This window comes from Hippoglossus stenolepis, chromosome 7 (assembly GCF_022539355.2).
Source record: "Hippoglossus stenolepis isolate QCI-W04-F060 chromosome 7, HSTE1.2, whole genome shotgun sequence".
NCBI classification, from domain to species: Eukaryota; Metazoa; Chordata; class Actinopteri; order Pleuronectiformes; family Pleuronectidae; genus Hippoglossus; species Hippoglossus stenolepis.
Window position 1 is genome coordinate 6,095,234 of NC_061489.1, and position 70,695 is coordinate 6,165,928.

A 70,695-nucleotide genomic window follows, 5' to 3' on the forward strand; every position below is an offset into this window, starting at 1 on the left:
TACAAAAGACGTCCAGCAAGGCAGAGGTATCGATATCTGCAGACAAAAAGGAACAAATCTAGAAACTATAATGGTGGCACGCTGTCCACAAAAGTAACAAGACAAGGAGATGCAGGTGTCACACATTAGGGCCGGTTAGGGTGATCAGGACACACAGGAGGGTCAGGAGGTGATTTAAGTTTCACAAATAAATAAAAAAGGAAAAAAAGGTAATATGACTCAACTCAGATGTGACAGGTGTAACCAGCTGCTGTGGCTGGAAATGGAGAGGACAAGAGTGGTGAGATTAAACTGAACCAGAAGCGCTGGGTGTGGTCCATGAGCCGAAACAACAACCTGAAAGATGCTAAACACTGGGTAGAGCTAAGACGAACCAACTGTGAGATGGTCCTCTGTGAGATTTTAACTTCAAACAACACATCTAAAAATGAACCTAGTCATCTCTGTCGTTATTCAGATAAAGATATTGTCTCATGTATTAGTCCATAATGAAAGAATAGATGTATGTGGGTCATTTGCATTAACAAAACAGTGCTGTTTTCAGGCCGTCCCTATTTAAAGAGTGGTGCTGATATGAAATGCAGTATGGACACCTGCAATGTGTCAACAAGTGGCTTTTGAGCTTGCTAGTTGTGCCTCGAGTCTATTTCAATAAATCATGTCACATTTGATCCCACAGAAATTCTTAGTGTTCTGTATTTATATGCCACTTTTCTAGTCTTGATGGCCATCGCTCAAAGCACTTACCGCACAGCTTAGCCATTCACCCATTAACACACACATTCATACAGAGTATCTATGTGCAGCACTTTCTCTTTCACACACCGCTCACACACTGACAATTAAAAAGATAGATAAATAAAACATGACAAAGCTTGTCCTACAATCCCCTGAATGCACATATACAGTTGTCAAAGCTGAACACGGTTAATAGACTGGAGCAGCTATTCAAGATACAGTTCCACGGGATCAACAGAAAGACAGATTTGTGAAACCTTGTATGTTATCTGTGAACACTCACCCAAAAAGTTAAAGTTTTTTAACATGTAGACATCAGACCACGTCCAGATCAAAACCACTGAACCTGGACTAATCTGGACCACATTAACCAGAAGAAGCTGAAAGCACAGTGGCAAACGAGACTGAGGTGATTCTGCAACCTGGACTCACAAGTCGATTCCTCAACTTGAAATGAGCAATTCCTAAAACTTTGTGATTATTGGGAGGGATGTAATCGCGTCTGTGGTGCTTTTGAACTGCATTGTGTTGGCATATGTTCCTATTATTTTGTTCAACACATTCAAATCAATGAGCTAAACATCAGACACAAGTCATTGTAGTAACTTAAGAAAAAATGTTTGGTTCTTGTTAACATGTTCCAGCTCCACTGGTTTATTCCTCGACGCAATGTGATGATTAAAATCCATTTCTGGATAAAGACAAACAACATCCTGCCCATATTCACATGTGCAGGTGCGTACATGAAAACACTTCTCTTCCATTAATCAGGGGAATATTCACACACACACACACACACACACACACACACACACACACACACACACACACACACACACACACACACACACACACACACACAAAGACACACTTGAGTTCAGAGGCCACTTCAAGCAGGGCTCTTGAATTCAGATGAGCCTGCTGGTGAAAAAAGACACCCACACACACCCACCCACACACACACACACACTCACACACACATATGTCCACACACACACACATAAACACATTTGCAATTTAAAAGATGCTTTGTCGAGTATCATGTGATCACTCCTTTTATCTATTACATTTGTTCCCCCCATCCATCCCCTCATATGAGTATTCTTCAGTCCTCCGTGATCAGTGTCTTGCGAATTTATATAAATAGACGGAAACATGGTAGATACACAGATTAATCGATGGGATGCAACCAAACCAACAATGTGAACTGAACTGATGGATTGATGATCTGATCTGGAGTGCGTCAGGAAATTTATCAGGTTTGTCTTTGATCACATCATGTCGATCTTTCTGTCACTCCTGCGTATGATCTACTGTCATTCACAATTGTACAGCTTGTTGCTATGCCGTCTGGTTTCCGTGGTGATGCTTGACACAGGATGACTTTGTACTAGATGACCTTCCTTTTCTGACTGTGGCTCGGACATTGCTTGTGTGCGTGTGCTGGTGAGTGAGTTGTGTGTTCGGTGTTTGGCAGTCTGCATGATGCTCTTTTCTCTTCAGTGTGAGTGTGGTAGCTTGCTTTTTATTGCATGTATGTGTTTATTAGTGTATATTATAACTGCGTGTGTTTTTTAAATCAGGTATGTTTGTAATGTGTTGGAGTCTTTCTGTGGTGTGTGTTTGTGTGTGTGTGCGTAGTATGACAGGTCCAGTGCAGGATTCACAAAGGCTTTCTGTGAAAACATGGACAGAGGAGGAGAGTGACCAAGCTGACAGCACACTCAGCAGGTGCGCACACACACAAAAACACACACACACACACACACACACACACACACACACACACACACACACACACACACACACACACACACACACACACACACATATATAGGTGGACCTTCATTTGTGGCCCAGGACGCATGTGTTCACACAGTGAAAAAAGTGTGGCTACATGCGTCCCAGACGCCTCCAAATTTACAAAGTGGTAGTGTGGCTGAGAAGTCTATGGTGCTGGATTAAGGCTCCAGTCTTTAGTGTGGCATGGGATCAAATCCCACCACTGCCAGTTTACATTCATGCATTTGGAATATTTAGCCCAAGTCTTATGATTACAGCAGAAAAAACACAAAATACTGTGATAAACCTTCACTGTTCATTCTGTGAACAGGATGAAGATCAATCCCTGACTTTGGCAAATCCGATTCATTGAGTCCACAATTGCGACCAATAAAATCCTTTTTTTTTAATTCCAAAAATTAAAAAAATAATGGGAAAGCCTAGTGGCACAGGTAAAATATGCTGAGCCCATAACCTGAAGGTTGATGGATCAAAACCAACCTCAGCCACTTGCCATTGTTGACATGGACAATGGATAATGTATCCAGACAACTGTATAAGAGAATGGCAGCTGATAAAAATCCTGTCAACTGTCTTTACAGAACTTTAACAAAGCCATGACTCCAGCAATTTAAGGCCAAAAGTGTCTTTCTTGCCACTGTTGTGTGTTCAAAGGCTTGCTTTTGAATCTCCTACAGCTTAGACATCTGTGAGAATGCTGAAAACTGGAGTCCAGTGGAGGCCAAGGTGAAGATTTGTAGTTGAGTCCTCAAGATTAAAAAAAATCTAAGCAGATAACTCCTCAAGCTACTTATATACATATATGAATGCTGGGCCCATAACCCATAGAGGTCGGGGGGGTCCAAAACCATCCGGTGCTAGTTAATATAAAAAAGTGATAACAGCTGGAGTTCGATACCCTGTCCATGATCTGATAACTGATAATACAAATCCATTAAGTTTGATCTAAGAATTGGATTTAGCCTCTACCATCCCATGAGATGAGCTTTTGAATCTCAATTTAAGACATCACAAATTTTTCTTTCACCAATTTTTGAAGATGAATTCCTGACTTTTATTTTGCACTGGCTTATTGCTAGTGTTCCGAATGAACTTGCTCAAGTTATCTTGAGTAGGTAAAATACAAAAACATAAACCTGTGTTCATAAAGTGTGTTCCTTTTCTGTAGATTTATTTACAATGACAGTTTCGTCATCCCTATTGCGCATCCACCGCGGTTACTGACAAATTCCTTTAATTTTTAATCCAGAATGAACTTGATCAAGTTATCGTGAGTAGGTGTTGTCAAAAACAACCATGACCAACTGTGTTGTTGCATTTGTTCTCTTAGATTTTCCAACAGTGATGGTTCGTCAACTTGCTCCTTCCTTTTGCAAATCCACTTCATTTGAGTTGAGGCCAAGGTGAAGATTTGTATAGGTCATCAAAGTCACTTAGTGCTTGGTGGCATCACTGTACCTTCTTGATGTAACTAGGTAGTGTGGCCAGGTGGACTAAGGTGCTGGATTAAAGCTCCAGTCTCTATGTAGGCATGGTTTCAAGTCCCACCACTGCCAGATTAATATTCATGGGATACCTAAACATGGTGTATGTATATGAACATTGTACCACTAAACAAATAAAACTTTTTATTTCCTTTACAGCTCATTCAGTAATGAATTCCAGCCTTTCACTGTGGACTGGCTAAGTGCCTCTAACTTTGTATATTCAGTATAAACTTGCTCAATTTATCTTTTTTAAAGCCCAAACATTTTCTTGCTACCCTGAACTAGAAATGTAGCAGAGTGGCGCAGTAGACGCGTGTTGGGCCCATAACCCAGAGATCTATGGATCGAAACCATCCTCTGTTAATTACACATGTGGACAGAAATGGATGAGACCTGGAGCTCTATACCCTCAGTGTGATAATAAAGATCCTGCAAATGCCTTTGACTTATTTTGATGATAAATTCTTTTCACTGTGGCTGGCAAGTATTAATAATTAACTTGCTCAAGTTATCGTGAGTAGGTAAAATACAACAACATTTTGCAAATCCACTTCATTTAGGCCACAACAAATATTTTTTTTAATCCCCCAAATTTCCTTGCCACCGCTAACAGTAAGCAGGGAAGCTGAGAGGGGCAGTGGAAACGTGCTGGACCCATAAAATCCTCTGCTGTTTACATAGGTTGTTAAAAATGGATAACTGCTGAAGCTCGATTCTCTGTCCACCTTGTGATAATACACAACCCCTACATGTCTTTGGCAACACTTAAGTTAAATGACTCCACTAAAGTTATGATTCCAGCACATTCTAAGACTTGGATTTAACCTCTACCATCTCAAGAGATGTGCTTTTGAAACTCACTTCTACAAATCACATGTTTGACTTTCCCTGCATTCAGAATGATCTTGCTCAAGTTGTGTAGCTAAGCTGTCAAATTTTGATGCATTCTTTCTGTTTAAATTTGCCTAAAATCACCGCCTTGGTCCTCCCTTTGGAAAATCCACTTAATTCAATCCAAAAGCCCTAATCATTTTTAAAAAAAAATGGTTTAGAATCCAAAGAATATTGTGGTCACCCCTGAAAAGCATCATTGAAAAGCAGAGTGGCGCAGCGGGAGCGTGCTTGCCCCAGAACCCAGAGGGTGATGGCTTGAAACCATCCTCTGCTAATTACACATGTTGTCCACAATGAATACTGCTGGAACCCTATCCATCTAGCACCTAATAAAACAGCTGTTAGTCATATTTTATTATATAATTGTTCCATCACAGTTTTGTTCACTCTGATTAGATCGTCAACATCTTCCTCTGTAAATGAACCTTTGTTGTAGTAGTAGTTGCTGAATTACTCTTTTATATTATCTATTATATAATTGTGCTGTGTGTGTCTGTAGAGGTCAGTCGATGTGTGATGACACTTCTTCAGAGCTACAGAGGATGGCAGCCATTGATAGGAGAGACATTAATTCCCAGAATTCTTTTCGTGGGCGAGGAGCTCTCTCCAGGTATGTTAACTGGCCATTTACCTGACCAGAATATATTTAGATCCATTTATCTCCAGAGAGTGCTGACCTTTTTAATTCCCTATAATGGTCAGCAGAAGAAGACATACAGTTATTGAACGTTGATGTGCCTTTCGTCCATCCGCTTGCCTGCAGGATAGTTAGTATGGTGATCACTCTTAGAGAATGGGCTCAGAAGAGTTTGGCTGACGAGACGGAGCGACCAGATTCCTTCTTGGAGCGTTTCAGAGGTCCAGCCCATACGGACATGCAGTCCCCACCCAGCATGTACAGCCACAGCCACACTGGCTCCAATGCAGATAATGTCACCAGACACACGTATGAAAACCAAAATCCCAATGCATACACTTTGAAATGTCGTGTGGCTCTTGCATATAAAACTGTGTTTCTGTCTTTTTGTCCCTGTCTGGCAGGAGAAGGAGGTGTAATATCATGGTCTTATCTCCGTCTGATGATGCTTACTACCACTGGCTGACCGTGATTGGTGCTGCAGTCTTTTACAACTGGACCGTATTAGTTGTCAGGTTGGCAACGGTTATTGTGGCAGTTTTATTTTAACAGTACCAATGGTAGTTCTTGGAATACCTAGAATATACTCTATAATACTACCACTAGCTACTGCTCTTACTATAGCAACTGTCACAGCTCCAACAGGTAGACAGAAAAATGGGCACAGTGATTGTCCTTGCCTGAACAGTATTACTCTATTTGGAAATGTGGCATTGGATTTACCCCTTGCCATGTTTGGCAGTTTCTGGAGGCAGAAATCCAATATTCTGCCTAGGCTTCACTGCTTGTGAGCAAGTCTCCTCAAGTCACCAATAAATGGCTATTTTTAAAGCTGTACTCATCATTAATTTCATATCAGCAATGGATCAAACGACAGTGTACATGTAATATTGGAGATATTCCTCGTACCAATGCCACCACGAAGAATCATCAACAACTCTGAAGTCAACCCCTTCTGTAGCATTTCACTGTAAACTGATTTCAGACATGCAACTGATATCTTGACATTTTCCCTAAATTGTTCATAGGGTTGTTTGTAATAATACAAATGTCTGAGTCATTTGTGCCGGACATTTTAGGGAACTGTTCCTGCCAGCCTCTCGCAAAATGTCCTGAAAATGTTCGAGTGAGCCCAAGAACAAGAATACAGCAGGAAACCTTCACAGATAGTGATGAAAATGTCTGGATCCAATTTTCTGAACATTTTCTTGAATTCATGTCTGAAAACAGCTTCAGTGACTTTCAGTTCATTGTTTTGGTTTTATTGCCCTTCATACCAACAGCTGTCATCAGCTGTTGCTTTCACTGCAACCCTAGATTTATCTTGACCTATTTGAAAGCGCAAATGTCCCAATCAGCTGAACTGGACATTAAACAGTCTTTACTCTGCCAGCTCCCTCCAGCCCATGTAATGTAATGATTCAGCTCATGTGTGAATAGAGCTGGTCAATCAGAGCGAGTGGGCGTGTTGAGGATGTTTCTATCCTTCCTCCTGCACCCTCTACCCAGACCCCACCCCTCACAAAGAAAGTATAGTTGGTGTGAATGTTGCTGTCATGGACAATCTCCTGTTGTGTGCTACATTTCTGAAAGAACATTTTACATATGTGATCTTAAAAGACAGCTATAATTCCCAGCTGTAGAAAGGCAGCTTTTTTCAGCAAAGAAGCTGAGTTGAATCCACTATATATTACCTGCCATTCACCAAATAGCAGACAAAGTTATCGACAGAACATCGTGGGGCATTTAGCCACTAACTTATTTCAACTGGAGCAACAGCAGTGGGAATGTTTTACTCTCATTTGGACATTTGTGTTCTCACATACAGCCCCTCTGGAGAATGTTCACAAGGTTCTCCGGAATTCAGTGCATGTCTGAAAGCAGATATATACACTTGAACATACTTTGTTTAAGGCCCATAAAAAATCGATTCTATTGATACAAACGAATGCAAAAAAAAAAATGCAAACAATAAGAAAAGAAAAAATAGCTAGAATATTGACAATAAATGAGTATGCCATATCTGCTGGATGTGTAGCTGGGCAACCATTTGTTTTGTCATATGTCAATGTTTGGTTTTACGTGAGCCCAAGTGGTAAAATGTTTTTATCAATGCAGGTTAATGGAAAACAAGTTAGTGCAACTAGAAACAGAAACTACCAGCTTTAGACAGCATTATTTCCCCTCACCTTTTTCTCTCCTGTGGGATGTCCAGTTTCCTTCTGGGATGTAGCATCTGATTCCTGGGATACACATGTTGTCACTAGATGCATGTACTTCATCAGCCTCTTTGTGAGGAAAATGTTTGACTTTGTCTATGAAAAAGACATTGGGCATATTAGTTCAAGAGCTTTGGCATTATCTACGTATTGGGCAGTAGTGGCAATAGTGGCATCTAATTTGAGATGCTACTCCTACAGATGCAAAGACTAGCATCTAATTAAACATGGTACTATTGGTACAGCAACTGCTACTAAAACAACAGCAAGTGCAACACGTTGCTTTGTTTTTCTTTGTGTGCTTGAGTGTTGTTGTATCTGTATCTGTATCTGTAGGGCCTGTTTTGATGAGCTTCAGATGAGGAACCTGTTAGTGTGGATGGTGCTGGACTATGTCTGTGATGGCGTCTATATCCTGGATATTGCTGTTCGCCTCCATACAGGTACTGAAGAAACTGAAATCAGACACATGAAGCTTAAATCTCCATTCACACACAAAAAGAAACTTTGCCCTGGGTTTTTGTTTTAATTACAGTTTTCTGAATGTTATATTGTATGTGAAGGTTTTCTGGATCAAGGCTTGATGGTGAAAGACGTGCGCCGCCTGAGAGAGACCTATGTTCGAACCTCACAGTGTAAATTTGACATCTGTTCCATCCTTCCAACCGACCTGCTGTACCTGACTGTTGGAATCAGCTACACTCCTCTTCTTCGATTCAACCGCCTCCTGCGTCTGCCACGTCTTTTTGAGCTGTTTGAACGTACAGAGACCCGAACAGGCTACCCCAACGCTTTCCGTATTTGTAAACTGGTTCTGTACATCCTGGTGATCATCCACTGGAATGCCTGTGTATACTACAGCTTCTCTAAGGTCCTGGGCCTGGGCTCAGACTCATGGGTTTATCCCAATGCCTCAGACCCAGAGTTTGGGTCTCTGAGCAGGAGTTACATATACTGTCTGTACTGGTCAACCCTGACACTGACCACTATTGGAGAGACACCACCTCCTGTTAGAGATGAAGAATACTTGTTCTTGATATTTGACTTCCTGGTATGTTCAAAGCAATGGAGTATCCTTTGCTCACATTATCCTTCCTCAATTGTCCATGAAAGTCAGATTCTGGTTTCAATATATCAAAAAATGTTGAGACTCCTTTCTGTTCCAGGTTGGTGTCCTGATTTTCGCCTCCATTGTGGGAAATGTTGGATCCATGATCTCTAACATGAATGCCACAAGAGCAACGTTTCAGAGCCGTGTAGATGGGCTGAAACACTACATGCACTTCAGACATGTCAGCAAGGTGCTAGAGCAACGCGTCATTCACTGGTTCGACTACCTCTGGACCAATCAGAAGACAATAGATGAACAGGAAGTGCTGAGGAGCCTGCCCAGTAAACTGCGAGCAGAGATTGCTATTAATGTTCACCTGGACACACTGAAGAAGGTAAAGACAATCAGTCAATGTGACCCAACCCCAACCTCTTTTAATGTTCTCAATATAGTGACAATATCAGTGTTTCTATTGGTCAGTCAAGAACATCTTTTGTTTACAATTAAATAGAGGTGAACTGTGACCTGTAGAGGTCCACTGGAGCTCAGTGGAGGATGAAGGAAACAGGAAATACATGTTTGAGTTTGGCCGTTATTGGGACATCAATAGAATAAAATGAAAAACTGAGCCAATATGGAAGGATAATGTAACGTTAACGTGTGTGTGTGTGTGTGTGTGTGTGTGTGTGTGTGTGTGTGTGTGTGTGTGTGTGTGTGTGTGTGTGTGTGTGTGTGTGTGTGTGTGTGTGTGTGTGTGTGTGCATAGGTGCGTATTTTCCAGGACTGTGAGGCAGGCCTCCTGGTGGAGTTGGTGTTAAAACTTCGACCACAGGTGTTTAGTCCTGGAGACTACATTTGTAGGAAGGTCAGTTGTTCCACTTCTGTTTCTGTAGGTACTGTTGCACACACTGTTGTCCGTTGATACCACTCTCAAAAACGGTTCACCAACACATACTTGAAAAATGTTACCCTGTCTCCTACTTGGGGTTCCAATACTACATCTGCATTCCTGGTTTTCTCTGGCATCACTGGACAAACTGCCTGCACCAATGACAAAACAAAAAATATCTCTGCTGTTGTTGACCTTTATTGCCATCTTTTGTCCAAAGTATTATTCTTATTATTGCACTTTTTAGATATAGTCAGTAAAGCAATAAAGATGGGCAATGAAAGGGTCCATGGTCAGCGTCCTTTAGGCCACTAGGACAACCTAGTTCAGTGAGTGGTGATGGAAATATTTTATGTATACAGTATCAGTACTAATTTTCTTTACTTATATATTCTGTCTTTTTTTTCCAAGGGAGATGTGGGTAAGGAGATGTATATAATTAAAGATGGCCGCCTGGTAGTGGTGGGAGAGGATGGAGTCACCCAGTTAGCTGTTCTAACAGCAGGGAGCTGCTTCGGTGAAATCAGCATCCTGAACATTAGTGGCAGCAAGATGGGGAACAGACGTACAGCTAACATTCAGAGTCTGGGTTACTCCGATTTGTTCTGCCTTTCCAAACAAGACCTCATGGAGGCACTTCAAGAGTTCCCCCATGCCCGGGCCCAGCTGGAGCAAAGGGGAAGGGACGTCCTGCGGAAGGAGGGGCTTTTGGAGGAAGTGAATGTGTCTGCGGGGGAGGAGCTGGAGGAGAAAGTGGAGCGACTGGAAACCAGTCTGGATCGGCTGCAGGTCAGAACAACCAGTTCACTGCTACTGCTGCTGTTAGTACTGTCACTACGTTACACACTCATTGTTACAATGATGATGATGTAACTGATAATAATATTGTTTCCAGACATGCCTGGCCCGTCTGCAGAGCGAGTTCAACTCTTCCCAGCTGAGAATGAAACAGCGAATCACGGTGCTTGAACACAACATCTCCACAGTAGCCACAGGCAGTGGCTTCCTGTCAGACGGCAACGACAGCGCCTCTGGTGGCGAGGGTGTGCGCAGTGAAATCAACATCCGGCTCTGAGGGAAACACTCCAGCTATTGAAATATCACACCACATCTTTATTGTCACAAAACCCTGACTGTGTTTCTTTTATATAACCACAGAATTTGGAACACAAAAGAAAACACCACTAATCTCTCATTCTGTGCGTTATCGATTGACAGAAATGCATCACAATTTATTTTGCAGCTGCCTTACTTGAAGTTTTTAACATATTCTGCCTCTTATTTCACATTTGTAAAATGAAGCTCCAAGTACCATCGGATCAGACATCTTAAAAAACATTCATATGAGAAACTAATTCAAAGCTTGAAAACCATTAAAAAAACTATTATATCTAACGATTAGTAAAACTCATTAGGAAAGGTTAACTCAGGAATGCACTAATGCCTTGTATATATATTGACATTGGCACTTGATTAGGTAAACACAGACCTGATATATGTCCTCAAGTAGGAATTAAAGAGGCTGGCGCCGAGGACGGCTGCCGTGTCTCAAGCTCCCCCACAGCTCTGCTCTTTTTTCTGTTTTTTTGTTATTTATTCTGCTTTATTATTTTTTGCTTGTGTAATATTTTGAGCATTGCTAGAAGAGAGCCTGTGACCCAAGCATTTCATTGCCAGCGACTGCTAAATGTGATTGTTGTGCACATGATAATAAAGTCTTGAATCTTGAATTCACTAGGCTATCAGACCTTATAAAGACATTTAAAAACATCAGATACTTAAACTTCTCCCCTCACGATCATTCGATCGTTCTGTTAATCTATCATATAACATCTTACATGACCGGATCAATATTTTTCATCATTCTATATTTTTGATGTCCCTCATAACTCAAGACTAGCTGTTTATATTTGACTCCCAAAGTGTTTTGTCTTTTTACGCCCTCAAGTTGTTTTATTTAATAGCTCATCTGCTCTATTTGAGAAGAACACTGTAGAGGATGTTAAGGTTTTTCATTTGTGTTGTACTGACTTCTGATTATAGCAGAAGAGAAAATACATTTTGAAAAGTGTAAATGTTTTCTTCTTTGAAAAAACGCTCCTCCCTTTGAAAAAGTGTCCAAATCTTTTAGCTTCATTGTATATGAACAGCTTCATTATTAGAATACTATTAAATACTGTGTTAAGCTTTGAACACATGTGAACTATGTGACATCATGAGATGGCCTGTAAATAAGGCATTCTGTGTTTTATGTCTAGAGATCCAGGGTTTGAACACAGGCTCTGAATGTCAGTCAGTAGAGACTAAACACTGTGAAATGACAAGTCAAAAGCAAAACCTGCATAGTAATAACATGCAAAATGAATTAAGACACTGATGTGTTATTCTTATGCCATTGGGTGATGCCAGTCTGTTGTAAAAGGCTGCTACCTTGAACAGGGGCCAAGGAGGCACTGGCCCCAAATGAGATGGACCCCTAAAGTACCCCTGTCCTGTCAGTGATTTGTATAAAGTTGTAATTTACTAACAAAAAAGGGGCAATTTGTTTGCACATTTTTAAGAACACAATGTGCTTGAACAGTTTTCAAAATATATTCAACGATGTGTTTGTTAGCTCAAAGCTATAGAGCTAACAGCGAACAAGGAATGACATAAATACAAACCTTACAGAATCAGTAATTGAGCTTGGATGTCAGGCATATATGGCCCCTCTGTGTAAATTGTGGCCCATTTATGGCCCCTGATATAGAAAAATTCTGGATCTGCCCCTGAACTTCAAGGCTTCCGAACAGAAGTCCTTACTGGCAGAAAGTTGAGACAACATAACTTGGTTATTTTTCGGAAATGTTCATGGTTTGTGTTAAAGGTTAACCATGTGCAAAGGCTTGACTTCCCTCGTGTGCTGAAAGGCTGTTTAAATAACCAAGTGAGACGGCTGTAATGTGCTCACTGCATTTTCTGCAGCATGTCAGTGAGTGACTTGGGACCAAAGTCCAACATGGCATGCCTGTGATTTCAGGAAGTGACTTGAAGGGATCTCGTGGAGAAATCGCTGCATAAACAGGTACAGTAGTTTCTGTCAACACATTGTTTGGTTCTCTGTAGCTTCTCTCACTTCAATGGTCTTTCTGTTTTTGATGTTCTCCCTCTTTTGTCCCACTCTGCTTCCCCTCTGTTCTCTTTGCATGTTTCTTATCTGTGGTGTTTTATCTCGTAGTCTCTAATTGTTCTGTGACACACTGATCACAACACAAAAACATTCCCTCTCTCACGTCTCACTCAGCTGTAATCATGCGCTTGGTTGAATGAATGTGTGTGCATGTTAGTGTGTGTTTCAGTGATGGAGATCAGCATTGTGTTGCTGTGTGTGACGCTAGCAGCCAGTGTGACACCAGCGTCTTCTGCAGCAGAGGTAAGACCATCTTTAATGTCATGTTAATTTTCCATGAACTAAATCTATTAATCACTATTTAGAGAAGATTAATTATTGTCTTTTTAAACATCATTATTAATGTCCAACACATTGAACATTTATAACCACAAACAACAAATAATGCACAATGTCTTTTCACAATATCTCTTTAAAGGTCTCTTAAATAAAGACATTGTACATTTTCCAAAATAATGAATGGATGTACATAAAGCAAAGGTAAAGCCTGTCGTGTGATTATCTTAAAAACATGCTTAAAAAAAACAAACAATTTTGAGGTCAGATTTAGTTAGATTTAGCAGCAGTACTCATACACCACCTAGTGGTCAGATCTATATATGCACAGAAATAAATGATTGGTCTGCAGGCTGCCCTTAGCTTTTATGGTCCCCTTTTTTTAAATTTCTCTTGTATTATTATTGTTTATTCAGATACTTTACTTGATTTTCTTTCATGTGATCATTTTGTGGTGATAGTATTACTATTATTATCTGTCTTCTCTAGTGATGCCAGAATTCGTCCTGGCTGCTTAGGGCGTCTATGTGTGTTAAAGCATGATAACTGGATATACTGTAGATATTATATAACAGATGTGTATATATATACTTTTTGTATATGTCTGCTGTAGCCAGGTATCATAGAGAGCCTCCTACTGGCCACCAACCAGCGTCCATGGCTCTGGGGTGTCTATGTCTTCACTGTGGGACTTCCCATCATTCTCTTCATCAGCCTCATGTGGCCTGACATGGTACAGACAGCTTTTTCTGTGTGTGTGTGTGTGTGTGTGTGTGTGTGTGTGTGTGTGTGTGTGTGTGTGTGTGTGTGTATGTGTGTGTGTGTGTGTGTGTGTGTGTGTGTGTGTGTGTGTGTGTGTGTGTGTGTGTGTGTGTGGTGTAGCTATAAAGCACTAATTGTATGTGTGGTGTGTGTGTGTGTGTGTGTGTGTGTGTGTGTGTGTGTGTGTGTGTGTGGTGTAGCTATAAAGCACTAATTGTCTATATGTGTTTGTGTGTGTGTGTAGCGGTTTGGGCCTCCTGATCAAGAGTATTACTACAAGAAGTGTGATGATGCTCAACCAGACGATCCTGACACCTCACAGTGGACAGAGCCGTTACAAACCAAAGGTAATAAGGTAATACAGGTAATAAGTCATGGTATGGAAACAACATTAACAGCATGTTACTCCTCTCCTCTCCTCTCCTCTCCTCTCCTCCTCCTGTACGTAAAGCCGGAGAAACAGTAACAAGGAGAAGGGAAACTCAGGGTAACCAGAAGAAGTCAGACTTAGAATCCTGAAGGTGAGTGTCAACAGACAAGTTGATGGAGGTAATAATGACTGATGATGTGATACTGATGATTGTTAAGGTGTGATAGGTATGATGGAGGCAGGGAGGTTTAAAGAGGGGCAGTTCATTTCATAAATAACTCATGACCACATTCTGAGAAATGTTCTGGCACTGTGCTATCAAGCAAAAAACAAGGACTTCAGGCCCAGTTACAGAGCTGAAATGATACATCATCTTACTTCAAAACAGCTTATATACTCTAACAGTTGGATAGAGCTAACGTGTTTCAGCATTTGCAACACCAGTCCTTTAATTATAGCCCACTTAGATTTCTGAATAATAACGTTACAGTTAATGCTTCTGTTTTGCCAGATTAGTATTGTGAAGACCTTTGTGACAGTGCTGATTGTTTTTAAATAAAAATATGAATAAAATGTAAGATGGTATTCAAGTAAGCCCAAATGCTTGAATATTAACAAATTCAACTCTTGCTCAAATTTCTGGTTTGTCTGGTTCTTTCACCTGTTGTGACACAAAAGTTCCACTATCATGATTTGTAGTGTGTGTGTGTGTGTGTGTGTGTGTGTGTGTGTGTGTGTGTGTGTGTGTGTGTGTGTGTGTGTGTGTGTGTGTGTCACTGATCAGAGCCTACAAGAGGATGGAATCTTTGGCCAATCTCACTGATGACTGGACAAAACAACAAAGACTGAATACTGAAGACTAACTAATTCATTATATTGTATTATGGCTTTTCTTCAGGTCAATTTATAATTCTAAAATTATAAATATATATTGTAGATATTTCTAAATATTTCAATTTGGTAGATTACAGTATTTTAGTGCACATACTGTACATGAAGTAAGGCAGATGAAGACATGGAGATGAACTAATAAAAAGTAAATTTGACACAAAATGATTCTGTTTTTCTCATTGATAAGTTCAGATTATCTTCACATGAATAAACTGATATACATATAGACTGAAGACGATATAGAGAGGTCTGGCATGAACAGTAACAGTATTTCTTTAGTGCAAAGATGAAGTCAAGAAAATGTACTTCAGTCAATTTTGGCTGAGAAAAAGAACAATTTGACACAAAAGGAATGGGTTAAATATACACATATATCTGTAGATATACAACAAGTCACAGACACGAGAATGAGAGCCATGTATGAACTCTCATTTTCATAGGACGAGGTGGCAAAGATGTTATGGTGATGGAATGCTTATCCATTGTGCTCTGCAAGAGCTAAAACTAAAACCTGTCTTCCTTTCCTCGACACAACAGCCTGCTTGTGCCATCTCTATTTTGAATAATCAGTAATGGCCACTTTATTCACTCAGGTTTCTTTGTGATCCTCTGAGATAAAGTATCTTCCTGCTGTTTGGAGGTGACCTTCAGTGGCATTAAGCTCCTCACAGCATTGACTGCTCATCAGCTGAATTACCACTCAAGTCTGTTGATGATAGTTGAGGAGAGTGTGAGGCAGATGAGCAGGAATAGGAGAGAGCTGTCAAGTGGAGAACAGACGAGAGGGATGATAAAAAGAGACGGCAGAACACAGAGGCGAGGAGAGAGAAATGGCAACGGTAAAAACACTTGATTTTGTGATGTTCTCATCATCTTTGATCAAATTCATATATTTGTTGAGGAATATTATCATAGTTATTTACACCTATTGGCTATTTTATTCCATTACGTATAATACCACAAGAAAGAATTTCCCAACAACTGCAGCCAGTTTTGGCACATGTGTTCCAGACCCTCCCTGCATATTTCCTACATTTTATGACTGTAGAGAATCTGGTATTTTGTCAGTTTCTGGTTCTATGTGGCAACAGCTTGGTTTGGCTGCAGGTGTGAGGAAAATCCAACACACTGTTGGGAAAGACAACTGAAACAACAGTATACAACTCAACTTTGAGAGGAAGAACTCTCCTTTTTCTTTGACTTGCTGTCGAAGAGACGAGGATGAGAGGCCCACTGCAGCTGCTCATGGGACTGATGGTCATCACTGCCTGCTCTCAGTCTCTCTGTGTGAGTTTTTTATTTGGAAATGTTAAAATTATACTCAACAAATCTGTTTCCCTTTGTGTTTGTATGTATTTTTACATTTGTAGAAACACATTATCATTCTCTACTTTAATGTACTGTGTTAATTTTATGACATATCTAGATTTTGTATCTAGAATTTATGAATTTAAGTAGCTCTATAGCACTATAAGTATATTTAGTTACTCGGAGATGTGGTTGATGTCACTTTTAGAGTCTTAAGTTGCAGGACTAATTCAATGAAAAGTGACACTGTTTACATAAGTAAATGTTCAAAGTGTGGTTTCTTTAAGTAGCCAAAGCCTGGTTTAACAACAGATTGGAAGATAAGAAGACTAATGCCATTCACATCTTTATGTTAAATATGTAACTACAGCCACCTACTGGCCAGTTTAGCTGAGCATACATTTTAAGTTAATGTTACAAAGGGGAAATTTGTTGCAGGGAGGGTTGAATGTAATAGTCTATGACACATTCTGCAGTGTATCAGTTTTTATAATCTGGTGCTTATTGACAGTATTGTGATCCATTTCGCTGAATATTCATATTTACCACAATTCCTTTTTTTTAAAGTACCAGTAGATCTACTACAGTGAAATAAAGTAAAACAACAAGAGCAAATACTATTGTTTTCAATGAGAAATGTTTGTTTCTTTATTATTACTGTAGCACATGGGTAAGAAGTTAATTGTGTGTGTGTGTGTGTGTGTGTGTGTGTGTGTGTGTGTGTGTGTGTGTGTGTGTGTGTGTGTGTGTAGGCGTTACAAACTTGCAGTGAGGAGGTGGCTCGTCTGAGGGAACAGGAGAATCTCCTGAAGGGCCTGCTGGAGAAACAAGAGCTCCTCCTCCACAGATTACAATCGCTGAACCAACCTGTCGACAACAACAAAGTGAACCAGACCCAGGACACTGAGTATGCAGGTCTGTCTGGGCCTCAGAACTGGAAAACTGCAGAACTAGTGCATGAGGCTCTCCTATTAGAGAAACAGACAACAGATAATTTACCAAAGTTCATTCTTCACAATGACTGTGTGCATGTTTTTTCATATTATGCATACTTTCAGAATGAGGAAATTAATATAAAGACCCTCACATACAGTATATAGCAATACATATTGTGTGTGTGTGTGTGTGTGTGTGTGTGTCAGATTGCTCCCAGCTTTTCACCTCCGGCTTCAGATCCAGTGGATTCTACAGAATCAAAACCAGCAGAGTGTACTGTGATATGAGTGAAGGAGGAGGTTGGACTGTCATTCAGAGACGCATCAATGGAAGTGAGACATTTAACAGGTGTGTCTGAAGTCTGATAACTGTTAATGTAAAGGGATGAAATCAAGTGAAAATAATGCTATCGGGCCTAAAAAGAATATTATACACTCATGATTCTCCTCTAAACCCCCATTGATAAGAGAATGGTTGAATCCTTTTAAGGACATTGCTCTAAACAAAAGATCATTAGTTATAATTTATAAAGTAGAATGATCTATCTATCTATCTATCTATCTATCTATCTATCTATCTATCTATCTATCTATCTATCTATCTATCTATCAGGTCCTGGGCGGAGTACAAAGAAGGTTTTGGAGACATGAACTCAAAATCAGGAGAGTTTTGGCTTGGAAATGACAACCTGCATCACATCACTGCACAAGGTCAACACCACTTCTAAAAAACATCTATTTTCTTACATTAACAATGGATCAAATGTAATATTAACGGTCGTGCTCACAGTAATGAAACCACAGAGAATGGACTCCTCGTTTTGTTTTTCAGGCACATAGCTTTGCCGTTTTGCAGCACTGTCACTGCTCATATTTGCATCTGCAAGAAGAAGTTTTAGACTCAAAAAGTGAGGCCAAAGTGTTACGATTGCCCTCTGGTGGCTGGTGGTTCAAAATAAACGTAGAACACATTTTTCAAAAAGATGGTTCCTATCAATTTAGATTTTATCACACTGGTGTATGTGTGTTCATTTCATTAATAATTAATAATACATTTTTCCATTCAGTTTGATTCTCATTAGTTATTTCATGCTATAAAAATGGGGTGAAACATCCTGATTGACAGCTAAGACAATACTGAGGCTCCATCCCCCCACTGCTACACAGACTTTGGTTCCAAATTACATCATCAGTGCAAGATGGCAGTGTTAATAAGATAAGATAAGATAAGATAAGATAAGATAAGATTATCCTTTATAAGTCCCACAATGGGGAAATTTGCAACATTACAGCAGCAAGATTCATTCCTGAATAGTGGTTGGAAGTGGCATTGCACTATTCATCTTTAGTCTATGGTTGATATACATGGATTGTTTTGCAGACATGTATTGACTAAATCTATGTGTTACAGGGAATTATTCTTTGAGGATAAACCTGGAAGACTTTGATGGTGGCCAGCGCTATGCTGAGTACAAGAACTTCAAAGTGGCCGATGAAAAGGTGCTGATGCAGACTGACAACTATAATGCCGTAAAACCTTAGACTGTATAGCTTTTTGTCATATACTTACAAATATTTGATCATGCTGAGGAAAGTAACTGATGAATAGTAATTCCTCGATGGAGCTAATCATCTGGTTTTCTTGTGTTTATATATTCCATCTTTTTCATTATGTGCAGGCATATAGAAACAGTTCTGAAGGTTGAGAGGGTACATCTCTCTACAGTCTCTACACAAAATATGAAGCTAGCCGGTTGCTGGTTAGCTTAGCATAAAGACTGGGAGGAGGGAGAAACAGTAAGAGGGGTTCTGTCCAAAGATATACATGTTTTTATCCAATCCAGTGAAGCTCAGTAGTTAATTGGTTCTTTTTTAAATATGTAAAAACAACAAGTTTCAAATTAACTGTATTTATATAGCGTTTTTCTAGTCTGCAATTTAGGGTTCAGTATGTTGCTAAAGGACACTTCGTAAGGCAGACTGGAGGAGCCAGGGATCAAACCAACGACCTTCGGGTTTAGTGGGTGACCCTCTCTTGAAAAGTTAGACGACTTCCCTTTTTTTTCGTGACAAATGTGACAGAGGGATTTCAGGGCTTTGTATACTGAAAATACTTCTTCATATTTAGTTTACAGGCATGAGGAGCTTCTCATTTTGATTTCTTTAAGAAACTGTACTTTCTAAAAATGTTGAACGATGTCTTAAGTTTTTCTTTTGTTGACCAACTCTTGCAATATGTCTTTCTGCAGGATCACTACCGACTCACGGTTGGAGCCTATGTAGGAACAGCTGGAGATGCTCTGTGTGGAGGTTTCCATGTTGGTGTCTCGGAGTGGGCGAGTCACCAGGGCATGAAGTTCAGCACCTACGACCAGGATAATGACAACTACAAAGGCAACTGTGCCCAGGAAGACGAAGGAGGCTGGTGGTTCAACAAGTACAGTTCTTCCACCAAAATGCACAAAGATTCCAACATACACAGCACAAAGCATAAAATATAAATTAAAGTTTGATCAAATATTATTTCCTCTTCTTTCTCTCTCTCTCAAGGTGTCACTCGGCTCATCTTAATGGCATCTACTACCCCAGTGGTCACTACAGTGCAGTGACAGATAATGGTATTATTTGGTACACATGGAGAGGGTGGTGGTATTCTCTGAAGACCAGCATCATGAAGCTGCGACCCACTGACTTCAAAATTGACCCCATTGACGACCCCAATGCTGTAAATCACAGTCCATCTTAGTAGATCAGACATGAGCAGATATCAAATTGAATTATTTTAGGGCTAAAACAGTTTGTCAAGCCATATTGTTTTAATTGGTGTAAAATCCCATTTGAATTTAAAAATAAGTCAAAACAATAGACTGTGAGTAAAGACAAATGATGCGTCTCCACTTCCTCCCACTGCAAAAAATGAAGTAAAAATATCCAGGCTGTGGATGTTGCCATCGCAACCTATTTTGAGTCAGAGTCTGAGCATAAGTGATCGTAGAGTGGAGTTGTGGCATTGAGGTCCCGCCAATACACCACCCCAACCAATCACCTGTCAGTCTCAGCTGTCAATCATAACATTTCACTCGTTTTTTATAGCATCAAATAACTAATTCAAACCAAACTTATCAGAAAAATGAACACCTGAACAAACATAAATGTGATAAGAACTACCTAAAATGACACAAACTTTTTCTTTGGGGAAGAAAATCATTCATAATGTACTATTTTTTACTATGGCTCAGGTTCGATCTGATGATATGGAGAAGCCAGAATTTTTTACATATACTGCAGACAGCCACCAGGAGGCGATCAAGATTTTTTCGGCTTGACTTTTGGGGAGCTGTCATAATTTCCATCTTTATATACAGTGTGTAAACCTTATTTCATGATCCTCTTAATATTATGTGAACCTATTAAGTTCCATCTGGTTATTCTGCTAAGCAGTAACTATATGAGCAGTGTATGAAGCCAAGATGAACCAATGAACCAATCAGTCAAAAGTCTGAAGTGGTAGATGAAACTGCACATCTTAACAATATAGTTGAAATGTCGGTAGCTTACATAGCAATATCTAAATGTGTAAAAGGTAGTTTGCATCGTCAGGAGTTGTGAAACACTGACAAGAATGTTGCAAGGGGAAGTGGAATGCACACACAGCTGTCTGTTTTGGTGTATAAAGGGAAATCTGATGCTGATGTGGGTTTTTGTGTGTGTGTGTGTGTGTGTGTGCGTGCGTGCGTGCGTGCGTGCGTGCGTGTGAGCTACAGACAGAAACATCAGACTGAAGAGGTGAAAAGAGCCATTCCCATGTCACTGTAACAAGAACATAGCAGCTTTTCATCTGTTTAATAATAGCATGGAGTGAGCTCAGAACTGGTAATTGTCATAAAGATGAACATTAACTCTCTATGTATCACAAACAACAAATAAATGATTCCTTTTATGGCTTTAATTTATTCTGTACTTCATCAGACTCTTAAAAGTTATTATTATCAAACTCAACTTGTGAACTTTCATTCAGCTCTGTCTCTCTACTATTTGCATTATGAACATGATTCACTTTTATTTCTAATACAGTGAACTATTTCATATAGACATCTTAATTGGTAATATTATAATAACCTCTGTATTTTGAGTCATCTTTGAGTCTTTATTATCTCTTATAATGACTCATTTCAAGAACAAGGGCTCCCAAGGCAGCTGATATTTTGCTGTTGTAGTGAGACATTCTAAATGTTTTATGATATTTGTATTAATTATTAACATAATTAATATTCTATAATATTATGAATATAATTAAATTAGTGTTGTCGCTCTTTACCATGCAAGCACATTGAAGAAGTCCTGATGCCAAATCACTGTCAGACAGTGAGACAGGGAACTGACCAACTGTGTATTCTGAAATCACATATAGAGACTATGATTATAATAGTAGCATTATGTTAATAATCAATAGGGTTATAAACTGCTAAATATCAGCCTCACTGTATTAACCAGAATTCTAGCAAGCAAAAATTGGCACATGTTTATGACAAATCCATTCATGTCAGTGTATATGAAAAGTAGTAGCAGATAGTAGTAGTATCTGTTTTTAATATGACAATAGTTCATTATTTTTCTCTAGAAGTTTTACAGTTTCCTTTATGAGTACATAAGGCTTTTCAGGATTAGCAGTGGTATATAATTTTGTGTCAGTAAATCCAAACATTACACTTTGTACTTATATTTATGTATTTATTTACTTACATATTTATACATTATTGATATCTACAACTTTGACATCTGGAGAACATTAAATAATGTTTACACATTATTTAATGTTCTGTGTGTGTGAAATTACCTGAGGTTGGTTTATCTGAATTAAAGGTCCAGTGTGTAAGATTTAGGTGAAAGGCATATATTGACAGAAATTGAATATGAAATAATGCTAGTGATGTTTTCACGAGTGTGTTTCATCTAAATTGTACGAATTGTTGTTCTATTTCCCCTAGAATGGGCCCTTTATATTGAAATACTTTATATTTACATCAGGGGGGTCCTCTCTACGGAAGCAGCCATGTTTCTTCTAGTAACCCAGACTGGACAAACTAAACACCCTTTGAGTTTTTATGAAAACTGATGCACAGGTTCTCTTTCATGTTTGGAAGGGGAGGGTGAGGTGAGGGGTGTTCAGCTGCAACATGCAACCACTTTGTCACTAAATACTACACACGGAGACTTTAAGACTTTCAACTAGAAAAATATAAGTTTGTATCACTACTTTGTATCAGAAAACAAACATTTACATATTTATGAGTCAGATAAACTGTACATAAAGGGTTACTGAAGCCACTGTCTGGAGGAAATATCAAGGCATGATCCTGTATCTGCTCGTAGGCTTGATTATATCACCTGTAGCTGCCATGTTGTGCGGTGTTCTTTCCCCCACTTCATCCACAGCAACGTGCAAACGGAACAAACCCCGCCCTCCACTCCCACACTCGGAGAGTCTCGGTTAATAAAACAGGCGCCCCGCTGGCGGGTAACACGGGCGCTGATTGGCTGACAGCCCCTGAACGTTCACAGATTGGCAGTCAGCTGGAGCTCAGGGAAAATAACAGTTGCCTGTTTTTTTATCTGTCGAGGACATTGGAGCAGACACGTTCTGACGTTACAAAGCTGCCGGTGTGTTCTTCACACAGAGGGAGAGCGACATGCAGCGTTGTCACCGCGCACCTTGATTCAAACGCTAGGTGCGTAAGCCAACATTAGCTGACGTTCATTTGGTTACTTAGCGAGCGACATAGCTAGTTAGCTAGCTGTCACTGCTGTAAGTAGCTTTACTCTCAGCCGAAGCACACAGCAGGTCAACTTCATTTGCTGCCTCTCACTTTTATTTCCTATGCTTTGCTTTGGAGCAGGGAACTTAACAGTAACTCGGCTCCATACTTTAGCCTCCTGCTAGCTAGGTTGGTTAGCAACAGTCACTAAGCCACCCTTCCACCTATTTGTCTCCAAGGTGACGGTGGTTGTTGCCCCATCCATCCCGCCACCTTGGCTCTCCCTCCGCCTGTGTGCCTGTAACCTCCCGGCGCCTCTTCCAGGACAAGGCAAGCCCCGTCGTCCTGGTTCTGCCGTCGGGAGCCACCGTGCTGTGGAGGACTAAGCTGGCGGGGCTGCGTGGCTGTGGCCGCCGGGCGGGCCGATGCTAGGAGCGTGGAAGACATAGCGGCGTGGGTCGGTGAGGAGATGTCAACGCGGGGATGCCTCTTCTTGGAGACAGTGTTGTAGTCGAGGGTACACACGAGTGTACACGGTATACCTACCGCTGTGACTTGGCACGTAGACAGGCGGAGCAACTTCTCAGCCCAACAAGCAGTGGGAAATATATGGATGGTGGGGTCGCAGCATGCCCACCCCCTCAACTACCACTACACCACAGGCTGGAGGGAGTAGCAGCGCCGGAGAGGGAGAGGGGCCCATGTCCGCCACCTCCACCTCTTCTGTCGGCTCCTCTTTCCGGTTCGTCCCGGCTTTCTGCCTGGGCGTGGTGGCAGCAGTAGTATTTCAGCTGGCCTGGGGAGGCCTGACCCTCACCTCCTTCTTCTTGAAGCTCTTCATCTATGTGTCATTCGCCCTGCTGTGTTTCCTGGCGGGGAGCTTCGTCCTGCTCGTCAGGAAGAGTCCTCTCAAAGTGAGCTGCTTCGCTAGAAACACAAGGCAATCCGCTGCATGGCTGGAGTTCTTCAACAAGCTCATGGTAAGATACTGCTACCTCCTAGTTCAAACTCATTACTGATTTAAACTCATACACAAACTCCGGAGATTGTCTGAACAATTGGGTGTGGACTTTCTCAGGAGTTTGCCTTTTACACATACTGCTGTAGGAGATTCATGCTCAGGCTTGGTTATTTACTCCTGAGATATCTTTAATTGTTTTAGTTTTGTCACTTTCCCACTGCCTTGGCTGAATAATCCCCTGCAGGATCTCCTGCTGTTTTCTCACGTCTGTAGATTAGGACTTTATCTAGAGTCTAGACTCTTCACTGGGGGGCTGGCAGGAGAAAGACTCTGGAGGATGTCCGGAGCATTTCACTTGGACATTTGCGTTCTCGCATACATACAGTCCATGTCTGAAAGCAGTTATACAGTGCACATTTGGTCTGTCTACCAGGTCCCCAGGATATCACATGGGGGAAATAAACATGTCTTCAGGAAGCATGCAGACCTCAAACAGTGTTGAACACGCAGTACACATTCAAGTTTTATATACATTTTTTAATTTTAATGGTCTCTTTTGCTCCTCTCTGCAGCTCCATCCTTTTCACCGTCAATTATTTTCCCCTCACCATTTTTCTCCCCTCTTTTATCTTCTCTGCTTGCCCCCCTTGCTGTGTTGAGCTTTAATAGACAAGGCAGGCCATGCTGCTGGATTTGGTGGCAACACACACACACACACACACACACACACACACACACACACACACTTATGGTGATTTATTCTCCAAGGAAAGTGATTGTGTCCTTGTGACTGGCTGGTGTCTTACCTTAACAAGCAGCCTCAGCCCAGCGGCAGCCTTTCAGCGACTGCTGCTCTGTGCCTGATGACTTATTGATGTTGACAGCGGAGGAGTATTGTCTCAAGTATTTGTCTCGTCGACATGTATGAGCTATGAACATTTTGGCCCAGCTTTTTGGGCTCATTAAACACAGCTCTCAATCCTCTCTCCTTTTCCTGTGTTTTTTCCGTTGTTCTTGTCCTCATTTGTGCTTTTTGTTTTTCAGGCTCGTTTTTTGGTTCCAATTCAGGAATCAAGTCAGAGCAGGAGGGTGGTGGTGTCACACAATGTGGACAAATCTCTAAAGGAAGGTAAAAGATCACCTTCTGACAACCTTATGTTCATATCATTGTAAATGCTATCAAGTACAGAGTTGTTCCTTTCTGCCAAATTGATTGTTTGAAAAAATGATATATATAATGTCATCACCTTCAAATAACGTTATGTTGCAAGGTATTTTTGGTGCATAGCTGGACTTGAGCTCTCAGCTATGCTTGTTGTGTGTAGTCATGACATCTGCCAACAGATCACATTGTTATGTTAACATCACATTAATATGATTTATAATAACGATATGTTTTATTTCAAGGTGCCTTTCTAAACACAGAAGGAATCCTTGCAATACAGAGCACATAAAATAAAACCCAATGTGAGGTGTGATGTGAGGATCAGAGTAAGAAACACAAATGCAACAATACAACTAGGGCTGGGCAATATGTAAAAAAAAAAAAAATTTGCTTAGATTGGAAGATGAGTGGTATATCCTGTCTCTGTGGGAACATGCTTTCGAAATTAAAATTTGCAATGCACGCTACTCTGCTTCTCGTTGGACTTTAAATAGCCCCCCAAAAATGTCACACTACCGAATTCCTCTGACCCTTCTTTTCAACAATGTCCATGTCTTTTGAGCCTTGGGCTGTGTCCGTTGTGGTGTCTTATTCGGTAAAGCTGTCGCTCGAGTTTTTGTGAACATTTCCTGTCATCATTTTCTCTTTTATCTCGCTTCCACTCTTGACGTACTGGTGTGCACGGCTGCAGGAGACCAAACATTAGCACGTGTGCTGCTACTCCTACGCTCTGTGCTGTGTGCGTCAGCCTAACCTGACGTGGCTGTAGCTCTATTCCAGCCACATGATTGGTTCGGCGCAGAGCTATTCTCATTATCACTGGCAGTTCGTGTTGTCTGTCTAAACTTCGATGGAATGAAAAGTTATTTCGCGATAACTTTTAAAAATTTTGTTTTAACGCCCAGCCCTAAAACAAGACCATTCATTTTAAAACATGAGTCTGAAATGTCTCTGACACTGTTGAATGTCATCCATCACTGCCACTCACCATGACCTGTCACTGAGTCTAGTGCCTTGGTCACACACACTCACACATACACACACTATATATGTTTATACTTCTATTTTAGTGAGGACACTCATTGACATAATGCATTCCCAAGCCCCTTACCCTAACCTTAAAGGGATAGTTCACAGAAAAACTGCTTCCTCAGAGCTGCGTTCATGTACGCACAGGCACACTGGAAAACTGCATACATGCCTAACCCTAACCCTAAAACCAAGTCTTAACCCTCGAACAGTCCTCACTCTGTAGGGTCTATGCTTAAAATGGTTCTCACAAAGATATAAGTATAGGAACACACTCACACACATTCTCTCTCTCTTTCACACACACACACCCACACACACACACACACACACACACACACACACACACACACACACACACACACAACACTCTGTCAGTAGAACAGAATGTATGGCTGCCAAGGAACAGATGGCTCCAGATTTACACAGGGGGTGTGTATTTGCACATGCTCCTCTGTGTTTTAAAATGGTGTTTTGATTGTAGTGTGATATCAGTTCATGATGACATTGTCAGGTTCACATTCAAACCCTGCTGGGTCAATTATTCTGATGATTATTGTTTGTGTGGGTGCTAAATTGTAGGATCAGGACAGATTATTAATAATTGGTTTCCAAAGTAAAAGACAATCATATTGATCTAATGTAGTGAGTGATATTTTATTAATATTTTGAAAAAATATTTGGACTGATCGACGGAAAATCAATTGTATAGTGGTCTACATATGTAAAATTTGCCTTTAAACTACTGTCAGAGCACCAACCTCATCTACGCATCATATTTAAAGCCATTGATCCTTTGCAGGGTCATGGTGATGAGAGGCCACACACAGGTCGCCAGTTTATCACAGAACTAAATCATTCTTCACACCCACAGGCAGTTGAGTCCGCATTTCATGAAGCTTGTATGTCTCTGGACTGTGGGAGGAGGGATATAACCCAACCAGACAAATGTAAAAGTGCAGGAAAATATCCTTTAGTACAAAAAGAAGGGACCAGATATTCCTGCCATAGCTGACTGTTGTTAAAATTGCTCGTGAGAAAAGAAGGTACATCTGCCATATGATGTACTGGTAAAAAATTCCAATATTTGTACTGTAATCATAGTTGGCAGTTAGATTTGTAATGTTCATGTGAATTAAAATGTCTTTTGAATTTCCTTTTGAAATTCTCAAATAGTGCTGTTTAGAATACATACATATCCTAAGTCTAGTGTCAGTGAATTTTATGTTGACATCCAAGCAGAAATTGTCTCTTATGTCAGTATTTATAATGAAGGCATGACAGGAGCATTCTCAGCATTTATTCCTTGTGGCACTTTACCATGAAGCAGTGGACTAATGACCACTACATCACACACAGGTGTGTTTGTTAACAAGATAACACCACATCATAATTTTTAGTCTGTGAAGATGTGTGAACTGTCATATTTTTGCAGCAGAATTAAGTTAGTTTTTTCATTTCTTACACTAGTCATCATCTTGTGTGCTCTCGAAAGGATCCTAACCCTCAGGTTGGAAACCATTAATCTCGAGTGTGTATTAAACTCAGTGTAAACAGAAATTCAGCAGTGTTGCCTCAAAGCAATAGAGTTTCGATTGTGAATCCACCATCCAGCTGTGGCCTTTCTGTGTGGAGTTTGTATGTGTCCTGTGAGATGTGTGTGTATTTCTGTGGGGCTTATGCAGGGACTCTCATTTCCTCCCACACACGGAAGAAATTAAGGTCAGTTGAATTGATGACTCTAAATTGCCTGTAGGTCTGAATGGTAGAATCGTTTGTCCATGTATCTGTCCTCATGGTCCGTGCAGCTCTGCTGTGATGAAAGATTTGACCAATTTAAGAAAAGTATTAATCATTTAACGAATGTTAAAATGATGACAGTAGAAAACAAACAAATCAATGTATGGACACTGTCCAATGTATGGCTTTTCTTTGTAGATATGCTTCTAGCATGCATCTTTTAACAAAATATATATTCCAATCCTCTCTCTCTCTCTCTCTCTCCAGTGTTCGACTATGCCTACAGAGACTATATCCTGTCGTGGTACATCCCTTTGAGCAGCGATGAGGGCCAGTTGTACTCCATGCTGTCAGAGGACTGGTGGCAGATGATTGGGCAGCTGAGAGCCAGGCTTGCTGATATAGACCTCGTCAATGTGGTGTGTTATGACAGCATCCGTATCCTGCATACACACTTCACTGACCTCAAGGCTGCATCTGCAAGGTAAACACATACGCACACACAAACACACACATTATTATAGATATTCAAAGTTTAACTATTACTTTTGAGGACAGCTTCCTTTGCACAGAACTATGACTCACTCTTTGACAGACAATATATTTCAACACTAATTTGTTACTGACAAGATTTCCCTCCCCACCAGTTTCCAGTGTAATTGTGTGTGTGTGCAGATGGGGTGAAATTACAGCAGTTCAGGACAGCTTTGACATTATACTCTCCCAGCCTCGCTTCCTTTGTCTCTAGGCTGCATTTGCCAGGTCCAAAGCAAACAGAGTGATGATTCACACATCATCTGCTTTCATTATCTTTGCAAGTCAGGCGAGACTTATGATTTGATCGCACTACAGAGATGTCTGGCGTCCCTTGTCCTCAATAGTTCAGGCACAATGTAGCGGCAGCTTGTTTAATCAAGTTTTAGAAGTATAGATGGTGTGATGCGACGCAGCTGAAGAATGAATAACAATGGCAGTTTTAGGTCCAGTAAGTCCCCATTTACAACATCTGACATCTAGCTCTGCCAGAATAGCAGTAAAAAAATCACACCACCTCTTTTTATATCTCAGATTTAAATGTGTGTGCGTGTGCGTGTGTGTGTGTGTGTGTGCAGACTGGAGGAGTTTGCTCGGCCGTTTCCTCTCCATCCCTGTTTGGTCAGTTCCGACTCGGAGTTGGCCTTCCTCCGCTGTGTAGCCAGAATACTGCTACTCTGTCTGCTGCCACAAAAGGATGCCAAGTCACACACACTACGCTGCTGCCTCACAGAAGTCATCACTACTAAAGGTACTTTGAGTGTGTGTGTGTGTGTGTGTGTGTGTACCAGTACTTTACAGTTTATTATATGACACTGGAATGTGACTGAATTCAATGGTGAGTCCTGCTTCAGACGTAATAAAACAGAAAAATCACAACAGCCTCCCTACTGCTCGTGTGGTGTCATCCAAGTGTCCGCAAGCCCCGACATTCATATTCAACTTGAAACAAGGTCATTTACACCATGTTTTAAGCCTTAAACTCCTCTGTTGTTCTCCTCGGTGGTGTGTTCACTTAAATGTGTTTTTTGAGCTGTAAACTAAATTATATGATGGTTCTTTGAGGAAACCAAGCTGTTTTAATATCACAGTCAACCATTTGGGTTGTTTCTTTATTATTTTTTTCAATCTATTTCTACATATATTAAAAAAGTTTCACACTCACACTCACACACCCACACACCGTTTGAACTGCTGGCTGAAACGACTGACTGTTGCAGTGGTTCGTACAACACGGGACCACCAGGTTCCTCACACATGGTTTGGCCCCCCGGCCTGTGTCAGCGGTTCAAGTGGCTCGGGACGACCATCTTGTTTGCTCTCAGAGAGTCTAGAGTCCTAGACAGCCTAGCTTTAGGAAGCTAATTGATATGTTATAGACCTGTTTCATGGCAGACATGTTTATATGACAGAGAGCTGGAGAAGCACTGATGTTATCAATAAATGGCTGTATTCTATTTAGAGTTTCTCATCTATTAGGCCTTGGTATTGGGCTTGTGTGCCTACAGACAGGGCTGTTGTTTGCTTTTACCTGTTGTTTCTATTTTGATCTCTGGCAATGATGGATTAAAAAGTTGACAACATAACGCCTGCAGTCTCCAGGTGTTTGCAACAACCAAGGTCATAGCCACTGTTGTCATCTGCTACAAAATAAATCTCTTTTTTTCGAGATAAGAATACAGGAAGTGTACTTGGGGGAAATTTGATAAAATGTGTATTTTTACAATTGTGTTTTGTTTATCTGTTTTTCCATCCTTGCCTCAGTATGTTTGTGTACCTGTCAGGCCCCATGATGCTACGTTTAATATCTGCGTATACTGTATTATGTGTAGTGCGTAGTCACTCAAAGAACAGAATTTGCAATATTTTTTATAACTTTGTGTGTCTGTGTGCTCCAGTGTTGAAGCCTTTGGTTGAGGTCCTTAGTGATCCAGACTCCATAAACAGGACGTTGTTGTCTCAGCTGGAGCAGAGGGAGCAGCAGGCTGAGCAGCAGAAGAAAGCCTACACCTATGCTGCCTCCTACGAAGACTTCATCAAACTAATATCAACTTCTAGTGATGTCAATTTCCTCAAACAACTCAGGCATGAAACACACACACACACACTGTACACACCTGCACGGCCCCATTAAACTGAGACTGACCTGCACCTACATATATTCCCTCAAATTAACCATGCTATATGTATAGTCAAACATTATTATAGGCAGTGCTAACTGCTCGAGTGTTTGCTGCTGTGGGGTTACCATGGGAACAGACAATGTCTGCAGCAAAATACTTGATCTAAATGCAGACAAGACATGATATTGCTATTTTGTCTTGTTAGTTTAAGAAATATTGTTTCAGTTTCTGAAAACATAGGATCAGTTTTCTACTCTTGTGCATTTATTTTACAATTTATCACTGTATTTACATCTTCTTCACTTCAGCTTATTAATCCAAGACAGCTCTTTTTGATTTCATCACTTTGATCACAATAGCTGAAGTATTTCTTTTCTCCTGTCTCTATGTTGTAGGTATCAGATAGTGGTAGAGATTATTCATGCCACCACCATCAGCAGCCTGCCTCAGCTCAAGAAGCAGAAAGGTACAGAAACACTGCATTTCACTGTATGACCTACATACTGCTTTCATGAAATGGTTATTTAAACATTGGAAAATGTAGAAACTTGAGCATAGTGGTGCCAGACAAAACAGTTTCAAATCAACACAAGTAAACAGCTACTATATCTGCTGTTAACATACTCTCAGTAAGAAAGCATCAAACAGGACTAGAATTATATGTAAATGTTAGTTTTGCAGGGATCTGGTCCTAAACCAAGTTTTACCTGTTGAGTCAGGGACCACTGTATTTATTTAAATTCATCTTTTGGTGACATGAATATCTGCTGATATTTTTGACTCGATACATCTATTACTTTAGAACTTTAATCCAGTGGTTGCACTACATGATTTACAAGGTCATTAGAATTCTACATTTTTCTGTCTATGTAAAAGTTCTCAAGACATATCAGTAACAGTTAAATATGTCAACTTACTGGTGGGGCTGTAAGAGAACTGAGGAGATCACCAAAGTCATAACATAAACATAAATATATCTATAACATTTTGTGGAAGTCAACTCAAAAGTGGTGTATCCACCACAGAAACAACCTTAGAGTGATGTTGCTAAAATGCTTACGTGCCGCGCACTGCTTCCCTCTCTCTTAGAGCGAAAAGGTAAAGAGTCAGCAGCTATGAAGGCTGATCTGCTGAGGGCCAGAGATATGAAACGGTATATCAATCAGCTGACTGTTGCTAAGAAACAAAGTGAGAAACGGATTCGCCTCCTTGGTGGACCCAACTATGAAAACAATGAGGATGGAGGGGCTGACGACAGCGACGAGCCTCAAAGTCAGAAGGTAAGACTTGTGGGGATTGAGAATTTTGAATTTGCAAGTTTTAAAGAACCAATGTAGACTTAGAAAGCCATTAAGCATTTTTCTCATGCCTTTTTTCTAAACAGAGAATGACATATTCTTATTTGAGGTCAAATAAATGACTTTTGTGCCACATAGTACATTTTTTTGCTTTTTCCTCTCTCCTTCCACATCCAGATTCTGCAGTTTGATGACATCTTGTGTAATCCAGGTTACAGGGAGCATTTCAGAGTTTACATGGAGAGAGTTGATAAAAGAGCTTTGATCAGCTTCTGGGAACTGGCGGAAACATTGAAAACTGCCAATAAGGTGAGCTGTAAAAATTGTAGAGGGTTCAGCGCAACACTACTAGTAGTATATGGTGTATTACTTTATTTTTTTCCTGCATAGTTTGTGTGCTGTACCTGTGCTGGGCCTGGTTGTTGTATAACACAATAGTGTCAAATGTCTTGTTGAGCTATTTACAGTTTTCGCTGGTGTGTAATAGTTAAACATCTGTTTATTTAGTTTTTTGTTTTGTTTAATATAAGTAGTTCAATTATGCCTCTGGAATTATTGTTTTAATTGCATTTAGTTAGTTCAGGTAGTTAATGCTTTTTACTTTGGAAGGTACTGGGCACCAGGTGATTTTATAAATATATATAGACTAGGGTAGGCAGGCATGGACAGGGTAAGAGAGACGGGAGACACCATTGCCTTTTTCTTGTTTGTTTGCTTGCCAAACAAATTAATAATAAACCACACAAAACATGACACCTACCTGAACAATGGACTTATTCCCTGCATAAAATTCACTCCTCAGGTGCCTCAGTGGCTTTTTGATTTTGAGTTTATATTCTTTGGCTTTTTCTAATCAAATTTGAGGACAAATCGCTGTTAGTACTGTTGTTTTAACACACGTTGTGACAGCTGTCATTCATACTTCCAGTACTGCCAGTGAAATACTAAGTAGATATTTCTGTACCCTGAGATCAGGGAAATAGCAGAACACAAATAAATGTACTGAAATAAGTATATAAGTTAATGGTAATTTGTTTATGTGATGGACAGAATGAGGTTCCCCAAATCGTTGGGGAAATCTATCAAAAGTTCTTTGTGGAGAGCAAAGATATTCCAGTGGAAAAGTTTCTTCTGAAGGAGATTCAACAGAGTCTGGTGGGGAACAGAGGAACACAAGTCTTTGTTAGACTACAGGAACAGGTAACTGCTGCTGTTCTTAATATGCAACTCTAAACATGACTAGTTATTGTGGATGACTGCAAATATCAAAATACAAACCAAGAAAATTGACCTTTCTTTATTGAATGTGCAACTAACAATTCTATACTCATGTTTACAGTGTTAAGATGTTCTTCACTGGTAAGAATTTCTGTTACTCTCATTCATCCTTTAGGTTACTGAGACAATGAGAGAACGTTATTACCCCTCCTTCCTGGTTTCTGACCTCTACGATCGGCTGATCAAACGAGATGAGCAGCACAGCCAATCACAGTGTAGCACAGAGGAAAAGGATGAAGTGGTGAGAAACACATACATAGATAGCACCACATGTGCCCACTTCTGAATGTTCATCTGTTTGAATACCCAGACCTGTCATATCCCTCCCTTTCTCTTTGTAGACAATCAAGTCTTTATTGTTGTATCCCTCTGTGTGCAGTGCCAGGGTCTCGATGGAGCAGAGGAAGTGGGTGATGAAGGCAGTAAAGGAATAAATGAGCAGGCCAGCTATGCTGCTACCAAACTCCGCCAATTGTACGATAAACTCGAGTACAAACGGCAGGCGCTGGGCTCTATCCAGAATGCACCAAAGCCAGACAAGAAGGTAGAATTAACTTCAAAAGTTCAGTATCACAGCATCAAACACATAAAGACAATAACAAAATCTGTGAAACTGCTCGTGCACGCTGTTCTAGCATGATGCCCTCAACTTATCTGCAGTGTCAATATGTTAACTCAGTTGTTGAGGTGAAATCGGACCAAATCTTCTCTTTAAAAATCCTATTACAGAATCTGATTTACTTGACACCTTGCCCTGGTGTATGTGTAATTTTTGTGTTTTTGAATCTGAGTAAAATTAACAACAAAATGTGGTCTCAAAGGATAATTTGAACTGAAAGCCACTTCACATTCTCTCTCATCCTGTCATTTCTTCATTACACTGTGTGTGTAGATTGTGAGCAAACTAAAGGAAGAGATTGGAGCAATGGAGAGAGAACACAGTGAACTCCAGCAACATATCAGCAGGACAGACTGGTGGTGTGAAAACCTGGGGCACTGGAGGGCAACTATTACTACTGCTGAGGTAACTACAACTTCATATGGCTTATTATACTAATTAGTAACAAACTGAGCTGCTTCCTAGTGGAGAGCCTCAAAGGACCCAGCAAAGTGTAAAAAAACATATACAAACACATAGCTGAAGAGTGTTGTAACTGGAAAGTCTTAAGACCTTGGGCCTCATGCAAGAACCATTTGTACAAACAGATAAGTTCTTAACTCGTGCGAGTGAGTGATTTCAGAGAACTTGTAGCAATCAACAATTTCTCAAGTTTTGAGTTTTCTTACGGGTAAAGACAGAATTTACGAGTGGTCCAGTCCTGTAGAAGGAGTCATGAGAAATTAGTCTGCTGTTATTCAGATCAAGCTTTTCCACTCATGGATTACACCTCATAACTATGTTGATACTATTCTGTTTAACTGTGCAATTGTCCTAGAATTTAAAATGTATTCATGTACCCAAATGTCACAATGGGGAGAACACAGCTCCTTTGCTGCAAAATACTGTTTTTGCCTGTTGCAGTCATTGATTAGAGACGTTTTTATTAAGCCATTTTCATATCAAAACATTCATTTATTTCAACATGTCCTGATTTCATAGATCATTTCTGCAAGATTGAAATCAGGACCTCAATCTTTGAACTTGTGAAGTTCTTCTCTTTACTCTTTGATGCCATTTCCATGAATGAACACTTCTGAGATTGGGCAGGAAGTGTAGCCTTATATGATATTATTAAGGCATTAATTATTTTAATTTGCTATCCTTTCACTCAACTACACTCAGGTGGCATTTGTCTTGTTTTAGCAGGTCATTTACACACTTCTGAAGTTAGAAACATTGCTTGAATGTTCATATGAACTAACGTGGTATTGGAAAATAGTCTTGTGTGTTTTTCAAGCACGGCTGTCTGTGTAGTTGAAGATGCTATGAAAGTGATAACAGAACTTTCCATCTGTCCATCCATTATCTATGCTGCTTATTCTCTGAACTGTAGGAGGAAGCTGGAGAATTGGGTTCGGACTTAGAACATTCTTTCTGTGAGGCAATAGTGCTGACTCCCCTGCCGCCCAGAACCTTTTGTTCACGATGTCATTTGTTAAATAAATAACAATCATCAATCAGCCTCTCCTCAGAAGGAACAGTAGATGTTTTTCAGAGCAGCCATTTTGAAATGAATTAGCCGGTAAACTTCATTAATGTGATTAGTAAGCCTTGTGTTAACCTGCCGGTTCGTTCAAAATAGCCGCTGTGAAAAAGTTCTATTACAATAAAAAGATTGGTGAACAAACGCAAGTTGGTATTTACCCTCAAGTTGAATATTTGTCATTAATGTTAAAATCATAATGATACAAGATATGCAACTCAAAATGCTTTACCATTTAAAAAAAAAAAGTCTTTCTCATAAAATATACAAAATAAACATAAAACATATTATTTACAAAATCATCGTAATATATGATGGAAAATAACAAAGAGCACTGCAGCCTCCCTGTGGTAGGAAATGGTATAGCAGCAAGTGGTAGCTCCCTCAAACCCCTGCAGCTGGTAATACCATATGCATATAAAAGATTGATGGTTTAATGTAATCAAAATTTGGGTATCCCTAAACTGGAAAAATGGGGGAAAAGACAAAAGATACATGTTACCGCTTAACTTGAACATTGTTACACCTGATGTGGTAGGTATTAAATAGGTCATGAATTCCTGCTTTTTGTCAGTTGATCTATGTATGTAACTATTCTTAGTTGTGCAGGACCTTAGACACTTCGTGTGTTTAACTGTGTGTGTGTTTTGTTTCAGGCCACAGAGGAGGGTGGTGAGACTGTAGCCTGTTACAGTGTCTGTGTCAGCCTGGTGGAAGGAGAGGAGGTGGCCAACAGTCACTGGAGCGTCCAGAGGAAACTCACTGAGTTCCAGATGCTGCATCGCAAACTCACTGAGGTAACAGAACAACAAAACCTGCACATGTTAGGGATATTTAGTCTTTCTAAACATCAGTAAACACTCATGACTGTACTTAATGCTTACTCTGCATTACCACAAATACAAGTGTTGCATTGCTTTTCCAATGCCCCACGCCTCTTCCACAGTAGAAAGTCTATAGTTTTTAGATGGACTAATTGCAGAGTATACACTACACAACAGACACCGGTGCTCTTTCGAAGCATTTCCAAGCCCTTGCTATGATTAAATAATTTCATTGTATCAAAAAGAACTGCTTCATGGTGGCAGTGAACACCAGAGTGTTGCACTTGGAAACTGGATTGTATAATCGCAGTGCAAAATACAAAAGATTAAAAAAACGTAACACATTTTGGCAGTAATGTGGTTTGACATGAACTGTCTGTCTTCATTTCTCAGTGTTTTCCATCATTGAAGAAACTCCAGTTACCATCACTCAGCAAACTTCCTTTCAAATCCATCGACCAGAAGTTCCTGGACAAGAGCAGAACTCAACTCAATGCCTTTCTCCAGGTAAACATTGTGAAAGAAAGTTCATACTGTAGCTACAGGATGTAACAGTTGACTCATATGAGCAAACTGGCTAGAGGATCACTTTGGTGCTTTTCAGTGCCGTATTTACTGTTCGATTGATAAGATAATTTTTGTAAGATAATTCTCCTCATGGTAGACTGCACCATTAGGATACAAGACTGAAGCACCCCACACAGCTCAATGCTCATGCTGCCTCCTTTTGGTTCATCATCACAGCTAAACAACGTTAATGCTGACTTAAGCTGTGTGTGTGTGTGTCTTTGCAGCGTCTGCTGATGGATGAGCGATTGTGCCAGTCAGAGGCTCTCTACGCGTTCCTCAGCCCGTCTCCAGAGCATCTCAAGGTACCCCACTTATCATACTTGCTTTACAAATAAAACCGGCCTTTTAAAATGTCATTGTCAGAATATCAAATATTTATAGAACTTCTACCTTCCTCCTCAAAGCCCCTGTCAGAGAGACATTGTCAAATTCTAACAGTTACCATCTACTTAGAATTTAAAAAATTTCCGGTTATTTGATACAGTGCAGATAATAAGCCTTAGGTCAATTTTAGGAGTAAGGGTCTTCAAATCCTTCGAGGTAGACGGTGATTAAAAATACATGAATATAAAGCAGCAGCTGAGTGAAACTTTGATGTATGGACTCAAATGTATTATCTATTGAGATGTTTTAAATCAATATCTGATGATTGATTCAATTTAGTTTTTTGTTCCCTTGTGAGCTCCTCTCTACTGCATTCGACCAACAGATGCACCTTTTTTTGCTACTTAAGGCTGAAATTATAAACCTGTGAATGTATTGATAGAGTGGTAATGATTCACACCATAAATACATAATTGTTTTTTTTATTTATTGAGTCAATATGTTGCTGTATTGTAGATTTACTGTGTTGATTCAATATTTCAGACCTTCCTGCAGGTGGTATATATTGATCAGATGAGCGTTACTATGATTCCATGCTGTTTGCAGTCAAGTGATAATATCCTGTACAATCTTTAAAGGTGATGTCAATTCAGAAGAAATCGTCTTTCTCTCTGGCCTCCTTCCTGGAGAGGTTACCTGGAGACTTCTTCTCCCACACTGAGGTACACCCTCATGCATGACTGCTGAAGCTACACCACAGTGTGGACAGTTTTAGGACCCAAAGTGATTTGTGTCCCCATGTCTGATTGGGTGCTGTTTGTCATCTCCTTCTTTAGGAGGAGAATGACGATGACAGCGATCTGTCAGACTATGGCGATGAGGCAGATGGGAGGAGAGACGCACTGGCTGAACCCTGCTTTATGCTCATTGGAGAAATCTTTGAACTCAGAGGAAGTAAGTAATACGTTGTTTACAGATTACAAATACAAAAGTGTAACATGAAAGAGACCGAGGTCTACGCCATTACACCTTAACTTTTTTTGTTTTCGGTGCAAACCAGTTTGTCTTTACGGAGCCATATCATGAATTCTAACTGAGTGGATTTTTCTGTGTGTGTGTGTGCTCAGTGTTTAAGTGGGTGAGGAAGACTCTAATTGCACTAGTCCAGGTGACATTTGGACGAACTATCAACAAGTAAGTTACATTTTATTTATCTGTTTACAAATTAACTCCATGACAGCTACCCAAAGTGAAGCCAAAACATCTTGATCGCCCTCTGGTGGCTTGCTGCAGTATAGGTCATAAACCCCACCCCTTCTATGTTTGCAGATGAGACATGGACCAAAAAATTGAATAAATGTTTCCCAAAGAGGGTTTCTGTCATTTTAACTAGTTCTTATCACACTGATATATGTTCAATTGTTTAATAGAAATATCAATTAGTTATCGAATGCTATAAAAAAACGGTTCGGCGGCTCCACTCCACAATCCACAGGCACAAACTCTGGGTACAAGTGTCCTCTCCAGGTGAAGATGGCAGCCCTCATATTTTGGCTTCCTCTTTGTACAGTGGGAGGAACTGAAGACACGTGGTTAATTTTGATGTACAGTCATTGGTTTTGTGTGTGCGTGTTTCTCCTCGTCTCTGTCCCTCTTCACACATAAACTGACAGCTGTAATCATGAGATGCGGGGATAATAATGAACGTAGTGGAATCCCTGTACTCCCACTTTTTGTTGCCACCATTCTTAAACAAATTTCGCCTAACCCTTTGTTCATGTTAATAGTCTCCTCTCTCATTGAGCTTAAACCAAAAATCTGGTTCACAGACATTCTTGAGTAAAAAAAAAAACTGGAAGGTAAACACAAGTCTCTATTTATATCGAGGACAGCTAAACTATTGATTTCATGTTTATATATCGTACGATAAGTGGATATAATAACTACTGTGACAGGCATAAACACACTATATTTTTCTCAGATTATCTATGAGGCTAACAACCAATGTGCTTTATTTTAGACAGATCCGGGACACAGTAAACTGGATCTTCTGTGAACAGATGTTGGTGTGTTACACCGGTGTGTTCAGGGACACCTTCTGGCCCAACGGGAAGTTGGCCCCACACATCAGGGTCCGAACTGACTCTGAACGCAGTGAAACGAAGGAACGGGCTCAGCAGAAACTCCTTGACAATATCCCAGGTATGACTAGTGAAAATGTGACTTCAGAATACCTGGCTCTAATTCAGGAATGTGTTGTATGATGCTAACAAACATCCACAATCCATTTACCACATATACTGTGTTTTGACCTCTTTATTTGTTGTTTTCTATCAGAGGCTTTAGCAAATTTAGTTGGCCAGCAGAATGCCCGCTACGGAATCATAAAGATCTTCAACGCCCTGCAGGAGGCCAGTGCCAACAAGCACCTTCTCTATGTAAGAACAATACATAATCGTTGTCATGAATACACTTCTCATAGTGTTCACTACAAAACGTCTAACTGTAAATTTTATTTTCCCTGTCTCTGTTAGGTGCTAATGGAAATGCTACTCAAAGAACTGTGTCCTGAACTCAGCGCAGAGGTGGACAGCATCTGAACACACTCGTACACGTAACAAAAAGAATTCGGATGAAACTGCCGTTCTGCTGGTTCATCTCGCCTTTCTGTAGCTGAGCAATCACAAACTTTTGGTTTAAACCTCAGACAGAAAGCAGCAGAGTTAGTCAGAGTTGAGGCTCTGAGGCTGATTCTGTTGGAGGAACTTTGCTGTGATGAAAAGCTGGGCTGACAGCAGACTGAAAGGAGCTAATGTTGGACTTTGTCGGAGTACAGATAATAATTTGTGAGTCTGAGCGGAGAGAAGCCACATGGAGTCTGACTTCTTCCTGTTCAAACAACAGTCTGACCAGACAGATCACATCTGCACCAGAGACCACACACATTTACACAAGAACAGATAGTGTTTTGACATCATGTGACCCACGTTTAAAAGCACTAAAAGATCGGATCTGTACCAAAACAACATGAAATCTTACGTTCTGGTGTAAATTGTGACGATCTAAAGATTACAAGGTGGAATGACATTTTGTGAAAGTAAAAAACTTGATTGTTTCTAGAGGTGATGACCTACAGACGCTGATTAAACGCAACAAACAAACAGCTGAAGTTCAGATTGTTGCCCTCTGAAGGCGATCAGTTGGTGTCATCGCCCACGGACCTCTGAACATTCCTGCTACACACAACCTGAGCAACAACACTTGTGTTTTGTGAATCTTGTTAAAGCTTATAATTGTGCAATATAATGTCATGTAAAAGTAATTGTGATGATTTTATTTATGATTATTATTGATAGATTTTATTTTTACCAACAATTGTTTAGAGAGCGTTTATATAAGCAATAAATTGCAAACAAAAAGATGATGTGGCTGTTTTTTCTTAAAATGGTCTTAAGTCTAAAAAAATCTGTAAGCATTATATTTATGATACAGATTGATTCAGTGTCCTGGAGCATAAAATATCACCAAGATGAGTTTAAATTTTAAATTCATCATTGTATCTAATTGTAATGTGAGGATAGTGTGCTGAGATAAACAATACGGTTGAATTTTTGCATTAAAGTAGATTGAGTTTCAATATTAAGTTAAAGAAATGAAAACACATGTAAGGGACTGTATGACAATTATTTGGAGATTTTCCCAGTTCTCACAATTGATTAAATAGATTATAAGTCTGGGATGAGAGAAAGTAAAACACCACACCCTGCTCTCCCAAATATGTTACAACACTTTCCTATTAGTAAAAAGGAAAAAACTAACTTAAAACTAGGGCTACGTTGTAGCACTAACAGGCCCGAGCACAGGCATTTCGAAGCCTGTTGCGGTTAGTGGAGAGAGCAATCAATGACCAAGCGCACGTCTCCACGTTGCATGCGTTTTGCGCACTGCGGCAAGGACAACCGCTTCACTTCCTGCGTCCGTCACGCGATGTCGATCCTTGCCTGCTAATTGCTCATTACGGTCCATGCTATCAATTGCACATCACACTGTGAACATTTTATGTAAATCGAATGATAGTTGTAAAACATAGCTTATTTCCTGCTGCCAGTAGGTGGCGCCATCACTATTATTACCTACAGACTAATATATCTGTTCAAGTAGGGGCTCTGATGTAGCGTAAGCAATTTTGTGTCCAATGGACAATGTTACAACAACTTAATTTTCACACTGATCAGTAGATGGCGTTATGACCCTGAACTAATATTGATATATGGAGCTGTTCAGGTCAGGATTGTGATTATAGGTCAGCATTTGGGGGCCGGTAGGATAGTGCAGAGTGGATTCACAAAGTACTTCCTGTTTCATGGCGAATTAGTAGGTGGCACTATGACACTGAGGAAATATTGACACATAGAGCTGTTCAGGCTTGGTCTCTGATCATGAGACAGAAGTTTGGCGGTGATAGGACAATGCACACTGGACTTATGACAACATCGTTCTCTTGGCGAAGGATGATCCTTCGCCGCACCGCAATGTTTACACGGTTTGAGGAAATGTCAAAATTCTGACCATGGTCCAATGACTTGACTGAGCTCATTTGAGCTGTATATTGTAAAGCAGCCAGGAGCAGTGCATCAAAGTATGAAACATGTCACTTCCTGTTGCCAGCAGGTGGCGCTGTGATTTTAAGTCATGATTTCTGTGTAGATGTCATCAGGCGGGACTCTTGTCTTACATGTCTAGTTTGGACTCGATTGGACACTGTATGTCTGAGATACAGAACCTCGTGTTTTGATGGCATGTAATCAAATTTTGAGGCCACGCCACGGTCACACCGTGTGAAGAAAAATCGATATTTGAGTTCATTTTTATCTCCATCTTGTTGTGATGACACTCATCTCAATTTGAAGTTGATCTGATGAAAGCTCTACGACAAGTACGTCAAAGTAAAAATGTGGAATATGGCCAAAATGGCCACTAAATCCAAAATGGCGGGCTTCCTGTTGCGTTTTTCATAATGCTCCTTGAGACATTTTTGTATGACTGGTCACGATACACCTGTGTTCCGATTTTGGTGAAGATCGGTCAAGGGGAAACCTAGGGGCTGTGTTCCAGGTGGCGCTGTTGAGCCATTTTGCCACGCCCATTTCCAAATACTGCAGAATACGTAGATTTTCACCACTTTCTAATTTACTGCAAACTTTAGAATACTTTTGAGCATGTTGAAGCCCTCAAAAAGCCAATTCATGAGGGTGATAATAATAACTAGACATGCTCAAAAGATCATGAAACTTTGCAGGAAATTCAAGACCTACGGATATTTTATTCAATGTTGTTTTTATGTAGCCAACTGTTCCTTTGATGTCACATTTGAAACCCTCATGCCTGTGTTCTAGTTAGGGCCCGAGCACCGAACAGTAGGAGACAGTGGGAGGCCCTATTGAACACAGGCATGAGGGCCTGTATTGTGTAGCCAACTGTTCCTTTGATGTCACATATGAAACCCTCTCTAAATCCTATTTATTGAACTCTGGAGGAGACATTTGTCAGTTGAGTTTGAGACGGCGACAGGATAACAGCTCCAACCTGACCCTTCATATTCAACACTGCTACCAGTCCAAGACAGGGAGACGACAACAGCTCCAAGAAACATCAAGACTATTAGAAGACAACGGATCATTTTTCTCTACAACACTTACCCTGTACCAGTGTTCAGCCAAGATGAAGAAGGGACACAACTTAAGAGACAAGGTAAGATTTTCTAATCAGGAGACACTTTTAGTGTTCCACATATTCAGACCACCTTAAATTTTATTTCATTATTTCATGTTTTGTCTGTGAATTTTCAATAAACCCATCACATCAGTCACCTGACATTCAGTCTGAACTGACAGTTGCGGTCTGTGTGTTACAATACTTTCCATGAAATGAGTCTCTATGGATATTATGCAGCTTCTGTTTAGGATAATTCACTTTCACTTTAGTGTTGAGATACTGTACTTAAGAGAAATGCAGAAACAGCATTTAAATTAACTCGAATAATTTCATGTGATGATCAATGTTTTAAGAGAGATAATGAACGGATGGATGAGAAATCGTCTGAATTGATGAAAGTGATGTAACTGTTTAAGTTACATTCAGCAGTGTGGATCATTAGAGATGAAGATGAAAGACCTCTTGTCTTTTTCTGTGTATCCAAACTTATGATGGGACTGTGTATTTACCTGTTATATGTATGTTTGTGTCTTTCAGTCCGTTGTACATCATGTGGAATCTCCCAGCAAAACGATTGAGTTCCTCCATGGAGAGATCAAGGAAATGGAATTTGAGGGAATGGCGCTAGCTCAGGAAAATGCGGCACTGAAGTGCATGATGTCCACAAATGATGCTAGGTGGAAGAGGGACAAACAGGCCATGCAGGATCAGATTGATTCCGCCAAACAGGGCAGGCCTTTGACTCTGGAAGAGCCATGCAGACAGAGTTGGAGGACGAGCTCAAGGAGTTGAAGCTGGTGTTGAAGGACAAAGAAAAGTACATCTTCAAATTGAGTTCTCGCCCTAGAAACGATCAGATCGAGAGGGTGAAAAGGGAGCTGAGCGACAAGTGCAACCAGGTCAAGGCGATGGAGCTTTCCTTTGAAAAGAAGATGAAGCACATCATCTCTGAAAAAGATGCAGGAAAAATGATCTAGAGAGGCAGCTGACTGCTGAAAACAAAGCTCTGGCCAGAGAGAATACAGCTCTGAAGGAGCAGGCTGCAGAAAACACTGCTGTGGCTGCAGACAACGCTGCTCTGGCTGCAGTGAAATGTGATCTAGAGAGGCAGCTGACTGCTGAAAACAAAGCTCTGGCCAAAGAGAATACAGCTCTGAAGGAGCAGGCTGCAGAAAACACTGCTGTGGCTGCAGACAACGCTGCTCTGGCTGCAGTGAAATGTGATCTAGAGAGGCAGCTGACTGCTGAAAACAAAGCTCTGAAAAAGAAAATACAGCTCTGAAGAAGCAGGCTGGCGAAAACACTGCTGTGGCTGCAGACAACGCTGCTCTGGCTGCAGTGAAATGTGATCTAGAGAGGCAGCTGACTGCTGAAAACAAAGCTCTGGCCAAAGAGAATACAGCTCTGAAGGAGCAGGCTGCAGAAAACACTGCTGTGGCTGCAGACAACGCTGCTCTGGCTGCAGTGAAATGTGATCTAGAGAGGCAGCTGACTGCTGAAAACAAAGCTCTGGAAAAGAAAACACTGCACTGAAGAAGCAGGCTGCTGAGAATGTAGTTATAAAGGAGCATGAGGCCCTGATACTGAAGAACATTGAGCTTCAGGTACGTTAAATCAGATCATTTTAGATTTGAATTATATGGATTGTAAGTTTGTTTCATGTTTAGACTTTGAGGAAGAAAGTGTTGACACTTATGTTGTCTCTGTCTTTTCAGGAACTCACCTTGAGACCGACTCAGACAAGGTGAAGGTCAAAAAGGAGGAAAAGGAGAAGAAAGAGAAGAAGCAGGAAAAGAAAGAGCAACTGGAGAGAGAGAAGGAGAGCAAAGAACTGAAGAAGAGGGAGAAGAAGGAGAAGAAAGAGAAGAATAAGCAGAAAAGAAAGAGCAACTGGAGAGAGAGAAGGAGAGCAAAGAACTGAAGAAGAGGGAGAAGAAAGAGAAGAATAAGCAGGAAAAGAAAGAGCAAATGGAGAGAGAGAAGGAGAGCAAAGAACTGAAGAAGAGGGAGAAGAAGGAGAAGAAAGAGAAGAATAAGCAGGAAAAGAAAGAGCAAATGGAGAGAAAGAAGGAGGAGGGGGAGGAGAGTGAGTTGGAAGATATTCCCTGCTGGAAATAAATGATCGTTTTATGTTGACTACTTTGTTTTCATAATCATTGGAAGCAGTAATTGAAATGCAATGAATCGCCCGTCCCTTTTAACAGCTGGGGCCAAAGCCAAGGACGACTCAACTGATCAACTGAAATAGCCATTTACAGAGATCTGCCATTCAACTCATAAAGCATTTCTTTAATCAATCTTACCACAAACACGAGCCCACAGTGAAAGCTCTGACTCCAGGTGACAAGCACACACTGTGAGTTGGCTTTTCAATATGCAGCAACAAAGAGCAACATGGAAAAACACTACAATACGATGCAAAACTGCATTTCACTAAACACAAACAGTATATTGATCCTAAATGTAACACATCAGATATCTGGAAATTTACCAATTAACACCATCTCCTCATACTTCATTTGCAAACACAGAAAATGTTTCAATGTCTCATATCACAGACCCTCAGATTGACCATGTGACCCTCTGGAGGGTCTGAACCCAATGGTTGAGAAACATAGTTATTTATGGAGTCAAGAGGTGTTTATGACATGCCATCTGGGTTAAGGGCAGAGGATGTCACACCATGTTAAAGCCCTATGAGACAAATTGTGATTTGTGAATATGGGCTGTACAAATAAAATTTGATTGATTGATTGATCTGGTGGCAGCATAAGGTAAGCCTACTTTAATCTATTAAAACTTACATTCAAAATAGAGGGGTAAAAACTTGGACAAACAAAAGTAACAACGTAAAATTTAAAATTACTCCAGAATACGTACATTTTCACCACTTTCTAATTTTCTGCAAACTTTGGTAACGATTTGAGCATGTTAAAGCCCTCAAAAAGCCAATTCATTTGCCTGAAGAAAAAATAAATAAAAAAAAAACTAGGGCTACGTTGTAGCACTGACGGGCCCGAGCACATGCATTTCGAAGCCTGTTGCGGTCGGTGGAGAGAGTGATCAATGACCAAGCGCACGTCTCCGCATTGCATGCGTTTTGCGCACTGCAGCAAGGATAAATGCTTCACTTCCTCGTCCTGGGCCACGATGTCGATCCTTGCCTGCTAATTGCTCATTACGGTCCACGCTATCAATTGCACATCACACTGTGAACATTTTATGTAAATCGAATGATAGTTGTAAACAAAGCTTACTTCCTGTTGCCAGTAGGTGGCGCCATCACTATTATTACCTACAGACTAATATATCTGTTCAAGTAGGGGCTCTGATGTAGCGTAAGCAATTTTGTGTCCAATGGACAATGTTACAACAACTTAATTTTCACACTGATCAGTAGATGGCGTTATGACCCTGAACTAATATTGATATATGGAGCTGTTCAGGTCAGGATTGTGATTATAGGTCAGCATTTGGGGGCCGGTAGGATAGTGCAGAGTGGATTCACAAAGTACTTCCTGTTTCATGGCGAATTAGTAGGTGGCACTATGACACTGAGGAAATATTGACACATAGAGCTGTTCAGGCTTGGTCTCTGATCATGAGACAGAAGTTTGGCGGTGATAGGACAATGCACACTGGACTTATGACAACATCGTCTCCTTTGGCGAAGGATGATCCTTCGCCGCACCGCAATGTTTACACGGTTTGAGGAAATGTCAAAATTCTGACCATGGTCCAATGACTTGACTGAGCTCATTTGAGCTGTATATTGTAAAGCAGCCAGGAGCAGTGCATCAAAGTATGAAACATGTCACTTCCTGTTGCCAGCAGGTGGCGCTGTGATTTTAAGTCATGATTTCTGTGTAGATGTCATCAGGCGGGACTCTTGTCTTACATGTCTAGTTTGGACTCGATTGGACCATATGTCTGAGATACAGAACCTCGTGTTTTGATGGCATGTAATCAAATTTTGAGGCCACGCCACGGTCACACCGTGTGAAGAAAAATCGATATTTGAGTTATTTTTATCTCCATCTTGTTGTGATGACACTCATCTCAATTTGAAGTTGATCTGATGAAAGCTCTACGACAAGTTCGTCAAAGTAAAAATGTGGAATATGGCAAAATGGCCACTAAATCCAAAATGGCGGGCTTCCTGTTGCGTTTTCATAATGCTCCTTGAGACATTTTTGTATGACTGGTCACGATACACCTGTGTCCCGATTTTGGTGAAGATCGGTCAGGGGAAACCTAGGGCTGTGTTCCAGGTGGCGCTGTTGAGCCATTTTGCCACGCCCATTTCCAAATACTGCAGAATACGTAGATTTTCACCACTTTCTAATTTACTGCAAACTTTAGAATACTTTTGAGCATGTTGAAGCCCTCAAAAGCCAATTCATGAGGGTGATAATAATAACTAGACATGCTCAAAGATCATGAAACTTTGCAGGAAATTCAAGACCTACGGATATTTTATTCAATGTTGTTTTTATGTAGCCAACTGTTCCTTTGATGTCACATTTGAAACCCTCATGCCTGTGTTCTAGTTAGGCCCGAGCACCGAACAGTAGGAGACAGTGGGAGGCCTATTGAACACAGGCATGAGGGCCTGTATTGTGTAGCCAACTGTTCCTTTGATGTCACATATGAAACCCTCTCTAAATCCTATTTATTGAACTCTGGAGGAGACATTTGTCAGTTGAGTTTGAGACAGCGACAGGATAACAGCTCCAACCTGACCCTTCATATTCAACACTGCTACCAGTCCAAGACAGGGAGACGACAACAGCTCCAAGAAACATCAAGACTATTAGAAGACAACGGATCATTTTTCTCTACAACACTTACCCTGTACCAGTGTTCAGCCAAGATGAAGAAGGGACACAACTTAAGAGACAAGGTAAGATTTTCTAATCAGGAGACACTTTTAGTGTTCCACATATTCAGACCACCTTAAATTTTATTTCATTATTTCATGTTTTGTCTGTGAATTTTCAATAAACCCATCACATCAGTCACCTGACATTCAGTCTGAACTGACAGTTGCGGTCTGTGTGTTACAATACTTTCCATGAAATGAGTCTCTATGGATATTATGCAGCTTCTGTTTAGGATAATTCACTTTCACTTTAGTGTTGAGATACTGTACTTAAGAGAAATGCAGAAACAGCATTTAAATTAACTCGTAACAATTTCATGTGATGATCAATGTTTTAAGAGAGATAATGAACGGATGGATGAGAAATCGTCTGAATTGATGAAAGTGATGTAACTGTTTAAGTTACATTCAGCAGTGTGGATCATTAGAGATGAAGATGAAAGACCTCTTGTCTTTTTCTGTGTATCCAAACTTATGATGGGACTGTGTATTTACCTGTTATATGTATGTTTGTGTCTTTCAGTCCGTTGTACATCATGTGGAATCTCCCAGCAAAACGATTGAGTTCCTCCATGGAGAGATCAAGGAAATGGAATTTGAGGGAATGGCGCTAGCTCAGGAAAATGCGGCACTGAAGTGCATGATGTCCACAAATGATGCTAGGTGGAAGAGGGACAAACAGGCCATGCAGGATCAGATTGATTCCGCCAAACAGGGGCAGGCCTTTGACTCTGGAAGAGCCATGCAGACAGAGTTGGAGGACGAGCTCAAGGAGTTGAAGCTGGTGTTGAAGGACAAAGAAAAGTACATCTTCAAATTGAGTTCTCGTCCTAGAAACGATCAGATCGAGAGGGTGAAAAGGGAGCTGAGCGACAAGTGCAACCAGGTCAAGGCGATGGAGCTTTCCTTTGAAAAGAAGATGAAGCACATCATCTCTGAAAAAGATGCAGTGAAAAATGATCTAGAGAGGCAGCTGACTGCTGAAAACAAAGCTCTGGCCAGAGAGAATACAGCTCTGAAGGAGCAGGCTGCAGAAAACACTGCTGTGGCTGCAGACAACGCTGCTCTGGCTGCAGTGAAATGTGATCTAGAGAGGCAGCTGACTGCTGAAAACAAAGCTCTGGCCAAAGAGAATACAGCTCTGAAGGAGCAGGCTGCAGAAAACACTGCTGTGGCTGCAGACAACGCTGCTCTGGCTGCAGTGAAATGTGATCTAGAGAGGCAGCTGACTGCTGAAAACAAAGCTCTGGAAAAAGAAAATACAGCTCTGAAGAAGCAGGCTGCCGAAAACACTGCTGTGGCTGCAGACAACGCTGCTCTGGCTGCAGTGAAATGTGATCTAGAGAGGCAGCTGACTGCTGAAAACAAAGCTCTGGCCAAAGAGAATACAGCTCTGAAGGAGCAGGCTGCAGAAAACACTGCTGTGGCTGCAGACAACGCTGCTCTGGCTGCAGTGAAATGTGATCTAGAGAGGCAGCTGACTGCTGAAAACAAAGCTCTGGAAAAAGAAAACACTGCACTGAAGAAGCAGGCTGCTGAGAATGTAGTTATAAAGGAGCATGAGGCCCTGATACTGAAGAACATTGAGCTTCAGGTACGTTAAATCAGATCATTTTAGATTTGAATTATATGGATTGTAAGTTTGTTTCATGTTTAGACTTTGAGGAAGAAAGTGTTGACACTTATGTTGTCTCTGTCTTTTCAGGAACTCACCTTGAGACCGACTCAGACAAGGTGAAGGTCAAAAGGAGGAAAAGGAGAAGAAAGAGAAGAAGCAGGAAAAGAAAGAGCAACTGGAGAGAGAGAAGGAGAGCAAAGAACTGAAGAAGAGGGAGAAGAAGGAGAAGAAAGAGAAGAATAAGCAGGAAAAGAAAGAGCAACTGGAGAGAGAGAAGGAGAGCAAAGAACTGAAGAAGAGGGAGAAGAAAGAGAAGAATAAGCAGGAAAAGAAAGAGCAAATGGAGAGAGAGAAGGAGAGCAAAGAACTGAAGAAGAGGGAGAAGAAGGAGAAGAAAGAGAAGAATAAGCAGGAAAAGAAAGAGCAAATGGAGAGAAAGAAGGAGGAGGGAGGGAGAGTGAGTTGGAAGATATTCCCCTGCTGGAAATAAATGATCGTTTTATGTTGACTACTTTGTTTTCATAATCATTGGAAGCAGTAATTGAAATGCAATGAATCGCCCGTCCCTTTTAACAGCTGGGGCCAAAGCCAAGGACGACTCAACTGATCAACTGAAATAGCCATTTACAGAGATCTGCCATTCAACTCATAAAGCATTTCTTTAATCAATCTTACCACAAACACGAGCCCACAGTGAAAGCTCTGACTCCAGGTGACAAGCACACACTGTGAGTTGGCTTTTCAATATGCAGCAACAAAGAGCAACATGGAAAAACACTACAATACGATGCAAAACTGCATTTCACTAAACACAAACAGTATATTGATCCTAAATGTAACACATCAGATATCTGGAAATTTACCAATTAACACCATCTCCTCATACTTCATTTGCAAACACAGAAAATGTTTCAATGTCTCATATCACAGACCCTCAGATTGACCATGTGACCCTCTGGAGGGTCTGAACCCAATGGTTGAGAAACATAGTTATTTATGGAGTCAAGAGGTGTTTATGACATGCCATCTGGGTTAAGGGCAGAGGATGTCACACCATGTTAAAGCCCTATGAGACAAATTGTGATTTGTGAATATGGGCTGTACAAATAAAATTTGATTGATTGATTGATCTGGTGGCAGCATAAGGTAAGCCTACTTTAATCTATTAAAACTTACATTCAAAATAGAGGGGTAAAAACTTGGACAAACAAAAGTAACAACGTAAAATTTAAAATTACTCCAGAATACGTACATTTTCACCACTTTCTAATTTTCTGCAAACTTTGGTAACGATTTGAGCATGTTAAAGCCCTCAAAAAGCCAATTCATTTGCCTGAAGAAAAAAAAAAAAAACTAGGGCTACGTTGTAGCACTGACGGGCCCGAGCACATGCATTTCGAAGCCTGTTGCGGTCGGTGGAGAGAGTGATCAATGACCAAGCGCACGTCTCCGCATTGCATGCGTTTTGCGCACTGCAGCAAGGATAAATGCTTCACTTCCTGCGTCCGTCACGCGATGTCGATCCTTGCCTGCTAATTGCTCATTACGGTCCACGCTATCAATTGCACATCACACTGTGAACATTTTATGTAAATCGAATGATAGTTGTAAAACAAAGCTTACTTCCTGTTGCCAGTAGGTGGCGCCATCACTATTATTACCTACAGACTAATATATCTGTTCAAGTAGGGGCTCTGATGTAGCGTGAGCAATTTTGTGTCAATTGGACAATGTTACAACAACTTAATTATCACACTGATCAGTAGGTGGCGCTATGACCCTGAACTAATATTGATATATGGAGCTGTTCAGGTCAGGATTGTGATTATAGGTCAGCATTTGGGGGCCGGTAGGATAGTGCAGAGTGGATTCACAAAGTACTTCCTGTTTCATGGCGAATTAGTAGGTGGCACTATGACACTGAGGAAATATTGACACATAGAGCTGTTCAGGCTTGGTCTCTGATCATGAGACAGAAGTTTGGCGGTGATAGGACAATGCACACTGGACTTATGACAACATCGTCTCCTTTGGCGAAGGATGATCCTTCGCCGCACCGCAATGTTTACACGGTTTGAGGAAATGTCAAAATTCTGACCATGGTCCAATGACTTGACTGAGCTCATTTGAGCTGTATATTGTAAAGCAGCCAGGAGCAGTGCATCAAAGTATGAAACATGTCACTTCCTGTTGCCAGCAGGTGGCGCTGTGATTTTAAGTCATGATTTCTGTGTAGATGTCATCAGGCCGGGACTCTTGTCTTACATGTCTAGTTTGGACTCGATTGGACCATGTATGTCTGAGATACAGAACCTCGTGTTTTGATGGCATGTAATCAAATTTTGAGGCCACGCCACGGTCACACCGTGTGAAGAAAAATCGATATTTGAGTTCATTTTTATCTCCATCTTGTTGTGATGACACTCATCTCAATTTGAAGTTGATCTGATGAAAGCTCTACGACAAGTACGTCAAAGTAAAAATGTGGAATATGGCCAAAATGGCCACTAAATCCAAAATGGCGGGCTTCCTGTTGCGTTTTTCATAATGCTCCTTGAGACATTTTTGTATGACTGGTCACGATACACCTGTGTTCCGATTTTGGTGAAGATCGGTCAAGGGGAAACCTAGGGGCTGTGTTCCAGGTGGCGCTGTTGAGCCATTTTGCCACGCCCATTTCCAAATACTGCAGAATACGTAGATTTTCACCACTTTCTAATTTACTGCAAACTTTAGAATACTTTTGAGCATGTTGAAGCCCTCAAAAAGCCAATTCATGAGGGTGATAATAATAACTAGACATGCTCAAAAGATCATGAAACTTTGCAGGAAATTCAAGACCTACGGATATTTTATTCAATGTTGTTTTTATGTAGCCAACTGTTCCTTTGATGTCACATTTGAAACCCTCATGCCTGTGTTCTAGTTAGGGCCCGAGCACCGAACAGTAGGAGACAGTGGGAGGCCCTATTGAACACAGGCATGAGGGCCTGTATTGTGTAGCCAACTGTTCCTTTGATGTCACATATGAAACCCTCTCTAAATCCTATTTATTGAACTCTGGAGGAGACATTTGTCAGTTGAGTTTGAGACGGCGACAGGATAACAGCTCCAACCTGACCCTTCATATTCAACACTGCTACCAGTCCAAGACAGGGAGACGACAACAGCTCCAAGAAACATCAAGACTATTAGAAGACAACGGATCATTTTTCTCTACAACACTTACCCTGTACCAGTGTTCAGCCAAGATGAAGAAGGGACACAACTTAAGAGACAAGGTAAGATTTTCTAATCAGGAGACACTTTTAGTGTTCCACATATTCAGACCACCTTAAATTTTATTTCATTATTTCATGTTTTGTCTGTGAATTTTCAATAAACCCATCACATCAGTCACCTGACATTCAGTCTGAACTGACAGTTGCGGTCTGTGTGTTACAATACTTTCCATGAAATGAGTCTCTATGGATATTATGCAGCTTCTGTTTAGGATAATTCACTTTCACTTTAGTGTTGAGATACTGTACTTAAGAGAAATGCAGAAACAGCATTTAAATTAACTCGTAACAATTTCATGTGATGATCAATGTTTTAAGAGAGATAATGAACGGATGGATGAGAAATCGTCTGAATTGATGAAAGTGATGTAACTGTTTAAGTTACATTCAGCAGTGTGGATCATTAGAGATGAAGATGAAAGACCTCTTGTCTTTTTCTGTGTATCCAAACTTATGATGGGACTGTGTATTTACCTGTTATATGTATGTTTGTGTCTTTCAGTCCGTTGTACATCATGTGGAATCTCCCAGCAAAACGATTGAGTTCCTCCATGGAGAGATCAAGGAAATGGAATTTGAGGAATGGCGCTAGCTCAGGAAAATGCGGCACTGAAGTGCATGATGTCCACAAATGATGCTAGGTGGAAGAGGGACAAACAGGCCATGCAGGATCAGATTGATTCCGCCAAACAGGGCAGGCCTTTGACTCTGGAAGAGCCATGCAGACAGAGTTGGAGGACGAGCTCAAGGAGTTGAAGCTGGTGTTGAAGGACAAAGAAAAGTACATCTTCAAATTGAGTTCTCGTCCTAGAAACGATCAGATCGAGAGGGTGAAAGGGAGCTGAGCGACAAGTGCAACCAGGTCAAGGCGATGGAGCTTTCCTTTGAAAAGAAGATGAAGCACATCATCTCTGAAAAAGATGCAGTGAAAAATGATCTAGAGAGGCAGCTGACTGCTGAAAACAAAGCTCTGGCCAGAGAGAATACAGCTCTGAAGGAGCAGGCTGCAGAAAACACTGCTGTGGCTGCAGACAACGCTGCTCTGGCTGCAGTGAAATGTGATCTAGAGAGGCAGCTGACTGCTGAAAACAAAGCTCTGGCCAAAGAGAATACAGCTCTGAAGGAGCAGGCTGCAGAAAACACTGCTGTGGCTGCAGACAACGCTGCTCTGGCTGCAGTGAAATGTGATCTAGAGAGGCAGCTGACTGCTGAAAACAAAGCTCTGGAAAAAGAAAATACAGCTCTGAAGAAGCAGGCTGCCGAAAACACTGCTGTGGCTGCAGACAACGCTGCTCTGGCTGCAGTGAAATGTGATCTAGAGAGGCAGCTGACTGCTGAAAACAAAGCTCTGGCCAAAGAGAATACAGCTCTGAAGGAGCAGGCTGCAGAAAACACTGCTGTGGCTGCAGACAACGCTGCTCTGGCTGCAGTGAAATGTGATCTAGAGAGGCAGCTGACTGCTGAAAACAAAGCTCTGGAAAAAGAAAACACTGCACTGAAGAAGCAGGCTGCTGAGAATGTAGTTATAAAGGAGCATGAGGCCCTGATACTGAAGAACATTGAGCTTCAGGTACGTTAAATCAGATCATTTTAGATTTGAATTATATGGATTGTAAGTTTGTTTCATGTTTAGACTTTGAGGAAGAAAGTGTTGACACTTATGTTGTCTCTGTCTTTTCAGGAACTCACCTTTGAGACCGACTCAGACAAGGTGAAGGTCAAAAAGGAGGAAAAGGAGAAGAAAGAGAAGAAGCAGGAAAAGAAAGAGCAACTGGAGAGAGAGAAGGAGAGCAAAGAACTGAAGAAGAGGGAGAAGAAGGAGAAGAAAGAGAAGAATAAGCAGGAAAAGAAAGAGCAACTGGAGAGAGAGAAGGAGAGCAAAGAACTGAAGAAGAGGGAGAAGAAAGAGAAGAATAAGCAGGAAAAGAAAGAGCAAATGGAGAGAGAGAAGGAGAGCAAAGAACTGAAGAAGAGGGAGAAGAAGGAGAAGAAAGAGAAGAATAAGCAGGAAAAGAAAGAGCAAATGGAGAGAAAGAAGGAGGAGGGGGGAGGGAGAGTGAGTTGGAAGATATTCCCCTGCTGGAAATAAATGATCGTTTTATGTTGACTACTTTGTTTTCATAATCATTGGAAGCAGTAATTGAAATGCAATGAATCGCCCGTCCCTTTTAACAGCTGGGGCCAAAGCCAAGGACGACTCAACTGATCAACTGAAATAGCCATTTACAGAGATCTGCCATTCAACTCATAAAGCATTTCTTTAATCAATCTTACCACAAACACGAGCCCACAGTGAAAGCTCTGACTCCAGGTGACAAGCACACACTGTGAGTTGGCTTTTCAATATGCAGCAACAAAGAGCAACATGGAAAAACACTACAATACGATGCAAAACTGCATTTCACTAAACACAAACAGTATATTGATCCTAAATGTAACACATCAGATATCTGGAAATTTACCAATTAACACCATCTCCTCATACTTCATTTGCAAACACAGAAAATGTTTCAATGTCTCATATCACAGACCCTCAGATTGACCATGTGACCCTCTGGAGGGTCTGAACCCAATGGTTGAGAAACATAGTTATTTATGGAGTCAAGAGGTGTTTATGACATGCCATCTGGGTTAAGGGCAGAGGATGTCACACCATGTTAAAGCCCTATGAGACAAATTGTGATTTGTGAATATGGGCTGTACAAATAAAATTTGATTGATTGATTGATCTGGTGGCAGCATAAGGTAAGCCTACTTTAATCTATTAAAACTTACATTCAAAATAGAGGGGTAAAAACTTGGACAAACAAAAGTAACAACGTAAAATTTAAAATTACTCCAGAATACGTACATTTTCACCACTTTCTAATTTTCTGCAAACTTTGGTAACGATTTGAGCATGTTAAAGCCCTCAAAAAGCCAATTCATTTGCCTGAAGAAAAAAAAAACAAAAACTAGGGCTACGTTGTAGCACTGACGGGCCCGAGCACATGCATTTCGAAGCCTGTTGCGGTCGGTGGAGAGTGATCAATGACCAAGCGCACGTCTCCGCATTGCATGCGTTTTGCGCACTGCAGCAAGGATAAATGCTTCACTTCCTGCGTCCGTCACGCGATGTCGATCCTTGCCTGCTAATTGCTCATTACGGTCCACGCTATCAATTGCACATCACACTGTGAACATTTTATGTAAATCGAATGATAGTTGTAAAACAAAGCTTACTTCCTGTTGCCAGTAGGTGGCGCCATCACTATTATTACCTACAGACTAATATATCTGTTCAAGTAGGGGCTCTGATGTAGCGTGAGCAATTTTGTGTCAATTGGACAATGTTACAACAACTTAATTATCACACTGATCAGTAGGTGGCGCTATGACCCTGAACTAATATTAATATATGGAGCTGTTCAGGTCAGGATTGTGATCATAGGTCAGTAGTTCGGAGCCGGTTGGATAGTGCAGAGTAGATTTACAAAGTACTTCCTGTTTCATGGCGAATCAGTAGGTGGCGCTATGACACTGAGGAAATATTGACACATAGAGCTGTTCAGGCTTGGTCTCTGATCATGAGACAGAAGTTTGGCGGTGATAGGACAATGCACACTGGACTTATGACAACATCGTCTCCTTTGGCGAAGGATGAACCTTTGCCGCACCTCAATGTTTACAAAGTTTGAGGAAATGTCACAATTCTGACCATGGTCCAATGACTTGACTGAGCTCATTTGAGCTGTATATTGTAAAGCAGCCAGGAGCAGTTCATCAAAGTATAAAACATGTCACTTCCTGAAGCCAGCAGGTGGCACTGTGATTTTAAGTCATGATTTCTGTGTAGATGTCATCAGGCCGGGACTCTTGTCTTACATGTCTAGTTTGGACTCGATTGGACCAAATATGTCCGAGGTACAGAACCTCATGTTTTGATGGCATGTAATCAAACTTTGAGGCCATGCCACGGTCACACCGTGTGATGAAATCAAATATACCAAGGTAGTTTATATCTCCATCTTGTTGAGATGACATTCCCAGAAGTTGAAGTTGATCTGATGAAAGCCCTACGACAAGTTCGTCAAAATAAAAATGTGGAAAATGTGGAAAATGGCCACTAAAGTCAAAATGGCGGGCTTCCTGTTTGGTCTAGCATATCTATCCAAGAGACTTATTTGTTTGTTATGAAAAGACACATGTCCCTATAGATTTTTGTACATGTTGGCCAATCGTGGTGCCGGGGCTGCCCTTTAGGGGGCGCTAGTCAGTTATTTTGCCACGCCCATTCCTTAAAACCATCTGAATGTCTGCAGGGGGGGCTGTTACACAAATGTAGTTTGAGGGAGATAGACCCATGAACACGGAAGTTACAGCAATTTCGTGTGTCACAGCGAGTCGATGAACTTTAACGCCACACCACTATTATGGCGTTTGACGAAAAGTCCCAGTAATCTTATGCCTACATTATCAATGTCTTGAGACCCTTTTGATACAGTTTGACATGGCTGCGGCCAGTGGGTGAGGAGGAATACCTCCAAGTGTAAGACATGCAAAAAACGAGACATTTCCTGTTTCCACCAGGGGGCGCTGTGATTTGAAGTCATAATTTCTGTGTAGATGTCATCAGGCCGGGACTCTTGTCTTACATGTCTAGTTTGGACTCGATTGGACCATGTATGTCCGAGATACAGAACCTTGTGTTTTGATGGCGTGTAATCAAACTTTGACGCCACGCCACGGTCACACCGTGTGACGAAAAATCGATCGTTGAGTTCATTTTCATCTCCATCTTGTTGTGATGACACGCATCTCCATATGAAGTTGATCAGATGAAAGCCCTGGGACAAGTACATCAAAGTACAAATGTGGAAAATGGCCAATATGGCCACTAAAGTCAAAATGGCGGGCTTCCTGTTGCGTTTTTCCAATTGCACCTCCGACCTTTTTTGTTTGTCTGGTCATGATACACCTGGGCTACGATTTTTGTGAAGATCGGTGAAAGCTAACTGAGGGGCTTTTCCTTAGATGGCGCTGTTGAGCCATTTTTCCACGCCCATTTCAAATTACTCCAGAATACAATTACTTTTTGGGGTTTTGAATTCCCTGCAAACTTTGGTAACAATTTGAGCATGTCTAGGCCCTGAAAAAGCCCCAAAAGGGAAATACAAATCCTTCGAAATACAATAGGGCCTCCCACCGGAGGTGCTCGGGCCCTAATAAATTACTTTTTATGGTAATGGTCTTTAAACATTTAGAGTGTAGGATTTACTTACCTCAAGGGGTTGAAGCTGCATATAGCAACCAACTGCATTCCCTTCGCCTAACCCTCACCTTTCAGGCCAGGTGTGTTGCGGAGCCTACAGTGGCCGTCCGGTAACAAAATGTGAAATGCCAGTCAGTTCTTAACTACAGTAGAAATATCACGGTGCAGCTCTGAATTCACTCAGATGAGAATCTATATGTTTCATAGAGAACATGATCTGGAGAGACCAGCGGACTCTGACGAACTCTAAACAAACAACAAAACTACTCAAAACTGATTTGATACAATCTGTCCTTGTCTTTGTTTCTGTCTCCTTGAATATTTCCTTCTCCCTCAAACATGTAAAGCATCCTGGGGTCCCTTTGAAGGAGCTATAAACATTCAACTTCCTACACCTAGTATCAGTGATGTTTAAATGGAACAGCCGAAATGCAGAGCACAGCTACAAGTGATGCAGTGAAGATTTATTGGGGGAGTTGAGGGATCTGGCAGGTGAAGTCTGAGGTCAAAGAGGAAATGGTGATTTACAGGATGGAGACACAAAAGGTTGTGAGTAGGGCCGGGTGACTGGTCAACAGGCAGGAGAATGAGCTCGGGAGCAGACTGAGACAGGAGGCTGAGACAAGCTGAAGACCAGTGAGACGAGCTGGTTATGGAGACGGCCACTGTGTGGAAAGTGATGCAGGCACAGTTGAGCAAACAAACAGACCAACATGAGATGATCCTGAAAATCAAGGTCAGTCAGAGAAAAGTACAAATCCCGTTCAAGATGTAACAACTGCCCCTTTCACCATCTTCCCTGAGAATAATCCATGGATCTTGTTGAAAAAAATGTGGTGCAGCTTGATTGAATTTTAGGGAATTTTCCTCCGGCTGCAGCACCTTGGGGCCGCCTCTGTGATGACACAACTCTGCTCTGATTGGCTGAAGGCTTCAGTGACACGCATGACGTGTCTTATATTTTTATTCTAAGAATTCAGATGTGTTTTCTGCTCTGTATGTCCTTAAATATAAGGTTTTAAAAGCTGAACCCTCTTTTTGTACCTGCAAAATGTCTAACACAGGAACAATATCCACCTGTTACCTCGAAATTTAAACTATATTTAATATATATAATAATATATACATAAATGATTGTGTGAATATACAATATTCACTTAATATATAACCACTAGTAGTGCATATCTGTTGGTTTCTCTTTTTTACTGTATTTTTTTTGTATTTCTAATGTGCTGATTAATAAAAAAGAAAAAAATTCTCACTATTTCAATTTGAATTTTATCTCCTTCTGACATGGTCACCATAAACTACAGTTTTAATTTTAAACTGAAAGAAAGTTTGCCGCGAGATCAATCATCTCACGGACGCTACGAGAAGCAGAAAGTGTTCGACTTTTATGTTTTTTTACTACACCACTGGGACGAGAGAACGTAAAACCCTATGCCCTGCTCGCCTAAAAAGGTAAGAAATCATTTCAGCAAAAAGAAACAAGTAAATCACATTAAACAAATTACTTTCTACTGTAGTAGTCTTTAAAGGTTCAGCGTGCAGGATTTAGTGACCTCTAGTGGTAAAGCTCCATATTGCAACTAACTGAATTCCTCTCGCCTAACCCTCACCTTATAAGCAAAGTATGTTGCGGAACGTACAGTGGCCGTCAGGTAACATAAAAGTGTGAAATGCCCTCTTTCTGGAGGCAGTTTTTCGTTTGTCCATTCTAGGCTACTGTAGAAACGCTGGCAGCCTCCATCGAAGAAGATACGACAATGAAAACAAAGTAATAAAAACATGTTTTTTGTTTTAGGTGATTATATACGAATAAAAACATCATTGTGAATATTCTGTCTATCATGCAAATGGCTTTTCCATTCTGACACAGTGGACCTTTCAAGGGGTGTTGTGCATACACAGCAAATAACATCATGGGATGAACTCAAATTTTTCAGTGTAAATTATCTAAAAGTTTCTTGTTACTACTGTTCACGACAAACTCAATATAAAGTGACAAATTCATTGGCACTCGTGTTTTTAAACTGCATCCAAAAGTGTTTAAACTCTCATGTCCAATTAATAACATATTGGTGTGACTGGAGCGGCTTTTGGCTGTAACAGTGTTTTCTCAGGTCATGAATGTAACATGTGTTCCCTAAAGGGCGGGTGGTTGAGTCTAAACAAGGGGGTTGTAGCGTGGGGACCAAGTGACGTCACACTGCTGAGTGTCGAGCTGTCAAGTTACAGAGAATATATGGCCAAAGACAGGAAGTGTATGTTGTTGTCTTTAAAATATTTTTTTAAGTCAAATGTTTTTTTACATTCTCTTTCAAAAAGGTTAACATAGATCTCATAAAAGAGCCCAAACTATATTGGTTTAACTATGATAAACAAAAACCAAATATCACAGCTGCTAGAAATGACTTGCATGTAAGTATGAATCTCTACGACACCAGTGTGAAGCTTCTTTGCACAAATCTTAATCGTTTTTTATCCACATATAAAAGGTGCCACTACTGTATTGCTCATGGATCGAAAAGGCCTGTGACAAGTCAGCAGGACAAAAATTACAAAATGCACAAATGCAGTACAAAAGCTGAATCATATTTAATGTCAAAATGTGTTAAGTCAAGATGCTCACTGTAGCACTTGTATGTCAGAGACAATTCATGGACACAAAAAGACTTAGAAATCAGAAATGTCTCTTTTTTACTGTTTTTCAACAGTGTTAACAGTGCAGGTGCAGATGAAGCAGAGTTACTTTATTTATTTCGAATAAAATCATCTTGGTAAAGAATACATTTCATGTTATGATGCGTTTGCTTTCCTACAAACCATAGTCATGTAACAAATTTTACAGACATATCGCACAAATTACAGGAGACTGAACTGCTTCAGACTAATAGCTGTGTTTTGTTGGTAATTGTATAATGATGGTTTAAAAGAATAAATTCATTTTGAGGGAAAATGTGCTTTTGTTTCAGCCTGTGAGTTAAGGCTTTGTGATTGGACGGAAGTGTTTTGATTGAGAAGAACACTGACATGTTTATCATTGTACTGTAGCTGCTCCTCATGGTGCTTAAATGGAGCGTGTGTGGTTGTATTTTCTTAAATTGCCACAAACTATTTTACACAAGGCAGTAGGTTCAGTTAAAGCTCCAGCAGCGTATGACTGAGAGGTTTGTTCTCTCATCTAAACCGATCGTCACCACAATATCTGTGAAAATGAAAAATACACAAGTTATCACATATAAATACCTTTTGGTTTTACTGAATGTCAGATATTGGACATGGAACATTGTTCGAGCATAAAGTCTACTTAACGTCCATAGATACGTCAAAAGTATTTCCGCAAGGGAGGATTTAAGTATAAATCAATGTTAAAGGGCGTTTCGTTTCGTTTCGTCACATGGGCTTTTATTGTGACACTTGAAAGCGGAAGTCAGGTGTTACTGTAATATGGTCGCTTGTGGTGTCAGGCTCACAGACGAGTCACAGACGAGTCACAGAGGTACCGCCAACATTTGTCAGTGAGCTAACGTCGCTTTCTTCTGTCGCGTCGGACCAGAGCCTCGCTCAATGGTTAGTTTGAGTTAATACCAAAGTAATACCCGCAGCCACTCACTGTGGCTAATGCTAATGGTGTGAGGGGCTAGTGGTTAGCTGAGGCTAGCTGTAGTAGTTAATGTGCCGCTCTCTTTACTTTGGGTTACCTTTCCTTTACCGAAGCTAACAGGCTAGCTAACACAAACTGAGTTAGTTCAATGAAGCATGCTGCTCGGGATGTGTTAAAGTTATTACCAGTTGTCATGACAACAACCACTGGTTTATTGAATCGCGCTGAATTAGCAGATTAACGCTATCAGTGAGGAAACTGACGCTATCGCGTTCACTGTGGTTGCCTGACAACGGGAAATTAAAGAGACAGTGTCATTAGTAACTTGCCATGAATCGTAGAAAGTTATTATCAGTATAATATGACATTGAATAACATGTCTGAATGTCTTGTATGTATCAGCTGGTCAGGCTCACATCAGTGTAAAGTGGTGTTTTCAATGCAGGTGATTGAATCAATAAGCAGAGAGGAAGAGGTGGTTACTGACATCAGCTGCTGTTTGTTTGACATCAAATCTTTCATAGCTTCTCCATAACACGCATGGCCCCTAATGAAGCTGTTTATTAGGCTTATAGAATTATGATCAATACTTCCTGTGGATAAACACATCAGGTTTTCATCCCTGGGATCTCTTTAACACTTAAACTGTTTTATATTATTTATTTGTTTTTACTGAATGTTCAGAATCCTGTTCTTTTTGTGTCCTCAGCTGGGTTGTGTAACTTTGTCGAATGGAGATGGATGATGAGCTGGAGAACTTCATCAGGGAGCGGAAGGCGAGAGTGGCTGAGGATAAAGCCAGTCTACAACAAGACCCTCCTTACATGGAAATAAAGGTGCCTTTAAATTCCACACTCATTGTTTATGAAGTGGTTCACTTCTTACAGACATTTTATTTTGATAATTTCACATGCTGATTTAAATACTGTAGCTCATTCAGTCATATGTATTTATTTTTAAGCCAAACTCCATAATGGTCTGAAAAAAATCACAAGACATACACAAATCATACAGAATAAAAGAACTGGTATAACTAAACAAAACAAAATAAGACTAAAATGAAGAGAAGCTAAAACAAGACAATTAACATGCGGTAAGTAAGCTGATTATATTGCATGATACCAGGAGGAGCCAGGAATCAGACTCTGTTGTCTATGACTCCGTTCAGACTTTTTATTAACATCTCTCCTGAATGATCCAATCACAAGTGGTCAGCTCTAAGTTCAGGTGTAAATGCACCTGCTTTCAGTATTAGTTAGGGAATAGAAAGAAAGTACTGGATGATCGTTGAGCAGTGATCTTGTTGTTTTTTAGTTTTTTGATGCATGATGTTCCTCTATTTTGCACGGACAGGCAAAACCCCACAGAGCCTATGAGTTGACTGTCAAGGAGAACATCCCTCCCAAGTCTGTTGCCCAGAGGAAAGGTACATCACCAGATTCACTCCTTTAATTCTTAATTGTTAAAAACTGAAGCAAATACCTTACCAACAATAACCAACAGTTACCAACAAAGTGAATTTTTGTCATGTAAACAATTTTACTCAGAGTAGATACATCTTTAAATTGGCAGCTGTCTTGTTTTGACATAAAACTCTTCACCTTGTTTCTCTGTGAAATATTGATGTATGTGTTTTGTCAGATGAGAATTTGGGTCTGCCGCTCGGTGTAGAGTACGAGAGGAAGAAGCAGAGGCTGCAGCATGAGCTGCGTTTGGACTACAGGCACTACATGGCTCAGGTGACTGTTTCTATTTACTCAGGTGTTTGGATGTAAAACAGAAACTTGAGGTCAGTTCATATATATATAGATATATATATCTTGCACAGTTGTCCACTTTAAACACTGTAGCCAGAGCTGGAGCCAATGAAATTAGCGATATTGATGTTGTATGTGTTTTCATTATTTTTTTAACTCCTCCAAATTAGGTAGTGTATCCTTTGCAACTCTCAGTATCCCATAATCCATGTAGTGTTCAGTTATTGTTGTTAACTTGAAATACAAAGGATCACCTCACCATGCTGTGTTTGCTGATTCAAGTGGGTAACAGTCATGAAAACACAGTAGGATGTCATCAATACAGAAACCCAGCAAAAACAGTTCTAGATATGTTGTTAATCATAGTGTTATGGAAAATGCAATAAATAAAGATACAATATATAACATTAACCTTGTATGCTGAATGTGTTTAAAGTTAAATATCAAAACTAGGAATCATTTACACTAACAACATAGAGGTGGGTACATTTGAGGATCCAGTGTTTGAGTTGGGGCTCAGCTATTAACTTCTTTAACTTTGAGATTCCAGCTGTAGTTTGATACGGAGGTTCACACCACTTTTATTGTTGTACCTGTCTTGGAGAGTAAATTAAAAATGTTGAAATCATGTTACATGTTTTATGTTTTATGTTACAGAAAAAACTCTTTGACCCTGCGGCGCCTGGACCATTAATTCACCTCAACAACAGGCGGTCTGTCAAGGTAACTACTTCTCTTTAGTGACACAATGATATCAGTTGATCTAAAAATCAGATTCAGTTACTGGCATTTTTCTAAATTACCTAAGAACTAAGAATTTCGAATAAAATAGATAAATAGCCTCATTATTTCTGGATGGCTGCTAATCAAGGGCTTACTGTCTCATTCATTCTTTATTGACTCAGGTCTATTGAAAGATCCAAAATGACCCTTTGTTTCCTAAACGTGTACACAAATATGTAGTGTTTTTATTTTTTTAGAGCAATGGTTCTCAACCTCTCTCTCTCTTTACTTTATTTAATATATTTAATTTTGTTTTTCTCCATCTATCTGGCGACCCCCAGAAATGATCAATGATCCCCAGGTTGAGAATCACTGGTTAAGAGCAGTGATTCTCAACTGGGGCACCCATGTGGTGAAGTGGTCCTGCAGTTGTAAGGGTAGACATATATAAGATGGATGGATATAGATCAAACAAAATAAACTAACTTATTGTACCTCATGGTGGTCTCCTCACACCCAAGCATTGCCTTTTTAAAATCATGTTTCTTCCAGCAACAGCTTGAAGACCGGACAGGCGTTGTTCCCAAACAGCGAGCCTCCTCTCGGAGGGATGCAGCCACTCTGACAGAGGACAATAGGGGGCTGCAGAGGGCTCTGCACCTCGCTGAGGTTAAGGCCTTCTGTCCTGAGGAGGAAGAGGCTTGTAGGCATCACGACAGGCTGGGGAGGCCTGTGGAGCTGGAATCAGAGGAAGATGAGTATTTAAAGGAGGAGCTGGAGCGGATGAAAGGCAGAAGAAACAGATATACAGGGACTGAGGCCAGTTATGAGAAGAGACAAACCAATAAGACTGATGGCAGGTAGCTGGGAAAATTATCCATTGTTTCTTTATGTGTGTGCTTTGAATGCATTGTTTGTCTGTATTCATCTATTTCACCATCAATCTGGTTTATTTGTCTTTGCTCAGGGAGAAGAGGGAGAATCCATTCAGCTTTGCCAGAGAAGGCAGGAGATCGAGAACACTGGCCAAATATGAGGATGCTGAGTTTGCTACTGGTCTTATAATAGGTTAAAAGATGTTTTCTATTTAGCAACTGGACATTTTGTTGTAAAAAAAAAAATAGGTCCAACATTTAATGAACATTTACTGATACTTTAAAATCTTATTAAGCTTTTGCCAAACCGTCCAAAGACATAATTTCCTCTGTGTCTCGATCTGTCAGGAGCGGCAGATACAGATGAGGCTTTGCGGAGGAGGAAGGAGCATTACAGACATGAGCTGCAGGAGCAGATCGCTGAACAACACAGGAACAAGAAAAGGTACTCTGTCAGTGATCTATGTTCTTTTCAGTTAAACACCTGAATACATACGTGTGACAGACGAGCTCCTGAAAGGTTGAATGTCTTTTACAAGAGATGGGCAGCTGCCATCGAGGCTCTGACTTGAGGTTGAAATCTTCTTGACGTGTCATTGAGCAAATTGCTGCGCCACCTCTTGAACATCCCTGTTTATGTAATAATATACTTATCATCTATAAGTCTGCTTAATATTAATAAGTTATTAGTTAGTAAAAATAAGTTCAGAATTATTTCCACAGCAATGAACCCTGTACAAGTTAGATAACACCCCATATTTCTTTGAATAATTTGACTTAGCCTATATTTTTTTAATTTCTATTTAGTAATGTGAAAGAACAACAGTGTCTCAGAAAGACAGATTTGTATTAAATATATTTTCACAGACACCCATATATGATGATCATTTTAACGGGTGAATCTGTCAACTTTCCATGGAACACCTGGCAGTGTACCTCGGATCCTCACTTTAGAAACACTGCTGTGAGAAGTACGTTTGTGTCCTTGTTGCAGGGAGAAAGATTTGGAGCTGAAAGTTGCTGCGACGGGGATGAATGATCCTGAGAAACAGGTCAGCTGACAACTAACTTTTATTTAGTTTCAGAAAAATATTACTTTTAAAGGGCTACATGTAAGTTTCTGCTGTTGCTACATGGCTGAAGTTTGCATTAAAAGCTGTTTATTTACCTGTCTGGAAGAAACTGAGGTCCTGTTCAGACATTAAAATGCATCCTGAATGTGTCTCCTGTGACCACTTGTGATCGGATCTCACTACCCCACTCTATGTGAATATACTTGTATGTAATTTGTGTTCGCAAAGACCAAAAATAGTTTAACCCCAGTCTGAGTTTACACATGTGTCCGATGAAGATGTGTTTGTGTGTTGCCACGAGTAAGAGAGATAGAAAGAGCCAGCAAGTCAGGAGGGACTGAATGAGAATATGTTTGATTCATTGTGAATCTGTAGCAGGTCAGAGACGTCAGCTGAGTAGGTGGCCCTTCATATGTGGCCCACTACACATTTGCGTTCACACAGCAAAAAGAATGTGGACACATGCATTCTAGACCATCTCTGAAAGTGGTTTAAGTGATCAGATCTCAGGACACATTAGGCTGCGTTCAGACCTGAACTTAGCACTGACCAGTTGTGATCAGATTACTGGAAGAGTGTGATGTAATTGGACTTCATTTTTACTTTACACTGTTATCATACTGCTTGATCCGTCAGTATCAGAAAAAGGATGATTTTCTCCTTATTTTCTCCCTCAAATCGTCAAACCAGCCGGACCGAATCAGGCAGTTCGGAGTGAGCAGGAGAAAATATCTTGAGGTTTCAGAGCCTTCAGCAACAGGAGAGAGCGAATCATCATCGAGAGGTTTCCACAATAATGAGAAGATTGGTGTTCGAGAAAGAGAAACATCTCCTCCCTCGCAGCCTCATGTGGCCTTCCAGTCCCCGCTGCTTGAGTACAGCTCTTCCCTGGGTCTGGGAGGTGGAGGTCTGTCTCCCAGCAGTCAGCCTGCTGCCCCCTCCTTCCCCAGAGCCATGGACACTCCAAGGTATACCATCAGCTTGCATATAGCTGTGGGCAGGGGGGCTGTTTTGATTGATCATGTTTTAATTTTTTATGACGATGAAAAATATTGTATAAACTGATGTTTAGCTCTTATCTGTTGATGCAATCAATGAAAAACTGCCAGAAAACGAACAATTACAGAAAGGTCTGGATTTGAACATAACCCTGTGTCTCCAGAATTCCTCTGTTCCCTCCACATCCTCCCTCATCACTCAGAGAAGCCTGCAGGAGCCTGTATGCGGAGCCCCATTACTGCTGTTGCAACAGAAACCTGCTTGACCCAAACATGGCCTACTGTAAGTATAGGTTTCCTCTGTTACATGAGGTTAAAACACCTTTTTAGTGAATACATTTGTAGTAAGCTGTATTTAATTAAACTTAATTTAGTTGTATCATCCAGATTTTACTGCCTTTCATTTTTCTGTGCAGATGGTCATTTGTCTGGCGCTGGCCATCCCATCTCCTACTGGAACATGCCACCAGGGGGTGCTGTGCCCAGTCAGCTTGGTAACCACAGTCCTCACAGTCAGCACAGTGGCAACAGCTTCCCTGAACCACCATTACAGTAAATATCTCTTCTTTAGTTTGAGCATGTTGGCTAAGAAAGCAGGTTGAAACAATTCATAACAAGTAACATCCAAGTGTCCGTAAATGTTTTTGCTCCTGTCAACTTAACTAATTTTCTCAAATGAAGAAATAGTTTTACTGCATATGTGTGAGCAAGAGAAGAAAGATAAAAGAAGACACTTGTGTCCTCTGTGGTAATTTGTCTTAAAATGTCTAAGCGAGTAGAAGGGACATGACGGTAACGCATGCTTGTGTTTCTAAAGGGTTAATATGCTTTTAATGTCCCCCAAGTTGATGAACCCACTAAGAGCTATGGTTCAGAATAAAAAAACACATTCTACACCCTATAAGCATATATGTTTGAAAACAGCCTCCTAAAACCTGTAGGTTTTCTGAAGAGCTGACAGAATTGCCAACGTTTACAAAAACTTTAATTTCTCAGCCTGTGAAGCAGATAGAGACGTGGCATAAAACACATTTGATAGTTAAAACATTTAGCTTTCTTTGTAAATCATTGCTTTTTCCCACTCTCCGTTGCTTAGATCAGCTGAAACGCTATATTGAAAAAGTAAGAGGAGTAAAAGGAGAAATCTTGATAACATGTGTACACTATATTTCTTTAACTCCGCAAACAGGCCCAGCAGTGAAGCTGCTACAGTGGACTCATGCGGCAGTGTTTTCCCTTCAGAGAATTCCAGGTCAAACATAAAGAGAATCCTGAGCTACAGAGACGCTCTCAACGAACAGGTAGGTCAACTCATTTTGAACCTACTTTTGAAAAACACTATTTTCCTAGATTTGGGTTAATCCTCCTACTGCCATCATCAACCATTAGAATAACAATTTTCCTTTAAACATAAAAAATAGGAAGAAACAAAAATTTATTAAACAGGGTTTCCCCTACGGCCTGCTGCTGTAAAATTATTACTGCAGCCACTTCAGGATCAAGGCAGACGAATGAATCCGGTATCTTTGTGTCCTTCCTCCCCACTCCTCTGCTGACCTGCGCTCCCTTTACACGTTAAGAATAAACACCATCACTAATCAGAAGTTATTAGGATCTGAACATCACTGCAGTTTCCTTTTTTTGGTTTGTTTAATTCGCTCCAGAGTTGAAACAGGTATTAAAACACCTTGAAAGAAAGTCCAACAATTTGCGTGCATGCAGTTATTCTGCTACACACAACACGAGACAGGACAGGACACGTGTTAAAGTGACTGGAAGGATCCGGATTCATGATCTGACATCATTGATTATTAACTAAATATATGTGATCGTTTTCCTAAACGACAGAGACGGGCACACACGCCCTGCCCCCGCTGCAAAAGAAAATCCTTGGGAAAACACTGATTAAGATAACTTATCATCAAACAAGTTCATCAATTGAATAAATATATATATATTTTTTTTATTAGAGTAAATCCAAAGGGTTATTTTTCATCGATTTGAGGGAACTTCATCAAAATCCCCAAAAAAGAAACTCTCCGTTCTTAACATTTCAGAGGAGTGTGGCTGTGAGCGTGTTGTACATTTAGAGTTGATTTGTAAAGCTGGGTAACACTTAAAGATTAGGCTTTTGGACATTGATAGTTACAGATGCAACAGAAAATAAATGTAGGTTGTTGGATAACACTTGAAAAGTAGTTTGTGTATGATCAGTGTCATCTTGGCACTGGTCCTTGGTTGGAAAAAGCAGTAACAGAGAGTACAAAGCAAGAATAGTGTTGGATAAATGAATTCACTGTATCCTAGTCTGTGGTATGTTGGCAGGAAACCCCCTGGAGTGGGAGCAACGAATTTGACAACAAGGTAAAATAGATTTAGTTTATACTCAAAGATATAGTGCAAGTTAAGTTACACTGTTAGATCCTAGTTAATCTGTTGTTATAGTTGGTGGTAGAAGTATTTGTGAGCTCATGTACCAGAGGTAGTTCATGCTGCAGTGCCACCTCAATCCCCTCCCTCCTATTTTCCCTCTAAATAAAAATCCTCTCTACTTTGCTTCCCAGCTTGCTAGCTTTAGCCAGGCATGTCTGCAACACACACACAATCACTGCAGGGTCACACAAACCTTTTCCACCTACTCACTGATTACTTTGGTTGATTTCCATGTGGTGTAAGTTATTGTAGTAATCCGTAGGATTCACTACAAGTGAGTGGGGGTGTTGAAGATGATTCTAACACATGATGGATGCAAAACTGCAATTCAATACGCAATACAAATCATTTGATTCGATTTGCGATATAATTTTTTTCAATAAAGTATTCAGTTCCATACCTGTGTAATAGATTTAAATGTGATTGAGTATTGCCACATTGATACCATCAAAATATGAACTGCTCTAGTTCCAAATGCAAAGATGAGAACTTTAAGTGTTTATTATTTTTTAACAATCAAACATAGATCAATTATTACAAAAGTTAAGGTAAATATATAAAGCAATTCAAATAAGAAAATAAAACATCTGTAAACTATTTCTGACATTTAAATGTGTCGGACTCAGGAGCAGCATTTAAATATTGCACATTCTGCAACCAAGTTAGATATATTTTCCAATGAGAAAATAATAGGACCTTTCTGTAAATAATCTGCATTAATATATAACCTCATTAACTTATACAAAAGCTATCACTTAATATAGTTTTAAAAATAGGAATATAAATGTTACACAAAATATCTAAATATTGCACGTTCAACTAAAAGATCTATTTGCTGATTTTCTTTCTCCACAAAGGCTGCCACTATAGGATCAAGTGCAGCAATAAAAAAAATGGTACAATTACTCCAAACAACAGAAGCCCTACTCTTCAGTTGTTTCAGTGACCTCTCTACTTTTCAACACTCATTGCAGTCTTTACAGATTTTTTGTCAAGAAAACCAGCATGTAAACCGTTGCTGGTTTCAGACATGAACGCTGACACCGATTTTACTTCTGCATCATCTTCCACAGCATTGTCTGGGAACCAAAAAAAAAAGATAAACCAAAATATGAATTGGCTTATGACTTAATGCATCCCTGTGTGAGCTGGAGAATTCTGCCCTGATGAATGAAGTTACACAGTGCTGTAAGGAATTCTGTCCTGTAGATCCAGGAGCAGCAGGAAAGGAGACGTCTGGAGAGGGAGCAGCAAGAGCGACATGAGGCGCAGCTGGAGGCCTACACGAAGAACCACCAGCCGTGGGG

The 70,695-nt window shown here is 40.5% G+C and overlaps 5 protein-coding genes across 13 annotated transcripts in view; all 5 read left to right on the top strand.

Moving 5' to 3' along the window:
* The first annotated feature begins 2,363 nt into the window (after nt 1-2,363).
* Nucleotides 2,364-11,271, top strand: LOC118112362 (cyclic nucleotide-gated cation channel). The gene is made up of 10 exons (XM_035161611.2): nt 2,364-2,469; nt 5,422-5,532; nt 5,686-5,868; nt 5,964-6,074; nt 8,115-8,221; nt 8,342-8,829; nt 8,945-9,223; nt 9,596-9,694; nt 10,130-10,507; nt 10,614-11,271. Exons 1-10 carry the CDS (start codon nt 2,381-2,383, stop codon nt 10,791-10,793), a joined length of 2,025 nt encoding a protein of 674 aa, XP_035017502.1. The 5' UTR covers nt 2,364-2,380; the 3' UTR covers nt 10,794-11,271.
* Nucleotides 11,272-12,704: 1,433 nt separating this feature from the next.
* On the top strand, nt 12,705-15,333 carry LOC118112594 (calnexin). Its single transcript, XM_035162037.1, has 6 exons — nt 12,705-12,782; nt 13,045-13,130; nt 13,777-13,896; nt 14,170-14,272; nt 14,377-14,446; nt 15,080-15,333. Exons 2-5 carry the CDS (start codon nt 13,059-13,061, stop codon nt 14,442-14,444), a joined length of 363 nt encoding a protein of 120 aa, XP_035017928.1. The 5' UTR covers nt 12,705-12,782; nt 13,045-13,058; the 3' UTR covers nt 14,445-14,446; nt 15,080-15,333.
* Nucleotides 15,334-16,273: 940 nt separating this feature from the next.
* fgl1 (fibrinogen-like 1) lies at nt 16,274-21,382 on the top strand. The gene is made up of 7 exons (XM_035160545.2): nt 16,274-16,473; nt 17,247-17,409; nt 17,637-17,778; nt 18,043-18,140; nt 18,841-18,929; nt 19,679-19,866; nt 19,980-21,382. The coding sequence occupies exons 1-7, from the start codon at nt 16,408-16,410 to the stop codon at nt 20,173-20,175; spliced, it is 942 nt and encodes a 313-aa protein (XP_035016436.1). The 5' UTR covers nt 16,274-16,407; the 3' UTR covers nt 20,176-21,382.
* Nucleotides 21,383-22,977: 1,595 nt separating this feature from the next.
* snx25 (sorting nexin 25) lies at nt 22,978-40,596 on the top strand. Of its 3 annotated transcripts, none has more exons than XM_035161930.2 (22): nt 22,978-23,158; nt 23,425-24,165; nt 25,191-25,275; nt 28,348-28,564; nt 29,193-29,365; nt 30,513-30,699; nt 31,133-31,203; nt 31,827-32,017; nt 32,213-32,344; nt 33,086-33,235; nt 33,429-33,554; nt 33,693-33,857; nt 34,206-34,337; nt 36,114-36,254; nt 36,675-36,788; nt 37,076-37,153; nt 37,814-37,897; nt 38,012-38,129; nt 38,303-38,369; nt 39,196-39,377; nt 39,513-39,613; nt 39,710-40,596. In XM_035161930.2, exons 2-22 carry the CDS (start codon nt 23,815-23,817, stop codon nt 39,773-39,775), a joined length of 2,931 nt encoding a protein of 976 aa, XP_035017821.1. In that variant the 5' UTR covers nt 22,978-23,158; nt 23,425-23,814; the 3' UTR covers nt 39,776-40,596. The 3 variants fall into 3 exon arrangements, with proteins under 3 accessions (XP_035017821.1, XP_035017822.1, XP_035017820.1); XM_035161931.2 differs by having other exon boundaries at nt 23,510-24,165; XM_035161929.2 differs by having other exon boundaries at nt 22,978-24,165.
* Nucleotides 40,597-61,335: 20,739 nt separating this feature from the next.
* LOC118112784 (centrosome and spindle pole-associated protein 1) overlaps nt 61,336-70,695 on the top strand; it is a 17,675-nt gene continuing 8,315 nt past the window's right edge. For 2 of the 7 annotated variants that reach the window (XM_035162349.1, XM_047340707.1), the window contains exons 1-15: nt 61,337-61,495; nt 62,239-62,365; nt 62,883-62,955; nt 63,171-63,268; nt 63,944-64,009; nt 64,562-64,869; nt 64,977-65,077; nt 65,233-65,329; nt 65,879-65,936; nt 66,648-66,925; nt 67,120-67,238; nt 67,372-67,507; nt 68,145-68,256; nt 69,281-69,319; nt 70,598-70,695. The exon at nt 70,598-70,695 is cut by the window's right edge and continues 50 nt beyond it. In XM_035162349.1, coding sequence (XP_035018240.1) covers nt 62,261-62,365; nt 62,883-62,955; nt 63,171-63,268; nt 63,944-64,009; nt 64,562-64,869; nt 64,977-65,077; nt 65,233-65,329; nt 65,879-65,936; nt 66,648-66,925; nt 67,120-67,238; nt 67,372-67,507; nt 68,145-68,256; nt 69,281-69,319; nt 70,598-70,695 — 1,688 coding nt within the window. In that variant the 5' untranslated portion in view covers nt 61,337-61,495; nt 62,239-62,260. Of the gene's footprint in view, nt 61,496-62,238; nt 62,366-62,882; nt 62,956-63,170; nt 63,269-63,943; nt 64,010-64,561; nt 64,870-64,976; nt 65,078-65,232; nt 65,330-65,878; nt 65,937-66,647; nt 66,926-67,119; nt 67,239-67,371; nt 67,508-68,144; nt 68,257-69,280; nt 69,320-70,597 lie in introns of all 7 variants that reach the window. The other 5 variants (XM_047340706.1, XM_047340704.1, XM_047340705.1 and 2 more) reach the window with 5 other exon arrangements.

Excerpts from the sequence above, each read along its gene's own strand:
- LOC118112594 (XM_035162037.1), top strand. The coding sequence starts at position 13,059 with ATGGAGATCAGCATTGTGTTGCTGTGTGTGACGCTAGCAGCCAGTGTG. Across the intron at positions 13,131-13,776 it reads CAGCGTCTTCTGCAGCAGAG|CCAGGTATCATAGAGAGCCT; the intron begins GTAAGACCATCT and ends TGTCTGCTGTAG. Across the intron at positions 13,897-14,169 it reads GCCTCATGTGGCCTGACATG|CGGTTTGGGCCTCCTGATCA; the intron begins GTACAGACAGCT and ends GTGTGTGTGTAG.
- fgl1 (XM_035160545.2), top strand. The coding sequence starts at position 16,408 with ATGAGAGGCCCACTGCAGCTGCTCATGGGACTGATGGTCATCACTGCC. Across the intron at positions 17,779-18,042 it reads GGAAGTGAGACATTTAACAG|GTCCTGGGCGGAGTACAAAG; the intron begins GTGTGTCTGAAG and ends TCTATCTATCAG. Across the intron at positions 18,930-19,678 it reads TCAAAGTGGCCGATGAAAAG|GATCACTACCGACTCACGGT; the intron begins GTGCTGATGCAG and ends GTCTTTCTGCAG.
- LOC118112362 (XM_035161611.2), top strand. The coding sequence starts at position 2,381 with ATGACAGGTCCAGTGCAGGATTCACAAAGGCTTTCTGTGAAAACATGG. Across the intron at positions 5,533-5,685 it reads GGGCGAGGAGCTCTCTCCAG|GATAGTTAGTATGGTGATCA; the intron begins GTATGTTAACTG and ends GCTTGCCTGCAG. Across the intron at positions 9,695-10,129 it reads GAGACTACATTTGTAGGAAG|GGAGATGTGGGTAAGGAGAT; the intron begins GTCAGTTGTTCC and ends TTTTTTTCCAAG.
- snx25 (XM_035161929.2), top strand. The coding sequence starts at position 23,815 with ATGCCCACCCCCTCAACTACCACTACACCACAGGCTGGAGGGAGTAGC. Across the intron at positions 32,018-32,212 it reads ACGAGCCTCAAAGTCAGAAG|ATTCTGCAGTTTGATGACAT; the intron begins GTAAGACTTGTG and ends TTCCACATCCAG. Across the intron at positions 33,236-33,428 it reads TTGTTAGACTACAGGAACAG|GTTACTGAGACAATGAGAGA; the intron begins GTAACTGCTGCT and ends TTCATCCTTTAG.